The 59,805-nt window shown below is 34.7% G+C and overlaps 1 protein-coding gene and 2 long non-coding RNA genes across 7 annotated transcripts; 1 reads left to right on the top strand and 2 right to left on the bottom strand.

Moving 5' to 3' along the window:
* Positions 1-16,181: 16,181 nt before the first annotated feature.
* Positions 16,182-50,953, top strand: LOC134851457 (procathepsin L-like). Its single transcript, XM_063867560.1, has 3 exons — positions 16,182-16,686; positions 48,587-48,911; positions 50,183-50,953. The coding sequence occupies exons 1-3, from the start codon at positions 16,423-16,425 to the stop codon at positions 50,701-50,703; spliced, it is 1,110 nt and encodes a 369-aa protein (XP_063723630.1). The 5' UTR covers positions 16,182-16,422; the 3' UTR covers positions 50,704-50,953.
* LOC134851459 (uncharacterized) lies at positions 19,548-21,961 on the bottom strand. Its single transcript, XR_010164234.1, has 2 exons — positions 21,850-21,961; positions 19,548-19,675 (listed from the first exon to the last, which is right to left on the bottom strand). It is a non-coding gene; the product is annotated as an uncharacterized LOC134851459 (long non-coding RNA).
* Positions 27,694-40,848, bottom strand: LOC134851458 (uncharacterized). 5 transcript variants are annotated; one of them, XR_010164230.1, is made up of 3 exons: positions 40,052-40,848; positions 38,692-38,937; positions 27,694-27,801 (listed from the first exon to the last, which is right to left on the bottom strand). It is a non-coding gene; the product is annotated as an uncharacterized LOC134851458 (long non-coding RNA). The 5 variants fall into 5 exon arrangements; XR_010164231.1 differs by having other exon boundaries at positions 38,692-38,903; positions 40,052-40,847; XR_010164229.1 differs by having other exon boundaries at positions 38,692-38,903; positions 40,020-40,847.
* Positions 50,954-59,805: the final 8,852 nt, after the last annotated feature.

A 59,805-nucleotide genomic window follows, 5' to 3' on the forward strand; every position in this document is an offset into this window, starting at 1 on the left:
TTTTCAGTGTTTACTCCCTGCTCCTAAACTCATCGCGTGCATTCAAGCCCGGTTTCTCTTTCGTGATATGTATTTCTTCTAGTGTTAACAAATTTGTTTGGTTGTTTGACGTATCGATAATTTCCCGACTTAGAGCTGCGCTATTTCCCTCAAGTTGGCATTGCTGAAGGTGGAGGCGTAACGGTGAGTCTGCTTTATTATGTTCCTCAATTCTAGAGGTCAAATGTTGAACAGTTTGTCTAAACATATCTGGAACTGCATCCACTACAGGACAGTTTATAAACCTATCTTGACTCGAGTTCATTAGAAAATAATGACTTAAGTGACGGTAAACATGATTCTAGTTTTCTTGTGGTGAAAACCACTTGAACGTTAGTTAAGTTTTGTAACCTGTTACCAAATTATTGGCTTCGGTTACCTCTATATTGCACCATCAGCATTGTGGGCTTCATATTTTTTGGTGATTGAATTGACAAACACTTCTCACTATCCAGGGACTTGCACTTACCCTCAATGATTTTGCACAGGGCGTCAACCGCCACCTTTGCGGACCAATTTTCAGTGTACTGATTTGTCAGCCATTGCGCCCTATTGGTTTCCATAGCCTTATTAAATTGCTCCTAGCTAGATGTACTCCTAAAAACCCTGTGTACAGTGCCTTAGAAAACACTACGTTTATACTTCTATTGTTCAGTATAGTCCCAATATTGGTTTTTGATACCAATTGCAAAAAACACCCCTATCCTGCGAAACATTTATGTTCAAATCCAGGAACGGGAGAATCCCCTCCGAATTAGTTTCCTCCAGAGTGAACTGCAGATTTAAACGAAGAGAATTGGCGGCACCGAGAAGACAATTCGGCTCCCCTCTGACTGTTATAACAAGGTCATTCACATGCCCGAGGAACAATTTCACCTGAGGAGTATCCTTCTCCTTGTTCTTAGTGCGGCAGCAGCTTTCACAGTCTCGGTTATTGATGCGTATTTGTCATCGGATCATTTTCCGCATTTTAGATCATACCGTTTTCGGGAACTCTTTTATTCAACCCTCTTTGATCTATATGTGAATTTCCTGCTGCAAAATGGAAACCGTTTTTGTCATTAATTTACTGTATCTCCGTTCCCATCGGTATTTCTTGTCTTAGCTTGGTCCAAAAAATCACGTCCAAAAAATCATAAGCTTCAAAAAGTCCGGTAGCAGATCGCTTTTCAGACATTTTCAGAGAAACTTTAGTCGATGTACATATACTTGAACTTTTTTATGGTCTCTGTCTTTTTCCTCTTATAATGCCAATCCGCTCTGACAGTCTTTGTTTGTGTGCCACAACCAAATGCAGAGATTTCAGCTCCAATTCAGCACTCTGGTGCAGCTTCAAAACTTTTTTCAGCTGCTCCGGGTCGTTTTGCTTGCTCTTGAAGAGTAGGCGTTTTGTTGCTGGAATAATGAGCACTCCTGTGCCGAGAAGCTGATTAAACAAGCCGGGCGTTCCTTCCCTTCTGCACAAGAGGATCGTCAAATTCTGCTGCTTCTTCGACTTCAAATAGTTTGTCAGCTCCTGGACACCGGCTGGGCGGTAGTTGTTTGTTCTGTGGCTGTGAATGGTGTTCATCACCACATCGTGCCACACAAGCACTTTTTCCTCCTTGAATGGACTGTCTTCCAGTAATCGTCGGAGGTTCTTTCTTTGGTTCAGCAAGTTGTTATTGAGGGATAGGCCAGGAATTGCTGTGACAAGGCTCTCGTAACTCTTTTTCTCACATCTGTTGAGGGTGTTGAAGCATCTATGTTTTTCATAAACCTTTGTCAGGTTTTCGATCCTCCGCCTCGTCGGCGGCCGTTCCGCGCTTACAAAACGAGCGTGCGCTGATTCTACTAGAGTATAGAGTCAACTACCGTTACATCCTACAGGAGCTGCCCATTGGACGAGCGTCAAACCCTTTGGTCGCTACTGATCTGTTTTGTGGAGGTGTCATGGCTCTAAAACAGAATGAATGTGAGTCGAGGCCAGACTTTTTTTTGAAAACATTCAAATTTGAATGTCTAGAGAAACTCTGCACTTTTGAGACAAGATAGGCCAAGTTATCCATCTTGGTTACATCTTTTCCGCAATTGCATCCATGTTTTTCACAAACTTTTGAACCTAGGCGGAGTCGAATTGCAACTGCAAGCTGCAGATTCGAGAATTTGATTTTTAGATTTTTACAGGGAATTACACTCAACCATTGCGATTCGAACTTATCCTGGTAAGCGTTGAACTTTTGTACATCAAAAGGTTCTAATTTCATAATCATTTGAGAATTTTTTAAATCAGAAGTGGGCTCTGTCCAATTGTTTTGGATTTCGTTTTTCTGGGTTAGTTCACATTATGCTAATTCAAACCAAAATTCTAATGCCTCACTATCTGTTCCATTTTTGTGCTCCAAACCAAAAAAATTCATTTGAGGTAGCTTTCGCTCCTACTGCTGAGGCTAAAAAGGTGGGTAGAGCTATTAGGCGAGCGGAAGATACACTCAAGCCACCTTTGACTGCCAGGAGAATGGCTTGCAAAAATTGATTATCATTCAGTTTTCAACTTGTTACCATATGTAAAAATTTTCGTATTTTTTTTCAAATTATCACCTCGCAAAAAACAAGGACTTGTACGCAAAAGTATAGGAGTTTCGCCATACTGAAGCTTTTTTTAAGAGGTAAGAACATCCAGCTTATCAAATGCCTCCGAAATTTTTTTTCAGCTGAGCTTTTTTTCCATTTCGCAGATCTTCTCGATAAGATTCGCCTATAGGGGTCCAAGATTACAAGTTCATTCTTGGATTTAACTTTTTTGGACATAGTTTTTAAGATTGACTTAAAATTGTTTTGCAAGGCGTACTTGTGGTCTCTCCTGGAAAACATAGCTCACATTTTTCTGTGTTTAGGTTTAAGCCATTATCAATTTGATTTTCTCTAGTTCTCGGAGCACTATCTTGTAGTCGGCAAGGTTTCGGTCATCTAAAAACCAAAAGTTTAATTTCGAGTCAAGCTTTTTCTTACAAGCGTCTTATTTGTTTCAGCAAAAAGCGTTGAAGTCTCGGGATCACCTTGTTGTGTCCATCCTCCAGCATAATGATAGAGTTTCCGTAAAAAAGATAACTCGGTTCTCTGTAGGCGCAATGAGTACATTTGCACAACTACGGGTGGTTCAAAAAAACTTGATTCAGCATAATTTCTCTATTAAGCGAATGAAATGCATTACTAAAATCTAATTTAAGTGAAACGGAATATTTCGGGGTTGTCATTGCACTCTATCAAAATTACAAACAAGTTTGCAGCAATTTCTGCTCCTCGTTTAGTACCACATCCTACTTGAAAACTCCCAAACAATTTTTGTAGCTCTGAGAGAGCCTTGCTTCCCGCGCATTTAGACACAAAGCGTCTGAGCGTGTAGCCGATGGCAATCGGTCGCAAGGCTCCGTCTATTTTTACGATGGCGATAAGTTTTGCTCTAAAAAGCAAATGTCTTAGCTGTTCGGGTACTTTACCTTCACCCATAATGTTTAGAAGCTTAGTAAGCGATTTCAATAAATTGAGCCCCGCATTGCCCTTTGATTTACTAATAAGGTCATTAGAAGTTTTGCAAACAATCTTGTACGGACGGGCCCCCGAACCATTCGGAAATTACATAATTGATTTGTACACCTCGATTTCAGTTACGAAAAAATATATCGAAGTTTTCCGGGCTTAGGGTATCTATATTAGCTCTTTTTGGGCGTTTAGATACCAACTGTTCGTACTTAGTAATCAAAAAAGAAGCGATCTTCGAGCGTAATCAAAAAGAACGTAATCAAAAAAGAGCGGTCATCTGAAGCGGCCAGCCTTATTTCTCCCTTTATATATCCCTCATCGAGCTTGCTGCTGATTAGCTTTTTCCTCTGATCGAGACTGGATGATTGAGGAAGGATTTTAGGCAATGAAACAATATTTGCTCTAATTTTTTTTATTGGAGAGCTCATAGCTGTCGTTTTTTTTAAAGACCACTTCTCTTGGGTTATTCAATAAAAAACAAAAGAGACGTCAGAAAAACCACAATAAGTATTTTTTCTACTTTGTATAGAATATCATACAATTTATCCGAAAGACTTTCTGCCAAGGGAACACGCGCGTCCTTAGGTACTCTTCTGAGAACTCGGACAATAGAATTGGCTGTATTTACATGATTGTCTAGCACTAAGTCATCACCAATTGAAGCATTATTGACAAATTTTACATTAACACATTTAGGACATTAAAAACTATTGGATTTCTTTAGAATCGCCAAGAGTTTCATTTACATAACTGATATGACACCAATTAGAACAACAATCGCATCTTATTCATTTTAAAAGTGTTGAAGAGTTTAATCATTCTGTGTATACTCATTGTTTGGATTTGCATGTAACTTGCGACATAAGGCACGCGGAGCATTTTGAGCTAAGGAACATAAAGTGAGAAGGAAACTTTTGAATCCAAAAAAAATTAAGAATAATTTAGAAAAAATAAAATCGGTTTCCAGAATAAACAATATTGAAAAAAATTTTAGAATCCTTTAGAGAGCAGTCATTCTACACAAAAACCTCAGTAGACGCTAAATGAGAAAAAAAATTATTAAACTGTTGTTATGAAAATATTCTGAGCCATTAAAAACTAAAATCTCAAGCTTTCACATCCCATCCCTACGAAATAAAAAAAATGATCATTTTTTGCCACTATGCAAAATCAAACAAAAAAAGCTTGAGGCAAAAAGTAAATCAGACCACAAAATTTTAGACAGAGGTAAAGCTGTGCTTCGCAACCGCTTGCGAGAACACTGCCAAAGAGAAGCTCTATCAGTGAAATAAGAAAAAGCGAAATAATTCTCGAATTAGCAAAAACTCGGCAACCTGTCGGAATCGAATCTGCTTTCTAGCAGATTTGAGTCTCGTGCGATAACTACTCATTCACGAATGCTTAATATCCTGAAAACTAGCCACCAATAACGCAGCTACCTATGCTAAAAAAAACAACAATTCGATCAGTTAAAATAGCACCAAATACAAAAAGAGAGAATTTTGCATGTAACAAAGCATGAAGCTAAACAATGTAAAACTTTGCATTTCACACAAAATGCGAGATACATTGAGTTGCAAATTCTCTGAAATCGATCATGTTATCATTGCACTGCTGTTTGAAACAAAGATTTTTTTTCGGTTCATTCGAGGAATTACAAATGGTCCAGCTGTATAAACTTTTTACTATTCAGATATTAAAGCACATATGATAGTATAATGCTGCCGCAGCCTATCAATTCCAAAGTGCCGCCAAAAGTAGCACTTTGTTTTGCGATTTAGGTTGAAAAAAAAAACGTTGGAAAACTTATACACTATGCTTTGCCAGTGTAAAATTTGTACAATTACACCATCCTTCGCCAGAATAAAAAATCTACAGCAAAAACGGTTTTTTAAGGAACAGGCTTTAGTTGTTTCTGGTGAGATGAAGATAACGGCGCTTTCTCAACTTTATCAGTCGCTATGCATTTGTGGCTAATGCTATGCATTTGTGGGAGCAGCAACACCCTGGAAGAGTTCAAACACGTGCAAAATGAAAACTGTTGGATGAAAACCCTTGGACAATTGTCCCAAAGTTTTTACTACTACTACTAGCGCCGCCAAGTCAAAAAGTTCTAGTTAAATGATGGCAAACTGATTTTGGACCGTATTTGCTTTTAGGTATATGGAAAAACTCAGAAACTGGTTTTTCGAGAATTTTTAAAATTCTGTAAGGAACGAACTAAAATGGCTCAGAAGAAAACAATCAAAAACTTCTTGCCATTTTTTTTCTTAAGAAAATCATCGAACCCTTTTTTCAAAAAGGTTTTCGACCTTTTCTGTACAGCTGGACAATTTCCATATATAGATAAAGCTCCTGTAAATTAACTTTCATGAGTAAAATTGATAATCGGAAGCTTAGAAAATTCTGGAACTAGAACCCCAATTTAATAACAAAGTACCGAATTTTCAATACGCATATCTTTCCAAATTAGGCATATTTTTATCCAAACTCAGTGTAGGCACCCTGTAGGATCATTGAAACATTGTTAATGTCGGACCTCCGAGTTTAAATTTCTTGTAATTTAGAAGGATTTGGTTGTTTATGATTTCGCAAAGTAGTTCGAAATTTTTCAACTAGGTATATTCGTCCAGCAGACAATTCGAGATTGTGAAATATTCTTTTTAACAGACAGAAATTAGCATATGATTTCATCTGAACCCAAAAAAATCTGTGTCACCAAATTCTTGATCAAAGAATAGTTCGAATTTTTGAAGCAAAAAACAACTAGTAGTCTAAATTATGGACCGTGCTTGAACAAAACAAGGTCGATGTAGTGCTATATAAAAACACATAAACTCAAAACCAAGGTCTCAAGGATATAGAAAAAGCTGTTTTAGACAATGATTGGTTTCTTTTTCTAGCACAGTTTTGATTGGCTTCAAATTCATGAAAAAAAATGCTTCAAAATTTCATGTTCATGAACGTTTTTGTCATACACTAAGGACTGAAACCTTTCTGCAGACGATGCTTTACTTACTTTGTAGTTTTTCAAATAATCAGTTTTTCATATCTGAAAAGAAATGTTCAAAGGAACAAAGTTGGCTCTCCCTAAACTTAATGACTGGATTTGAAGGAAAATCAATTTGAACTAAAAAAAACTGAACCGTTTTTCAAACAAAACCAAGCTGCAATGCAACATAACAAAATGTCACTTGTGTTTATTTTAAATTTTTGTTTTTATTAACATCTTAACAAGCTTCTAGCACTAAATTCGGCAAAAAACGAAAATATTGAAGTCTCTGAGCAAGTTTCAGCCAAAAAAGTGCAGTCAAAGTGCAGATGGTTTACTTATTGACTTATTGTATAAATTCACTTGGAAATTAATATTCAAAAAAAAACTAGCACTCTTCAAAATTAATGACTGAATGTAGATGAAATTTACAATAAATCACATTAAAAAGACTGAAACGACTTTCAAGCAACCAAGAAAATTGTCACTTATGCTTGTTTTATTTATAGTTTTTGTTTTTGTATGTTTGATTTTTCGTCAAATTAAGAAGCTTTCAAGGATTTTTGTAGGTTTATTTGAATAATTGGGTCTTCATTGAACTCATGGGAGGATTCAAAATCATTTCGCATTGATATATGGCATCTCACTAAAGTTAAGATATAATAATAAAAAAAGTTATCGCTCGATTTTTTTTCTGCTAATGTGCCAATTAATTATTTCTTAGAAATTTTTTCAAAAAATTTTTTCAACTGAGTTGAATAGTGATTAATTCTAGCAGTCACTTACAAAATACCACTCGATCAACAACATCTCAAATGAAACAAAAGAAGTTTTCTTTTTGCTGTTGTCTCCCATAGTTTTTCACTGTCTCTAAAGAAAGAAGTTCTCTTCTTGAACTTTTTAGGGAGCAAGATAACGGATACAATTACGCTAAAATAAGGGATTAAAACCATTAAAAACTAGTCGTGGCCGGGCAATTCATGTTTGGGATTCTGATAAGAACCTAAGAGTTTACCTGAAAACTAGGAAATTAAAGCTAACAAGAAATTGGCAATCAAGAATTCAGCTTTTTTTTGCAATTTAACTTTCTTTTGCTATTTACCTGTTATTTCATATTAATACTACTTTTATATGTTAAAATGAAGACCTATCGAGTCGATCATCGACATCTCCCGTTAAAGAACAAAAAAATTTTAATTTGGTTATTCTTCCCATTGTTTGTTTCCATTTCTATAGAGAGATACGTTGTCCCTCAATTTTTTTCTTCTTTGTCGTTTCGTCGTTCATTTTGAACGCCTGGTTGTTCAAAAACTCAAAATTTGAGTACTAATATTGAGTTTCCATGATGTAACAAGTAAGCCAACAAAACTTGATAAATCATTATTCACAGAAAAAAAATTCTATCGCATACCTACTGAAAACGAAACAAGGTCCGACAAGGGTTCGGAGCCAGACTTTTTGGTGCAAAAGTATCGAGGTTAGCTTTTTACTAACTGTGAAGAAAACTGAAAGAATTTGTGTTCCGACCTTAAACAAAAATGCGATTTCTTGCTTAGATATGCCGACCTTTACGGAGGAAAGGAAAAAGGGTTCTTTGACTCGTGGGTAATTTTTCTAGAAAATTTCAAACGCTTGAAGTCCGCATTTGTAAAACCATCCAAATCAAACTTGAAAGCAACAAATTGTTATGCCGCAAACAGAAAGATCGCAAATTTTACGAACCATAAGAGAATCATCCATCAAATATTTACGAACCATAATAAAATCGGATGTACCATAATACAATCATCCGAACATGACTGGTTACGCAATTTAATCATTTTTAAAACCTGTGATCATTAACAGACAATTGTATCAGAAAAACCAAAACCGTCTGACGCAATAGGTCAAGCCATAATCGACAAAAATGGATGTTGCAATAAATTTAGATATGGCTTAAGTAAGTACTAATGACAAGTGTATAACAGTTTTAAATATGCAAAAAGAGAATCTAGCCTAAACAATAAAAAGTCAATATCAAGTGATATGAAAGCCTTGCCAAATATCACCTGAAATTAGGTCGGGCAAAAAACTGTATATCACGTGTGAACACATGAAGGATCTGTTGGAACATTAAATAATTCATTATAAAAAACGTACTGTAAATAATCAGTAAAGTTCATATATCCCATCAAAATAATTGAGATCAGGAAAAAAAATTTCCATTTAGAAATTACTCTGTCAGGAGAAGAAATAAGTGCTGATGACGATTATTCATTGTTAAACATCAGATTAAACTACAACAAAAACGGCCTGTAAACGAAAAGTTTTAGAAAAAAAATGCATTGGTAATCAATGCAATTGTAAAAATCATTAATCAAGTGGATACTTCTTGCCCAAATTTTTTTTTGAAAATGCTAGCCTCGAAAAAAACGCAGTAAATTAATAATAAACAAGACTGCTCGTATCAGGGCCCTGAATGTTCCGACTGCTTTTGGAGCAGCAGTAATAACATAAAAACATTATATGAAATAAAATGAAATGAAATTTTTTTTTCTAAAATTTGAAGTTTTTTATGAAAATCATCCCCCCACTCGCCATATGACGTACAAAAAGATAGTTTTCGTTCCTTGTAACGCATCAATTATGGCAAATAAGCTTCGTTCAACCAATTTGGAACGATTTCTAAGACGGATTAAATCTCCGCTTACGCGTTAATAGCGCGAATTATATCGCGCGTTAATTGTCCCAAATTGGTCAAAATGGCAATCTTTAAACCCTCATAACTTTACGAAAAAAGATCACAGGTGAAATATCTTTTCAAATTTAAGCTCAGGAAAACAATACCTTTTGAATGATATAAAAAAAATTCCGTCAAAAATGGCTAGTTAAAAAGTCGAAATTTGTCTGAAGAAAAAAAACCCACCCCGAGCACAAATATTCCGTTACTTTCGTATCAAAAATCGGAACAAAAACAGCCGATAGTTAGGAAGTTCCGTGCTTTTTTCCGTATTCAATTCAATGAATGGACGAGCGAAGACATCCTACTCTTTTTGTGACTCGACGCTAGAACGAAACATGATAATGAATCAAAATTCACCGAAGATGAGGAATGAAACAGCTCAGAAACATTGCATACCCTTCATCAATGACGTGACCTTACTTAAATCCTGTAAGTTAAATGGACAAAATAATTCAAATTTTACACATAAAAAGAATTTTAAAAACCTTTCAGAAATCGGAAAAACCCTATTGGATAGAAGAATAACAAAATTTCACAACCCCATTAAAGCGATTCATTAATTGATTGTTATAACGGGAAAAAACGGATATGTGAAAACAAACAATCAGATATTCAAGAAAAAGTATAAAATTTCGCATAGTCAGATGTTAATTCATATTATCGCCCGCCCACTTTCAAACAAAAAACTGATTGAAAAATGGTTCTTTAGCCTTGATTTGAGAAGTGCGTTCTGACAGCTAAAATTTTGTGATAATACAAGCAAACAAAAGTAGTTTCAGCATAGTGGGAGACAAAGCATTTTAAATTTTCACTTCCCAAGTATGCATTCTTTTTGACAGAGACGAAATTTCACGTTTTCAAACCGATTTTTTGCATAACAGACTAGAGGCCACGCTTGTTAAATGAGAAAAATAAACATCAATCACGTCAGCATTCGACTATAGTTTTTTGAAAACTCATAAAATTAAGTATTCTTCAATCAAACTAGAGTTACTAGTGGTAGATTGGGCAAATAAAAATTTTAAAATTTAATGTTATGCGTGAATATTTGAAATTGTAACAGATCATAAAGCCTTTTTATCCGCGTTAAACACAAATCAACGGAACAAATTTTGCTTTAAATAGTTTGATTCGATGGGCGAATAGACGGTTTTACTTTCAATATCAAAGTATATGACAACCCTCCCAGGAAAAAATAAAGGATTTATCAATCTCCTTTCAAAACCTACATCGGAGAAAAAAATCTTCCCATATAGCAATAAAATAACGAAAGTGTAGTGGCACCAATCAATAATATTCTCGAAACTTGAATCAAAATAACTTTTGAAAAAAAAAGAAAAAAAACATATATAACGCACCAAGAGTATTTAGAAAAAACGTTGGAGGCAAATAGTGTAAACAATGCCACTGTTTTTCACAATAGACAAGTGATAAGTGTAAAAAAGTTTTACAAACCAGTTATTTTCAGTTTTATTAAATTCGTCTCCAGATATGGAACCTTATAAAACTTGCTCTTGAGAAGACAGGAGCAGGCTAACTGGGCGCAAAATGATCAAGTAGAAGACAAATACATCAATGCAATCTCACCAGAGGAAAAATGGTAGTAGAGTGACCCGACGGACAACACGGCGGCTGTCAAACAGAGAGCCCACTGTCAAATCCATTTTCAATATGAGTAATTGATATAGAATACAGTCAATCAGAAAGAATGAAAAACATATTTCACACCAAAAAAAGGGAAAATTTAAACGACGCCGAGCATACAATAACTTTCGATAACAGGCACAGTTTTTGATAGTACACAGGAACCACTGTAAACATGTTTAAATTAAACAGAACCAGGGAGAGAAACTCACCGACGAAGAGATACGACTCTGGACTTGTGGGAACCTCTTTTAGCTGACAGTCTGAAACAATTTCGTTGAAAAAAGCAAGATATCAGCGAAAGATCGTTCATTAAGCAAAGGTTACCTTTGCCTACTTTTAGGTACACCATCGTTTGTAGATTTAGATCATTGAGATAGTGTTTTATATGACTAATTGGTACAGTCTTTAAAATGCAACTCCGATGTCTAAGCTCTCACGTCTGAAGAGTTTTTAGATACCTCCTGACAGTCAACACTGGCGGATACCCAAAAACGCCTCCAGGGGTCACACCGGCAGACCTTATAGTAGTAGAGAGCTTTCCGGAGTTACCGCAGACGATCTTCAGCTCCTCCAACCCATCAGGTAGCTTTTCCAAATCTCGATGACATGTGGACTCTTTAAATTCTCGGAGAAAGGTGTTTTGTAGACATAGTCAGGACAACAGAAGAATGTTTAAACGAGGAACAGAAGGACAATTTCTTGTGCTTGAACTAAAAAAGGGTCCTGAAAAAAATAAACCAAGCCCACATACAATCAACTCTTCCTTAAAACCGTTATAGCAAAAACTACCGAAGTTTTTCTTCTCCAAACTCCTCGTTAGACCCCAAACAGGAGGTCATTGGTTCGTTCTTGGCCGGAGTAGATGATACGATTGAAGAATAACGTAGCGACACATATTCAGTAATCGACAAAAAAACCAGGGCGGATGCAGACTTCTTTAAATATCATTTTAGCAAAGCAAACAGACTGCTATAAAAGTGCTTTGCAACAACTTTTTGATTGTCAAATTTAATTTATTTTGCTTTCATCTATCGTTGAACTAAAAGCACTCAACAAACTCAAAGGTTTGGTTCACTTTCAAATTTTTGGAGTTTTGGAGTTTTTACAAATTTACTTCGAATTAAAACTGAAATTTTTGCTTTTCAAGTGTATCATTCATACATACATTTTACCTGTGTAGTTCTCTGTACAAATGTTTGCAGCAAATAAATTCGTTGTCCATAACCTCACGTCTTAAAACACATTGAACAACATATCTTAAAAAAATTCCGTGGTGTTTCAGTTTAGTTTTGATTGTTTTGTTTCAAATTTCGATTTTGATTGTTTCGTCGCCCATCCTGTGGACGGAGAGGGGAATAAGAATTTCTCATGGCTACCATTCAGTGGTACACAACAAAACTTTTCCTTCATTAAAGAGGGTTGAGTAATGTATTTTAAAAAGCTTAACTTGACACTCAACTCTGCGTGGATCAATTGAGCAATCTCCCCCCCCCCCCCCCGTAATGACCAATTGAGCTATCTCCCCCCCAGCAAAAACAAATAAACTCTTCAAAAAGACGTCAGCAAACGGAAGTAGATGGATGTTTTGTTTATAGCACGCAATCATTTGACCGACTGAAGTTTTTTTATATGAGTATCGAGAAAAATTTTGAAAAAAAAATCGAAATTTATGAAATTTTTTTTTTGCAAAACTTTGTTTAGGCGACCATAGCCTCATCGAAGAAAGCGATTTACCAGGGTTGGTGCTCTAGCCTTGTATCTGAATAGGAAAAACGGTTCTCCGCAGCACCTTAATAGTGTTCGCAAAAACTTTTTGTCATGTTAAGAAAGGAAAAAAGTCGCTTTTTATGCCTGTTTTATTGATTCTTTTTTCAATCTGAATGAAACTTTTGAACTTTGATATTGTAAATTTTGGCTTTCCACAGTCGTTGGAAAATATGTTTTATGATTTCATGTCATTCAAACTATTTTCAAGTGGTTATAAACATGTCTCAAGTACCTATTGAGCTATCTCCCCCCCACGCGAGGATGGGGGGGAGATTGCTCAATTGATCCCTCTGCGTTAGTTACTTGCCTATTGCGCGTCTATTTGAAGTCTATTGGACTTCTATTTAACTGTCTAGTTGAATAGAAAATAAATAGTTTGAACCCAATTGTTTTTTTTGTATTTCATCGTTATAACACCAGATAATCGTATTTAACTAGTAGTAACCACTTAGTTTTTTAGTGTCCAACTTCAAATCAAAATTGCGACTACAATGGTAACAAAGCTTTGATATATTCCCATTCCAGAGATGGTTCAAAGATACCACAATAAAAGCATGAATGATAATTGCAACTACCACCAAACACTGGGTAACAATTTTTTCTGGATGTGCTCAGATATTTTACCAAAAATCGGGAACAGAAACATTATCACAATGGTTGGAGTGAATTTTATTTTAGTTTTGTAAGACTGCTGTTGTCAATTTTGTAGTGTTTCGGCTTAGGTGTTTCGTTTCTAGTTTTTCTCATTACACAACTCGCAAAATCGACACAACAAAAAATCGAAAAACACGCTTTCCCAGTTCTTTTGAATAATGTGGCCAGCTACGCGTAGTCGTTTTAATTTTTGATTAAGCCATCAATAAATCTAATGATTACAAAAATGTACTAGATAATCATAACCAAGGTAGACGTTTGCTGTGAAAGACCCACACATTGTTCTGACAATTTTTTTTAAAAACTAGAAAAATGTTTGCACTTTTTTTCATTCAATTTTTCATTCAATCCTTTTTAGTACATGGTGTGATTAGAAAGCTGGTGAAGAGCGCAGAAAATAATTGAATTCGTCGTAATCAACAATATTTGTCTACAAAATTTGAATGACAAACAAAAAACGAAACACTTATTTGTAGAATAGTTTGAAAATTTTTGTACGGTAATCTTCGTTGCCAAGGAAGCGCTAAAATAAACATCCATTTTTCTTAATAAAATCAACTTTTTTGAGCATAAAGCCTTGTATCAAAAGGTGTGCGAAGCTCAGTTTCGTCGCCTCTGTGTAAAATAAAGGTATGCGAATCTCAGTTTCACCTGTGTGTAAAAGTTTTTTGAATAAAACTTCAGGCTAAAAAACTTGAGTTTAAAAGAAAAGTAGTACTGGAAATTTATTTTAGCGCTTGTTCGGCAACAAAAATTTTTGTACAAAGTCCAAAATTATTCAGCAAAAATTTTTTGTTGTTAATTCAAACTTTGATTTTACTTATTTTTCCGCGCTTTTGAGTTAGCTCTAATTTTCAAAGCGCTCTAATTTTTTTTAATTAAAACAAGTTTTCTCAGCCTGAAAGCTTCACTAAATAAATTTTTTGACACATACGCAAGACTGAGGTTCGCACTATTTGCGATACAAGGCTTTAATCTAAAAAAGAAACTTTTTTCTATTAAGAGAAAGATGCAAATTGAAAAAGGAACAAGAAAAAAAAAGACGTTTTTTCATTTTTTTTAAATTGTCCTAAATTTTTCATGAGGACCTTTTGAGGTTGATATTGACCATTTATAATTCAGAGCCAGAGACTCATCAATCTTTTTAACAAAATCAGAATATTGTGGGAAACATAATAATTGGTAGAAAAGCCGACAAAATTGCAACCGATGGCCAAGAGCTGATAATCAATAGATATATACTGCTTATAAATGCTAGGAGCGCTTTATATAAAATTAATGCAGGACACAAATTAGATACAAACCAACAGAGTTTAACTGGACAACCAGAAATCACAAATGTTGGATTACAACACAAACATAGCTTAACAAACTGGCAGACAGAAATTGAGATGAAAGCTGCTAAGTTACAAAAAAAATAAAAATTGAAGAAATCAAACACAGCTGAGAAACAATAAAAGTCATTTGCTAGATGAAAATCGGCATGTTTGGAAATTGCGTGATTATTAACCGAAAATGCAAATTTTTTTGAAAGTTTGTGATAAGAGTTAGTTTGTAAAATTCAATTTTTTTAATTTCAGAAAATTGCAGCAAGAACTTCGCAAAAAAAAGTTCTAGCTTAACGTGTTCCACTAGTAATCTTCAAAAACACAGAAACAAGTAAAAACAAAAAGTTTTTTTGCAACCCGATTTAAGCCGAGAAGAACGAATGGACGGTCGGTTGCATGAAAAAACCGAAAAAAAATATGGTTGAAAAAAAATTCCACTTGAATCGAACCACAAACCTTTGTCGTCTCAAGGTGTTACCTCTAAGTGAAAAGCATAAGACAATTCATTGAATGTAAGTTTAATAAAATAAACGAACTAAATTTGATTTGATGGAAAATTTATTTAAATTATTTTTCAAAAAAAATTGACAATTTTTTATGTTCAGTTTTTCTAATTTTACGGCAAAAGTCTTGAGAGAGTGATTTAGATTTTTTTTGTTTGAGATCAATTGTCAAAAAACTAACATAACTAATAGGAACAACTAATAAAACATTATGCGGTTACAGCTATCAAAATATTTATCGACCATGCGTATAATTACCCACGCTGATTATTTAACCACGCTGATTCCCATTTTTTACGGTAGAAAACTAGTACCTGATAGCAAAACCCTTTGCTTATCACAAAGGTAATAAAAAGCACATTACTTAACGCTTTTTTCTATCGAAATTAAACTCAAACTGAAAAGTTATAACTAGCTTTTTCTGCCATTCGACGCATTCCGATGATTATTTGTGGTACCTGATTTAGCTTGAAAAACAAAAAAATTCAACGGTCGGAACAACAAACATTTATATTATAGTAATCAAAATTATCATAATAAAAGCATGGTCGCGATATAGTTTCAATGGCGGGAGCAAAGTCACGCAGAAAATTCTTCACTTTTGGTACACGCCATTTCGCAGCATATCTGTTTTGGTCGCGCCGCTTTGTAAACTTCAATTTTGATTCGCAATGGCCTCGACTTAATTCGCATAATTCGGCTACTGAAATAATGCTGCCATTTCTACTTCAATTATTGAAAGCGTTACGATGCACTCATTAACATAGCCAATATATTTTGATCTTCTGTTAATTAAATTTCCATCATCATCTACAATATATCTGTTCATCTGTCATGGAAAGTATGCGCTACATTGACTAACGGAGAGCTTTTTAAAGAGGTTGATACTGCTTATTACAAGCATTTCAGAGCGTTTAAAATCACATAAAAACTATTTTAGCTCACATTCGGAGCGTATCATTGATGTACAGATGTTGCATTTATGAGATTTGTTGCCATCGGAGCCTATGAAACAGTTCACTGGGTCCGGTGATTTTTCCAAAAAAGCACCAACATATTAAATTTTGAAATAAAAAACACTTTGCGGTTAAAACCAGCCAAGCGTTAAATCATCCACTATAGTTTAGAAACTTACATTAAGCCATTAATCGATTTGTTTTAACATTTTTTTAAAAAATCTCATGAATTGTAATGAAAACTGTATAGAATAAATTGCCTTAGAAAAGTTTAAAATCGAGCGTTTTTGTTATGACTAACATCATCATGAACACATTGGTGCAGTCATATCTCATCATCATTTTAGTAATTATTTCTCTGGCCGCTACACCTTTAGCATCAAATGGAACCTCAGGATCTTCTTCTGGATCGGCGGGCTCTTCGGTTCCAGAAGCAATCGAGGGTGAGCCACATGTGGATGAGTGGGTTTCTTGGAAGGAGAAGTACAACAAACAGTATGCCTCAGAGGATGAGGAAGTTGAGAGGTTTTTGATTTGGCAGGAGAATTTGGAAAAGGTCAGATCATTATCAAAGTTATAAATAGAAATGCCAATTATGGCTTTGTTATCAAGAATGACACATTTTGTTATTATTGAAAATCTCATCTTGGAAGAACACTAAAAAGGCCAGTTAGTTGATGCCGATAGATTGCTGCCTATCGATTTATATATAATGTTTGTAAAGTTTATAGATTTTTCCTTTTAAACTTTGTAAGACGTCAGTGTCCTTAAGTACCTCAAATTTCAAATATCAAACAATTTAAACTTTTTGAAGTCAACTTAAGATATATAACAGATGCTACTTATTTCCATTTTGTCTGAACCAAACGACATGCCCCATGAGTAACGGGAAAGAAAATGAATTGCAATATGACGACAATTTACCCTTTTCCAGCATACTCCTAGCTGATTTTCAAGAAAATTTTAGAACACTTTTTTCAAATTGACTGCATTTTTCATGAAAAAAGTTCAAAAATTAACAATTCGGCGATCCAACTCCAATAAGTTATAGTCAAAAACCTCCACTTACCGTTACCTTACATCAACCGAAGAATAGTTCAGTAACATTAAGCGTGAAATTAAAAATGCTAGTTTTTAAGTTTATTGCCACGAGCAAGCCCGTCTCCATTAATCGAATCACAAAAAATTGGTTGTTTTTAGCAAGCAGCAAGCATTTAAAACAAAAAAACTTGAACGGTTTGGGTTATTCCATGTCATAAAATTTTTGCGAACTTTCTTAAGGCAAGCTGTTCGTTCAAGCTATGTTACTATTAAATACTTCAATGTGTTCCAGCTTGAACCAATTCTCATATTTTTTTCCGAGCAAAACGTTCAGGTGATTAAGCGTTTGAATTTTTTATGCCATTACATGCTCCAGGTGGATTCGCATCGATTCGCAATTGTTGATTTGTCTGAGCAAACCATTCAAGCGCTGAAACTCTTGAAGTAATAAAAGTTATTTCATAGTGAATCGTTAAGCATATAATTAATGTTTTTCTTCGCGAGCCCCGAAGTTTAAACATATCTTCGAGCAATGAATCTGGGATATTTAAAGGCTATATTGTGAATTGACTCGCAATTATTGACATTTTTAGCGAGCAATTGATGCGAAGATCAACCAAATTTTCAAAGTCAACTCATTGCGTGAATCGGTTCGCAAAAAATTCAAATAATCAATTTTGAATTATGACATATTTTTCAATTTGCGAAACTTCAAATTTTTCTCAGCAAGCTATTCAAACTATGAAACCCTATAAAATTCAAATTAACTCACTAAGCAACTCGGATAGCAAAAAACATGAGTTTTTTTGAGGCAATGAGCAAGATATTGGGGCAAAAAAACTTCGACAATTATCGAGTTCTCCATAGAGCAAATCGGTTTGCTCAAAACGTAAGTTTTGTAGGCAAACCAATCGTGCAATTTTGATGAATTAATTGGTTCGACAAAATTTGATGTATTCCAAAGCAAACTAATCAAGTCATGAAATGTTTCTTGTAACTTTACACAACGAATCAGTTAAGGAAAGCTTAAGTTGTTTGAAGCCAGCTGTTCAAGCGATGAAACTTGGAAAAAATTCAGGGCATTTTATGAAGCGAATCATTTTGCGATAAATTTGAAATTGCATCGAAACGTTCAAGTTTGGAAAAAAAACAAGTTATTTCTAAAAACGAATCGTTTTGAGATTAAAACTTTTATTGGTTTTAAAAAATTGGTTCGGTAAAGTTTGAAAGTTTTCCAACAGAAACAATTGAAGCAACAAAATTTTTCATTTAATCAAAAAGCAAGTCTATTTGAGAAAAAAGTTTATAAGCAAGCTCTTTAAGTAACAAAATTTTAAAAATATCAAACTACTTCATTCATCAGATTGGTTTTTTCTAAGTAAACATGCTATTCAAGGGATAAAGTTTGAAATATTTACTCTTTTTGCATTGAATGAATAGGTTCGCAAAAAGTATAGTTTTCTCAAATCAAGCTAATAAACCAATGAAAACGCTAAAATTTTGAATTATTTTATTAACTTGGATTGCTTAGCAAAAACATAAAAACGGATATCAAAACTATCAAACTTTGAACATGTTTCGAATTTTTTCTCATAATTCCGATTGCTTTGCAAAAAGATAAAACTAATCACAAAAAAATCTCATAGACCGATTCAGCTTACAAAAATAGGAAATTTTCCAGCAAGTTTTTAAAGCAAGGAAAATTTTAAATAAATTGAAGTTGTTTTTGTAGTTTGGGTTGCTTTGCAAAAAGTTAATTTTACTCAAGCGAGCTATTGAAGCAATCAACCTTTTTAAAATTCCGGGGTTGTTTTCATAGCTTGGATTTCATCGCAAGAAAGCTGAAATTCTCAAGTTATTTCATAAAAGGAATCGGTTTACAAAATTTTTTTGTACTGAGCATTTTATCAAAGCAAAGAAGCTTCAAAATATTTCATATTTCTGAATAGAGAGAATCAGTTCGCGAAAAGTTCAAGTTATTCTAAACTAGCCGTATTGGCTCGGGCAAACTGGTAAATTTTCTAGGCAAATTAAAAGGAAAATTATAACTACTTTGAAGTTGTTTTCATAGCTTGGGTTACTTTGCGCAAAGTTAAATTTAGCCAAGAGAGCTATTGAGGTCATCAATTTTTTCTTCAGCATTGCGCTCGACAAATTTAAAACGTTGCGTTTTGATAACCAATGTGTCCATAACGCATTCCGATTTTCATTTAAACAAACGTGAACAAAAAACGGGTGCGACAAGTTTTTTGGGGCGGTGAGGAGATGCGACAGTTTTACCTGATAGCAGCTTTTTTTTTACAAAAATGTTCACAACCAATAAACCAACTTCCAATAAAAAGAGGTTCCTTCCATTAATAAATGTTGATGAATGAGTTTAAAAAGGAGTGAATAATTTTTATTGGACTAGTAGTAGTATAAATGACAGTGAACTTTGTTCACACGATGGAGCCACAGCAGTCATGTAAAGCCAGTTTGTTCAACTCCGCCACCTCGTGTTGAACCTAAGGGAAACAAAAAACGCTGAATACAATCTAGGTAAAAACGAGGCGGGATTTCGGGGAAGTTTAATGGGGGTTCGACTATTTTTCTGAACCCCGATTTCAGCTTCCGCTCTTAAGTATCCACGGGTGATTTGGAAATAGCTGGAAAACAGCTCGTAAAAACCCGAATTCATTTTGACTCAAAATGGATAATACAGAAATTTTCATCTTTTTTGATTTAGTCAAATTATTTCACCGATAAACTAAGTTTGATCAAAATCACCCTCTAAGTCTTTCAAAGATTGAAATTGAGCGGAATCTTTTTGTTCCGACTTTCGATACGAAAGTAACGGAACATTTGTGCTCGGGGTGGGTTTTTTTTTCATCAGACAAATTTCGACTTTTTAACTAGCCATTTTTGACGAATTTTTTTTACATCATTTGAAAGGTATTGTTGTCTTGAGCTCAAATTTGAAAAGATATTTCACCTGTGATCATTTTTCGTAAAGTTACGGGGGCTTTAAGATTGCCATTTTGGCCAATTTGGGACAATTAACGCGCGATATATTTCGCGCTATTAACGCGTAAGCGGAGAGTTAATTCGTCTTAGAAATCGTTCCAAATTGGTTAAAAGAAGCTTATTTGCCATAATTGGTTTGTTGCAAGAAGCGAAATCTATCTTTTTGTACTTTGTATGGCGTGTGGGGGGATGATTTTCTTTAAAAATTTCAAAGTTTAGAACTTTTTTTTTGATTTTGTTTTTTTCATTGAATTTTTTAATGTTATTACTGCTCCATAAACCTTAAAAAGCAGTCGGAACATTCAGGGCTTCGCCCTGATACGAGGAGTCTTGTTTGTTATTAATTTAGGCTTTCCTTCCTTTCATGCTTGTCTGACTTTCCAGAATAGCTCAATTTTTTAGTATAACTTATGTTAATTGTTCCGACTTTCGATACGAAAGTAACGGAATATTTGTGCTCGGGGTGGGTTTTTTTTCTTCAGACAAATTTCGACTTTTTAACTAGCCATTTTTGACGGAATTTCTTTATATCATTTAAAAGGTATTGTTGTCTTGAGCTTAAAACTGAAAAGAGATTTCACCTGTGATCTTTTTTCGTAAGTTATGAGGGTTGAAAGATTGCCATTTTGGCCAATTTGGGACAATTAACGCGCGATATATTTCACGCTATTAACGAGTAAGCGGCGATTTAATCCGTCTTAAAAATTGTTTCAAATTGGTTCAAGGAAGCTTTTATGCCGTAATTGATTTGTTACGAGGAGTAAAATTTATCACTTTTTTATGGCGTGTGGGTTAGATTTTTTTAAATAGCGTGTGGTTAAATGTTAGATTTTTGAAGATTTTTAATTTTTTTTTACATTTAATTTTGTTATGTTGTTTTTGCTCCATAGACCTTAAAAGGCAGTCGGAGCATTCAGGGCTTCGCCCTGAGACGAGCAGTCGGCTCTTTCCCCCCCCCCCCCAGCTCACACGAGATTCAATTTATTAGTGTAACGAGTGGTTTTACGAGGTTGATTATGAAGACCAAATATGTTTGTCGTGGCCTTATCAATCTGTATGTAAATTTTCATAACAATTGGACAAAGTGGTCAACAAACTTACATGTAAAAATTTGCAGGTGGGGGGAAAGGAAAAAGAGCCGAGCAGTCTTGTTAAAATTTGGAGTGAAACGAAAGTAGGCTCAGCATTTTTTTTATGCAAGATATTCTTTTAGCAGTCTTTCCATATTTTTTTTTAGAATTATTGTTCATGCTTATTACATGCTGGTTTTAATTTGTCCATGAAAACTATTGTATGAAAACTCCGTAAAAAACTTTCCTTGATGTTACGTTGTTACAAAATTATGGGGGGGGGGGTGGAGAGGAGGGGTAGGGAGTGAAAAAGAGCCATCTTTTCTCAAAAAAGAACACAAAACACCACACTGTCTTAAATCAGTAAGCAAATACTTCCCTTATTAGCATCTAAACGATGTCGAAATTCGCATGTTTAATTAATGAAGACCGGGCAAAAAAATTGAGCACAGAAAAAAATCCGTTTGTTTTTTGATGTCACACCGTGAAAAATTAAGTTTGAGCGTATAAAATTTAAGTTTTTTTTCCTGAAAAAAAACCATCGCGATTTTTTAAGTGTCTTCATAACATTCAGTGACACTAAATAATGAGAGTAATAATAGTACCTGGTGTGCGAATCCGTTCATCTCAGCCGTGAGACATTCTATTCTCTCCCGGTGAAACTCCATTTCGGCGGCGTGCTGCTTCCACGCACAACAGTGCTTCTCCATCTCTATCCTGTGCCACAGAAACTGCTCCCTTCCGAAAAAGGAGTCCTCGTCACTTGGTAAAAACTTCACCGAGAAACCAATACGAGAGATAAATGAGAATAGCGGCACATACATTTTTGCTGAAATTTGAAGAAAAAAAAACACGGAAAAAAATTTCTCCCAGAGTTTTTTTTCATCTTTTTATTTTTGGCTGTTTTTGTAAAAAGAAAAGGCACTAAAATAAGTTTCAAGAACTACTGTCCCGTGAAATCGGAGAAAATTTAAAGTTTCAGCCGTTGAAATGAACGAAAGTTTTTAATCACCTTTTTGTCGTTTTTTTCTTTAGTAATTATTAGAAATTTGTAGCTGAAAATTTGCCATATGATGAATTAAACTGATTGTCAAAATATAATCAAATAAAAAAACCATCATTTGTAATTTTTAAGGAGTTATGTGGCCATTTTATCAGAAGGTGTCAGAGAAATACTCCGGACGTCAAAAAACTATCGTGAAAAAAAAACAAAAAACTATCGGGAAAAAAAAACAAAAAAAAAGTTTCAGCTTTTGGTTGAAATTGTTCGTTTACCTAAGAAAGTATTGAAAAAATTATCCGCTAATAAAAACACTAAATTCAACTTATAGTTAGTTTTTTATTAGATTTATGAATTGTCACAATTGTATTAGCATTTTAACTAATTCCTCTGTTATTTCCTATTTTGAGTATTACTTTCCTATATTGAGTACATATTGAGTACTCCGTGTACTTTTATGATAAGTTTTGGCACCTCTAAAACATCTTTGACGCCCATCGATTGAATGACCAAACAAAGCCCTTGAAAACATTCAGATAAAGTGTTTCATCCAAGAATAATCAAATTTTCAGTCATAAATCTCACATGGTTAAAGAGATAATGACAAAAACGGAAGAACACTAAACGTTACAACTTCTTAACTGAACATTAGAACTTTTCTGGGCTCTTTTTGCTTCCCTTCACTCTCCCCTCACCTCGCATGAGCGTCAGCCTTACGGTTTAACGAGTGGTTTTACATAATTAATCATGAAAAAAAAACCAAATATGCTTGTATTGGCTCAGTAAATTTGCATGTCAACTTTCACAACAATCCGACAAGGCGAACAATGCTTTTATAAGCAAAAATTTGCTTTTTTATGTTTCAATTGTCGTGATCGAAACCACAGTGATCGCGTTATCAATTTGCTTTTATTAAGAAATCAAATTAGGACATTTTATCTCTCCATTAGCAAAATTGTTAAAGTCTTTAATAAATTTCATGGCTTTCTCCTACCCCCTCCCCATCTCACAAGAACATCAATTATATGCTTTAACTAGAGATGTTACAAAGTTAAGTATGAGAAACAAATATTTATTTTATGGCTTAAATATTCGGCATGGTAATTTTCAAGCAATCCCAAAAAAAAACAAGTATAGCCGGTTACTGTGCAAGAATTTTTTTTTTCAAATTCGTTTAGTTTTTTCGACTTGGTGTGATAAAAGGATCTGACTTCAAAACATACTTAAGCAAATTGGACAAAAACTTTTGAAGAAAAATGACTAGAATGAGGTAAATTTTTGAATTTTTTTGAAATTTTTGGTTCCCAAAATGAGGCTAAAAAACTTCAAATATATTTTACTTGCCTAAAAATAAGTTTTAAGGTCTTAAATTAGGCCTAATTTAATTTGTTGGCCTGCTCGCGTGCTTTATTTGCTCGAATTAAAAAAAATCGAATCCCTTTTTCTCAAAACTGACGAAAAAAAACGTTTCGAAAATTTTTCAGTGTGGTTCGAATCATGACTGAAAGGGCTTCAATAAACAAAAAACTATCGGGAAAAAAAACAAAAAAAAGTTTCAGCTTTTGGTTGAAACTGTTCGTTTACTTAAGAAAGTATTGAAAAAATTATCCGCTAATAAAAACACTAAATTCAACTTATAGTTAGTTTTTTATTAGATTTATGAATTGTCACAATTGTATTAGCATTTTAACTAATTCCTCTGTTATTTCCTATTTTGAGTATTACTTTCCTATATTGAGTACATATTGAGTACTCCGTGTACTTTTATGATAATTTTTGGCACCTCTAAAACATCTTTGACGCCCATCGATTGAATGACCAAACAAAGCCCTTGAAAACATTCAGATAAAGTGTTTCATCCAAGAATAATCAAATTTTCAGTCATAAATCTCACATGGTTAAAGAGATAATGACAAAAACGGAAGAACACTAAACGTTACAACTTCTTAATTGAACATTAGAACTTTTCTGGGCTCTTTTTGCTTCCCTTCACTCTCCCCTCACCTCGCATGAGCGTCAGCCTTACGGTTTAACGAGTGGTTTTACATGCAAGATATTCTTTTAGCAGTCTTTCCATATTTTTTTTTAGAATTATTGTTCATGCTTATTACATGCTGGTTTTAATTTGTCCATGAAAACTATTGTATGAAAACTCCGTAAAAAACTTTCCTTGATGTTACGTTGTTACAAAATTATGGGGGGGGTGGAGAGGAGGGGTAGGGAGTGAAAAAGAGCCATCTTTTCTCAAAAAAGAACACAAAACACCACACTGTCTTAAATCAGTAAGCAAATACTTCCCTTATTAGCATCTAAACGATGTCGAAATTCGCATGTTTAATTAATGAAGACCGGGCAAAAAAATTGAGCACAGAAAAAAATCCGTTTGTTTTTTGATGTCACACCGTGAAAAATTAAGTTTGAGCGTATAAAATTTAAGTTTTTTTTCCTGAAAAAAAACCATCGCGATTTTTTAAGTGTCTTCATAACATTCAGTGACACTAAATAATGAGAGTAATAATAGTACCTGGTGTGCGAATCCGTTCATCTCAGCCGTGAGACATTCTATTCTCTCCCGGTGAAACTCCATTTCGGCGGCGTGCTGCTTCCACGCACAACAGTGCTTCTCCATCTCTATCCTGTGCCACAGAAACTGCTCCCTTCCGAAAAAGGAGTCCTCGTCACTTGGTAAAAACTTCACCGAGAAACCAATACGAGAGATAAATGAGAATAGCGGCACATACATTTTTGCTGAAATTTGAAGAAAAAAAAACACGGAAAAAAATTTCTCCCAGAGTTTTTTTTCATCTTTTTATTTTTGGCTGTTTTTGTAAAAAGAAAAGGCACTAAAATAAGTTTCAAGAACTACTGTCCCGTGAAATCGGAGAAAATTTAAAGTTTCAGCCGTTGAAATGAACGAAAGTTTTTAATCACCTTTTTGTCGTTTTTTTCTTTAGTAATTATTAGAAATTTGTAGCTGAAAATTTGCCATATGATGAATTAAACTGATTGTCAAAATATAATCAAATAAAAAAACCATCATTTGTAATTTTTAAGGAGTTATGTGGCCATTTTATCAGAAGGTGTCAGAGAAATACTCCGGACGTCAAAAAACTATCGTGAAAAAAAAACAAAAAACTATCGGGAAAAAAAAACAAAAAAAAAGTTTCAGCTTTTGGTTGAAATTGTTCGTTTACCTAAGAAAGTATTGAAAAAATTATCCGCTAATAAAAACACTAAATTCAACTTATAGTTAGTTTTTTATTAGATTTATGAATTGTCACAATTGTATTAGCATTTTAACTAATTCCTCTGTTATTTCCTATTTTGAGTATTACTTTCCTATATTGAGTACATATTGAGTACTCCGTGTACTTTTATGATAAGTTTTGGCACCTCTAAAACATCTTTGACGCCCATCGATTGAATGACCAAACAAAGCCCTTGAAAACATTCAGATAAAGTGTTTCATCCAAGAATAATCAAATTTTCAGTCATAAATCTCACATGGTTAAAGAGATAATGACAAAAACGGAAGAACACTAAACGTTACAACTTCTTAACTGAACATTAGAACTTTTCTGGGCTCTTTTTGCTTCCCTTCACTCTCCCCTCACCTCGCATGAGCGTCAGCCTTACGGTTTAACGAGTGGTTTTACATAATTAATCATGAAAAAAAAACCAAATATGCTTGTATTGGCTCAGTAAATTTGCATGTCAACTTTCACAACAATCCGACAAGGCGAACAATGCTTTTATAAGCAAAAATTTGCTTTTTTATGTTTCAATTGTCGTGATCGAAACCACAGTGATCGCGTTATCAATTTGCTTTTATTAAGAAATCAAATTAGGACATTTTATCTCTCCATTAGCAAAATTGTTAAAGTCTTTAATAAATTTCATGGCTTTCTCCTACCCCCTCCCCATCTCACAAGAACATCAATTATATGCTTTAACTAGAGATGTTACAAAGTTAAGTATGAGAAACAAATATTTATTTTATGGCTTAAATATTCGGCATGGTAATTTTCAAGCAATCCCAAAAAAAAACAAGTATAGCCGGTTACTGTGCAAGAATTTTTTTTTTCAAATTCGTTTAGTTTTTTCGACTTGGTGTGATAAAAGGATCTGACTTCAAAACATACTTAAGCAAATTGGACAAAAACTTTTGAAGAAAAATGACTAGAATGAGGTAAATTTTTGAATTTTTTTGAAATTTTTGGTTCCCAAAATGAGGCTAAAAAACTTCAAATATATTTTACTTGCCTAAAAATAAGTTTTAAGGTTTAAATTAGGCCTAATTTAATTTGTTGGCCTGCTCGCGTGCTTTATTTGCTCGAATTAAAAAAAATCGAATCCCTTTTTCTCAAAACTGACGAAAAAAAACGTTTCGAAAATTTTTCAGTGTGGTTCGAATCATGACTGAAAGGGCTTCAATAAACAAAAAACTATCGGGAAAAAAAACAAAAAAAAGTTTCAGCTTTTGGTTGAAACTGTTCGTTTACTTAAGAAAGTATTGAAAAAATTATCCGCTAATAAAAACACTAAATTCAACTTATAGTTAGTTTTTTATTAGATTTATGAATTGTCACAATTGTATTAGCATTTTAACTAATTCCTCTGTTATTTCCTATTTTGAGTATTACTTTCCTATATTGAGTACATATTGAGTACTCCGTGTACTTTTATGATAATTTTTGGCACCTCTAAAACATCTTTGACGCCCATCGATTGAATGACCAAACAAAGCCCTTGAAAACATTCAGATAAAGTGTTTCATCCAAGAATAATCAAATTTTCAGTCATAAATCTCACATGGTTAAAGAGATAATGACAAAAACGGAAGAACACTAAACGTTACAACTTCTTAATTGAACATTAGAACTTTTCTGGGCTCTTTTTGCTTCCCTTCACTCTCCCCTCACCTCGCATGAGCGTCAGCCTTACGGTTTAACGAGTGGTTTTACATGCAAGATATTCTTTTAGCAGTCTTTCCATATTTTTTTTTAGAATTATTGTTCATGCTTATTACATGCTGGTTTTAATTTGTCCATGAAAACTATTGTATGAAAACTCCGTAAAAAACTTTCCTTGATGTTACGTTGTTACAAAATTATGGGGGGGGGGGTGGAGAGGAGGGGTAGGGAGTGAAAAAGAGCCATCTTTTCTCAAAAAAGAACACAAAACACCACACTGTCTTAAATCAGTAAGCAAATACTTCCCTTATTAGCATCTAAACGATGTCGAAATTCGCATGTTTAATTAATGAAGACCGGGCAAAAAAATTGAGCACAGAAAAAAATCCGTTTGTTTTTTGATGTCACACCGTGAAAAATTAAGTTTGAGCGTATAAAATTTAAGTTTTTTTTCCTGAAAAAAAACCATCGCGATTTTTTAAGTGTCTTCATAACATTCAGTGACACTAAATAATGAGAGTAATAATAGTACCTGGTGTGCGAATCCGTTCATCTCAGCCGTGAGACATTCTATTCTCTCCCGGTGAAACTCCATTTCGGCGGCGTGCTGCTTCCACGCACAACAGTGCTTCTCCATCTCTATCCTGTGCCACAGAAACTGCTCCCTTCCGAAAAAGGAGTCCTCGTCACTTGGTAAAAACTTCACCGAGAAACCAATACGAGAGATAAATGAGAATAGCGGCACATACATTTTTGCTGAAATTTGAAGAAAAAAAAACACGGAAAAAAATTTCTCCCAGAGTTTTTTTTCATCTTTTTATTTTTGGCTGTTTTTGTAAAAAGAAAAGGCACTAAAATAAGTTTCAAGAACTACTGTCCCGTGAAATCGGAGAAAATTTAAAGTTTCAGCCGTTGAAATGAACGAAAGTTTTTAATCACCTTTTTGTCGTTTTTTTCTTTAGTAATTATTAGAAATTTGTAGCTGAAAATTTGCCATATGATGAATTAAACTGATTGTCAAAATATAATCAAATAAAAAAACCATCAATTGTAATTTTTAAGGAGTTATGTGGCCATTTTATCAGAAGGTGTCAGAGAAATACTCCGGACGTCAAAAAACTATCGTGAAAAAAAAACAAAAAACTATCGGGAAAAAAAAACAAAAAAAAAGTTTCAGCTTTTGGTTGAAATTGTTCGTTTACCTAAGAAAGTATTGAAAAAATTATCCGCTAATAAAAACACTAAATTCAACTTATAGTTAGTTTTTTATTAGATTTATGAATTGTCACAATTGTATTAGCATTTTAACTAATTCCTCTGTTATTTCCTATTTTGAGTATTACTTTCCTATATTGAGTACATATTGAGTACTCCGTGTACTTTTATGATAAGTTTTGGCACCTCTAAAACATCTTTGACGCCCATCGATTGAATGACCAAACAAAGCCCTTGAAAACATTCAGATAAAGTGTTTCATCCAAGAATAATCAAATTTTCAGTCATAAATCTCACATGGTTAAAGAGATAATGACAAAAACGGAAGAACACTAAACGTTACAACTTCTTAACTGAACATTAGAACTTTTCTGGGCTCTTTTTGCTTCCCTTCACTCTCCCCTCACCTCGCATGAGCGTCAGCCTTACGGTTTAACGAGTGGTTTTACATAATTAATCATGAAAAAAAAACCAAATATGCTTGTATTGGCTCAGTAAATTTGCATGTCAACTTTCACAACAATCCGACAAGGCGAACAATGCTTTTATAAGCAAAAATTTGCTTTTTTATGTTTCAATTGTCGTGATCGAAACCACAGTGATCGCGTTATCAATTTGCTTTTATTAAGAAATCAAATTAGGACATTTTATCTCTCCATTAGCAAAATTGTTAAAGTCTTTAATAAATTTCATGGCTTTCTCCTACCCCCTCCCCATCTCACAAGAACATCAATTATATGCTTTAACTAGAGATGTTACAAAGTTAAGTATGAGAAACAAATATTTATTTTATGGCTTAAATATTCGGCATGGTAATTTTCAAGCAATCCCAAAAAAAAACAAGTATAGCCGGTTACTGTGCAAGAATTTTTTTTTTCAAATTCGTTTAGTTTTTTCGACTTGGTGTGATAAAAGGATCTGACTTCAAAACATACTTAAGCAAATTGGACAAAAACTTTTGAAGAAAAATGACTAGAATGAGGTAAATTTTTGAATTTTTTTGAAATTTTTGGTTCCCAAAATGAGGCTAAAAAACTTCAAATATATTTTACTTGCCTAAAAATAAGTTTTAAGGTCTTAAATTAGGCCTAATTTAATTTGTTGGCCTGCTCGCGTGCTTTATTTGCTCGAATTAAAAAAAATCGAATCCCTTTTTCTCAAAACTGACGAAAAAAAACGTTTCGAAAATTTTTCAGTGTGGTTCGAATCATGACTGAAAGGGCTTCAATAAACAAAAAACTATCGGGAAAAAAAACAAAAAAAAGTTTCAGCTTTTGGTTGAAACTGTTCGTTTACTTAAGAAAGTATTGAAAAAATTATCCGCTAATAAAAACACTAAATTCAACTTATAGTTAGTTTTTTATTAGATTTATGAATTGTCACAATTGTATTAGCATTTTAACTAATTCCTCTGTTATTTCCTATTTTGAGTATTACTTTCCTATATTGAGTACATATTGAGTACTCCGTGTACTTTTATGATAATTTTTGGCACCTCTAAAACATCTTTGACGCCCATCGATTGAATGACCAAACAAAGCCCTTGAAAACATTCAGATAAAGTGTTTCATCCAAGAATAATCAAATTTTCAGTCATAAATCTCACATGGTTAAAGAGATAATGACAAAAACGGAAGAACACTAAACGTTACAACTTCTTAATTGAACATTAGAACTTTTCTGGGCTCTTTTTGCTTCCCTTCACTCTCCCCTCACCTCGCATGAGCGTCAGCCTTACGGTTTAACGAGTGGTTTTACATAATTAATCATGAAAAAAAAACCAAATATGCTTGTATTGGCTCAGTAAATTTGCATGTCAACTTTCACAACAATCCGACAAGGCGAACAATGCTTTTATAAGCAAAAATTTTTAGGTTTCAATTGTCGTGATTGAAACCACAGTGATCGCGTTATCAATTTGCTTTTATTAGGAAATCAAATTAGGACATTTTATCTCTCCATTAGGAAAATTGTTAAAGTCTTCAATAAATTTCATGGCTTTCTCCTACCCCCTCCCCATCTCACAAGAACATCAATTATATGCTTTAACCAGAGATGTTACAAAGTTAAGTATGAGAAACAAATATGTATTTTATGGCTTAAATATTCGGCATGGTAATTTTCAAGCAATCCCAAAAAAAAACAAGTATAGCCGGTTACTGTGCAAGAAATTTTTTTTTTCAAATTCGTTTAGTTTTTTCGACTTGGTATGATAAAAGGATCTGACTTCAAAACATACTTAAGCAAATTGGACAAAAAATTTTGAAGAAAAATGACTAGAATGAGGTAAACTTTTGAATTTTTTTGAAACTTTTGGTTCCCAAAATGAGGCTAAAAAACTTCAAAAAATATTTTACTTGCCTAAAAATAAGTTTTCAGGTCTTAAATTAGGCCTAATTTATTTTGTTAGCCTGCTCGCGTGCTTTATTTGCTCGAATTAAAAAAAATCGAATCCCTTTTTCTCAAAACTGACGAAAAAAAAACGTTTCGAAACTTTTTCAGTGTGGTTCGAATCATGACTGAAAGGGCTTCAATAAACAAAAAACTATCGGGAAAAAAAACAAAAAAAAAGTTTCAGCTTTTGGATGAAATTGTTCGTTTACCTAAGAAAGTATTGAAAAAATTATCCGCTAATAAAAACACTAAATTCAACTTATAGTTAGTTTTTTATTAGATTTATGAATTGTCACAATTGTATTAGCATTTTAACTAATTCCTCTGTTATTTCCTATTTTGAGTATTACTTTCCTATATTGAGTACATATTGAGTACTCCGTGTACTTTTATGATAAGTTTTGGCACCTCTAAAACATCTTTGACGCCCATCGATTGAATGACCAAACAAAGCCCTTGAAAACATTCAGATAAAGTGTTTCATCCAAGAATAATCAAATTTTCAGTCATAAATCTCACATGGTTAAAGAGATAATGACAAAAACGGAAGAACACTAAACGTTACAACTTCTTAATTGAACATTAGAACTTTTCTGGGCTCTTTTTGCTTCCCTTCACTCTCCCCTCACCTCGCATGAGCGTCAGCCTTACGGTTTAACGAGTGGTTTTACATAATTAATCATGAAAAAAAAACCAAATATGCTTCTATTGGCTCAGTAAATTTGCATGTCAACTTTCACAACAACCCGACAAGGCGAACAATGCTTTTATAAGCAAAAATTTGCTTTTTTAGGTTTCAATTGTCGTGATTGAAACCACAGTGATCGCGTTATCAATTTGCTTTTATTAGGAAATCAAATTAGGACATTTTATCTCTCCATTAGGAAAATTGTTAAAGTCTTTAATAAATTTCATGGCTTTCTCCTACCCCCTCCCCATCTCACAAGAACATCAATTATATGCTTTAACTAGAGATGTTACAAAGTTAAGTATGAGAAACAAATATGTATTTTATGGCTTAAATATTCGGCATGGTAATTTTCAAGCAATCCCAAAAAAAAACAAGTATAGCCGGTTACTGTGCAAGAAATTTTTTTTTTCAAATTCGTTTAGTTTTTTCGACTTGGTGTGATAAAAGGATCTGACTTCAAAACATACTTAAGCAAATTGGACAAAAAATTTTGAAGAAAAATGACTAGAATGAGGTAAACTTTTGAATTTTTTTGAAATTTTTGGTTCCCAAAATGAGGCTAAAAAACTTCAAAAAATATTTTACTTGCCTAAAAATAAGTTTTCAGGTCTTAAATTAGGCCTAATTTATTTTGTTAGCCTGCTCGCGTGCTTTATTTGCTCGAATTAAAAAAAAATCGAATCCCTTTTTCTCAAAACTGACGAAAAAAAAAACGTTTCGAAACTTTTTCAGTGTGGTTCGAATCATGACTGAAAGGGCTTCAATAAACAAAAAACTATCGGGAAAAAAAACAAAAAAAAAATTTCAGCTTTTGGTTGAAATTGTTCGTTTACCTAAGAAAGTATTGAAAAAATTATCCGCTAATAAAAACACTAAATTCAACTTATAGTTAGTTTTTTATTAGATTTATGAATTGTCACAATTGTATTAGCATTTTAACTAATTCCTCTGTTATTTCCTATTTTGAGTATTACTTTCCTATATTGAGTACATATTGAGTACTCCGTGTACTTTTATGATAAGTTTTGGCACCTCTAAAACATCTTTGACGCCCATCGATTGAATGACCAAACAAAGCCCTTGAAAACATTCAGATAAAGTGTTTCATCCAAGAATAATCAAATTTTCAGTCATAAATCTCACATGGTTAAAGAGATAATGACAAAAACGGAAGAACACTAAACGTTACAACTTCTTAACTGAACATTAGAACTTTTCTGGGCTCTTTTTGCTTCCCTTCACTCTCCCCTCACCTCGCATGAGCGTCAGCCTTACGGTTTAACGAGTAGTTTTACAGAATTAATCATGAAAAAAAAACCAAATATGCTTGTATTGGCTCAGTAAATTTGCATGTCAACTTTCACAACAATCCGACAAGGCGAACAATGCTTTTATAAGCAAAAATTTGCTTTTTTAGGTTTCAATTGTCATGATTGAAACCACAGTGATCGCGTTATCAATTTGCTTTTATTAAGAAATCAAATTAGGACATTTTATCTCTCCATTAGAAAATTGTTAAAGTCTTTAATAAATTTCATGACTTTCTCCTACCCCCTCCCCATCTCACAAGAACATCAATTAAATGCTTTAAATAGAGATGTTACAAAGTTAAGTATGAGAAACAAATATGTATTTTATGGCTTAAATATTCGGCATGGTAATTTTAAAGCAATCCCAAAAAAAAACAAGTATAGCCGGTTACTGTGCAAGAATTTTTTTTTTCAAATTCGTTTAGTTTTTTCGACTTGGTGTGATAAAAGGATCTGACTTCAAAACATACTTAAGCAAATTGGACAAAAAATTTTGAAGAAAAATGACTAGAATGGGGTAAATTTTTGAGTTTTTTTGAAATTTTTGGTTCCCAAAATGAGGCTAAAAAACTTCAAAAAATATTTTACTTGCCTAAAAATAAGTTTTAAGGTCTTAAATTAGGCCTAATTTGTTTTGTTAGCCTGCTCTCGTGCTTTATTTGCTCGAATTAAAAAAAATCGAATCCCTTTTTCTCAAAACTGACGAAAAAAAACGTTTCGAAAATTTTTCAATGTGGTTCGAATCATGACTGAAAGGGCTTCAATATGATATATCACTCAATCCAATCCGATAATTAATTGTGGCGTCTGATTTTGCGAGGAAAACAAAAAGAAAAAACTACAACACACCCGAATACAAAGTTCCTCCCCACTTTCAAGGGCCGGAACAAAAAAACAAACAGTTTACTGTAACAATTAGCAGAAAAAAAACGTTTTATTAACCACTGAAAATGTTTCAATATGATAAATTTGTTTATACTCAATTAAAATTTTTTTAATTTTACCAATTTCTATCAAATAGCTTGGTGGGTAAAATACCAACAAACTTCAGCGTTTGTGGGCGTTTAAGTGTTTAACAAAATTCTATGGTCAAAAACTCAATCAAACAAGGAAAACCGCTTCCTGTGCAAGTATCGCAAAATTTTCCAGCTACATATGTAAAAAACTAAAACTTTATGGTCAAAAACTCAATCAAACAAGGAAAACCGCTTGCTTTGCAAGTATCACAAAATGTTCCAGCTACATTTGTAAAAAACTACAAAAAATTAGCTTCAATTAGCGTCGTTTCTTCTGCTTGGGTGATTACAGAACTATTCAAACGATTAGAAACTTAATTAAATAGGCATAAGACACTAAACTATCTTCACAAAATAAATAAAAGAAAAATGTTCAAAAATAAATAAAGAAACCTATAATTGTTCCTAGTTTTTTGCACAACAATACTTAAACTTGTATAAAAAGTAGTATGACCGAGAAAAGACTGAATGAAGTTTCTAAAACTGGATTATTTTTACTTGTTTTTACGTTACAATTTTTAATACATTTCATGGCTCTCTCCTACCCCTTCCCTCATCTCACAAGAACATCAATTATATTCTTTATCGAGTATTTTACAGGTTTAGCCTGTAGATCAAATATGTATTTCATGGCTTAAGCAATCCGCAGGGTATTTTTTGAGCAATCACAAAAAGAGAACGAACAGTTTAATGAAAAATTAGCAGAAACAAAGTTACGTTTTAAAAATCTCTAAAAAATTTTCATCAAGATGTATTTGTTTGACATCACATAATTTTCTCGATTCTTATTAAAATCTATCAAATATCTAGGTGGTTCAATTCAAATAACAAGTAAGTACAGCGTATGTAAAATTGTTAAATAAACTTTATGGTTGAAGACTCAATCAAACAAGGAAAGCCGGTTGCTGTGCAAGTAACTTCGTAAAAAAACTACAAAAAAAAATTATCTTCAAATTAGCGTCGTTTCTTCTGCTGGGGCGATTACAGAGCTTTACAAACGCATCAAAAATTCGTGATTTAGGCATAAAACACTGCCTGTGTCTTCAAAAAAAAAATATAAAAAAAATTAAAGAACGTAAAAAAGAAATATAAATCTTTTCCTAGTTGTTGGCATAAAAATATTTAATTTTGTATGAAAATTAAATTTACCGAGAAAGTGTTTAGTGATATTTCCAAAATTGGTTTTATTTTTATTTAAAAAATTGTTTTAGTCAAATAAGTCATCATTTTTATATAAAAAACGTTACTCGATCGCTTTCCTTGCTCGAATTACGACAAAAACTCAAACATTTTAAGCTGATTCTTCTCGACTCCAGTTTTTTTTTCTCGAATCATGACTGAGAGACGGCGATATATTATATGATATATCACTCGAACCATTCCAGTGATTTTTGTGGTACCTGATTTTGCGTTTAAAAAATGGAAAAACACTAAAACACACCCGAATACAAAGTCCCTCCGCATTTTTTATATGATGGGAACAAGGAGATGAAGCCTGGTGGTTGTTCGACACACAGTAAATCACGACTGAAAGAGTTTCGAAAAGATATTTTTTTGACCCTTTCCGATGATTATTTGTGGCAGCTGATTTTGCGTGGAAAACAAAAAAAAACTAAAACATCCGATAACAAAATTGCTTCCCGTTTTCAATCGAGATCTTCATAGCTTCAAAAAATTTCATAACTTGTTATCACATTTCATTACAACTTCATAACTTCTTATCACAGTACTTCATAAATCACAGTTCATTATGACTTATGATTATATAATGCGCAAACTCAGAAAGAGCAGCCGATTGTTTAGAAAAATGAAACAAGACTGCTCGTATCAGGGCAAGGCCCTGAATGTTCCGACTGCCTCCTAAGGTCTATGGCGCAGTAATTCCATGAAAAATTAAATAAAATTAAAACTTTTTATTTTTTATTAATTTGACATTTTTTTTGTGAAATTCATCGCCCCACACGCCATATAAAGTACAAACTGATGAACCTCGCTCCTATTAACAAATCAATTCTGGCAAATAAGAGTCCTTCAACCAATTTGGAATGATTTCTAAGACGGATTAAATCTTTGCTTGCGCGTTACTTGCGCGAATTATATCCCGCGTTAATTGGCCCAAATTAGCCCGAAGATATTTTTTGTAAAGTTATTCAAACCCCCATAATTTTACAAAAAATGATCAAAGTTAAGCTCAGGACAACATTACCTCTCGAATGATTTTTAAAAAATTTCGTCAAAATTATTACGAGGCTAAACATTGCACTGGATAGGAGCACCATTTTGTGTCTGTATGTTCCTGAATTCCAGAGACAAGTCTTAAAATATGTTCCAAAATGTAAAAGGATTCAACAAACAAAACTTCAGTGGATTCCGCAACGATAGCTGTAACGTAAATTTTGTCGGCACATTTGTTTTGTTGCCGATTCCGCAACAAGCAAATATAGCTGGTTGTTCTGGATTCCGCACCTGTAAGTGGACTCCGCAAAATTTAAGCGAAATCCGCAAATGTAAGTGGATTCCGCAAACTGTAAGTGGATTCCGAATTTTGTTCAATACTGAATTTGCATATGCACAATTAAAAGCTGAGCTGGAATTCTTATCTCTAGCAATGCATTAGGTTGAGAAGGATTTGAAACCCAACGCAAAACAAATCGTCAAATTAGTTCAGTTTTTGGCATTCAATCAATCCCAAATACTGACCAGTATTTGGGATTGATTAAATGCCAAAAACTGGAATAATGTAGAATAAATATGGAATACATCCAATATTTGAAGTCATTAAATTGAGAGTGTTTAGAAACCCAACGCATAGCAAATCGTCAAATTAGTTCAGTATTTGGATTTCATCGATCCCAAATACTGGTCAGTAATTGGGATTCAATTAATTCCAAACACTGATCTATTCTAGTAAATTTCTTTTTTTAGTGAAATCAAATCATGTATTTAAAAGGTATAATTTTAAAGGCTACTACACATATAAATATATGTGAGTTGAATCCGCAAACAAAATGCGGATTCCACTTACAATTTGCGGATTCCACTTACAATTTGCGGATTCCACTTACAGTTGCGGATTCCGCAACAGCTCAATTGAACGCTACAAATGTTTTATCATTTGTTTGTGGATTCCACAAACTATTCTGGATTCCGCAATTACAGTTGCGGATTCTACAATTTCACCTTTTTTCGAGCGATTTTGAGCGGTACAATGATTTAGGTATTTGTTTGTGGAATCCAAAACAGCATAGAAGATCAAAAAAAGTAGCAATGTTGCGGATTCCGCGACAAATCTGATTTTGGTCTGTTGCGGTTTCCGCTAACAAGGCAGAGAATGCACAATTTGGCCTCGTAATGATTGGCTAGTTAAAAAGTCAAAATTTGTCTGAAGAAAAAAAACCCACACCGTGCACAAATATTCCGTTACTTGGCTCTTTTCCAGTTTCCCCCCTTTCAAATTCGGTTTTAAAAAGTCTATTAACGTTGTCATAATGTAATGAAATTTTGCGTGTTGAACAAATCGACAACTATGAACAGATTGGTTCTTCATACTTTACAGCGTAACATCATGCATTTAGCCGTAATAACACGTAAGACAAACAAAAAACTCGGTGTTTTGAAAAAGGGGGAAATGGAAAAGAGCCCGCTACTTTCATTACGAAAGTTGGAACAAAAAATTGTAATAAGCCATTTTTAACAAATGTGATTTTCTTATATAACCTTGTAAAAGTAATGGGTCACACGCAAAATTGATTTTTATCGATAGTGAGTTGACTGTAAAAAAACAGCGTTCTTTTTTTTCTCAATTTTATCTTACCTGCAATTTTTTAACTTGTAAATTATTGCTCAATTTGTGCATTTGGGCTTTTTTTCTAGACCCCCTTCTACAAGTTTGAAAGTCAAATTTGAAAAACTATTTTAGGATTGTCACAAAGCATTGAATATTTTCCACACTCCCTCAAACTTCAAAATATCGGCTCTTTTCCAGTTCCCCCCCCCCCCCCCCCTTCAAATTAATTTTTGAAAACCTTATTTAACGTTGTCATAATGCAATGAAAATTGGCATGGTGAACAAATTGACAATTATGAACAGATTTGTTCTTCATACATTACAGCGTAACGTCACGCATTTAGCCGTAATAACACGTAAAACAAACATAAAACTCGGTATTTTGAAAGGTGGGGGGAAAGTGGAAAAGAGCCAAAATATCTTTTCGAACGTTAACTCTTCAAAATAACTCTTCAAACGTTACAGCGTAAAAAAAAACGAATTTAGCCATGATAACACGTATAACAAATATGAAAATATAATGTTGAAATGCGGGGAGTAGAATAGAGCCTCCAATTCTTAAAAAAATGGGATTGTGGACTAATTAGGCCATTACAGGTCTATTTGGTCAGCATATTCGGCTCTTTTCCAGTCCCCCCCCCTTTGAATTGCAATTTTGAAAAGCCTATTTAATATAGTCATAAAACAATGAAATTTTGTGTGGTGAACAAATCGACAATTCTGAACACATTTGTTCTTCATATTTTAAAGCGTAACATCATGCATTTAGCCGTAATAACACGTAAAACAAACATATTACTCGGTATTTTGAAAGGGGGGGGGGTAACTGGAAAAGAGCCGCATATTCAACCTGGTAAGACCACTCGTTTGTTTCACTGTAAAAATGATTTTCCCTCCCACCCCCTCAATTTGATTTCCCCTTGATTTTTCCTTCAAAAACCGAATTAGAACACTAAAAGTGAGTTTAGAACACCAACACCATAGGTTTTAATCAGGCTTTCCAAAAACAAATTTTGAAGAAAAAAAAGGATTGAAAAAGAGCCGAGAAAACATAGAGCGAAACAAGCAACCATTGTTTGGTCCTGAAGATGGTTGGTTTGGAAGGGAGCAGTGATTTGTGCCTGTGGGCTTCCATCTGAGCGGCATGTTGTTGCATGAGACACTTGTTCTGTTCTGCCTCTGTCTGGTGGTACTCCATCTGACACTTGTGCTGCTCCAGCTGGGCCCGCAATTTGTCAAAGCACACCAGCGCCATAGTCATGTATATAGATAGACTAATCTGTGGATCTATATGAGTCACTGTTATTGATGACGTCAGTACTAAGCTTATATACTTATATGGACAACGGGATGGCTCTTTGACAGATCTTAAAAAAAACACTAAATTTGTCAGTTGAAAGTATCTTTAAAAGTTCAAGGGTAATCATCTTATTATGATTATTATTATTATTGTCAAATCAGAGGCGGATCTAGGATTTTCTCGAAGGGGGGCGGATTTTCAAAAAAAAATTTAGATATCGACCATTTTTTTAGGTCTAGACCAAATTGAATTTCCTGAGCTCTGCCAAAGCAGTACAAAGACCCTCCCTGTTTGTGCCAAAAATTTCTGCGCCGCAGGTAAAATTTTGAAAAAACAGGCTAAAAAGGGCGTTTTTACACTTTTTGGAAAATTTTGACCAAAAAATCGCGTTTTTTGGCGCGCGCTCCTCTCTGAAATATAATATATTGGCGCCAGAGGCGCTTTTAGAAAACTTTTAGGGTCAGTCAGCCAAAAATGGATATCTCAAAATAGTACAGAGGGGGAAAAAGAACCCTTTGGGTCGGCATGGGGTCAAATCCCTGATAAGCGTCCGAACCCCCCCTCCTAAATCCGCCCCTGTGTCAAATACAGCAAAAATGTAGAATATAAATCTATAGCATTTAATTGATAGTATCACAAACTTACGGAACATTCACTATAAAAATTTGAAATCTTTCCATGAAATTTTACCTTAAAAATTATCATGAAACCAAAAAGATGAACAAACCAGAGTGATGAAACCAAAAACTTTTAATCTTTTCGTGCACCTCCCCATCATCCCCCCTCCCCTCCCCCCCCAAAAAAATTTTTTTGGAACATTTCCTACTACATGCAAAATGTCGTGTGAACAATCGGCTCTTTTTCCTTTTCCCCCCCACCTCACACGACCTTCAATATATTATTGTACGAGAGAACGAGAGGTTTTACGAGGTTGAGTATGAAGACCAAATACGTTTGTCGTGCCCTTATTAGTCTGTGTGTAAATTTTCATAATAATCTGACAATGTGGTCAACAAATTTACATGTAAAAATTTGCAGGTGGGGGGAAAAGGAAAAAGAGCCGGGGTGGGAAACTGGAAAAGAGCTGATTTCGAGATATCTAAACCTACCAGTAATGAACCTGGAAATGAGCCATACCGAAGCTATTACAATAATTGAGTTTTCCCGGGAAGTCAAATTACCTGAGATATCCTCGAAAAGCAAATCAGGAAACAGAAAACTAATTCACGACCTTATATAAAGCTGCTGCAGAATAATGATTGGGCAATATTTGTCAGTTTTTGTCTTCGTCGCCTTAGTGGGTAATCTCTTGGTAAAGCGAAAAGCATAGGTGGTCAAAATGGTTTGAAATCATGAGAAATATAGCACGTGGTTGCAAAGAGGCCAACGCATGTCCTTAATTTTCAGTTTCTGACAGCCAAAGACAACAAGTTAAAGTTGTAAAAGTATTATGGTTTGTTTATTTAACCTCTGATCTTAACTTACCATCGACCTTTAAGTTGTTAATTTATATACCTGCCAAAAGCGCAACGGCTTTTGGTAGACTCTGAATTGGACACTATCTTTTATGATACGTAACAAATCAATCGCAACCAATTCAATCTTTTAAACCTCTCTTAACTTAGATAGAATCCCCGTCTTTTATTTAGTCTTAAATAAAAGCCTACAATTTTAGTAGGAATCTTAATCATCCACAGTCTTAATCTATTCTTAGTTTAAGTCACTCTTTTACAACACGAGTGGTATCCTAATTTTTTAACATGGCGCAGTCGAATGAATCAAACCTACGCGGACTAGAGTTTTTTTGGAACAACTCATCATACGAAAATCAACATGACTGGGAAAGGTGGGCGGAAAAATTCCAACTGACAATTATTGCGAAAGACTCCGTAGACATCGAAGATGTAATTAACCCACCGATAAGAGATGAACTAATCTACCCTATGGCAGAACCACTGGACCCATCCGAGGATCAGACCCGTCGGGCCGAAAAAGAGGAACGTCATAGAGTAGCAGTACAAAATTACAACGAAGAATTAAAAAGGAGAAGGGCGGAAGATAACGCAAAATTCAACGGACTTCAAATAGGAGATATTGACAAGAAGCTCAAATCACAGCTATACCTAGCACTCGGGAAAGAAGGACAGAAATGCTTTTCTCATAAAAATCCTGGAAAAAAAATTCTGGATGTTAATTTCGCAGAATTTTGGGAACTATTAAAAACGACTTTCACGATCACTACAAACCTAACATACGAAAGATTTAAATTTTTTGGCCGAAGACAGAAAGAACATGAGTCCTTAGAAAAATTCCATGAAATTCTTTCAGAACTAGCAAAAAATTGTAAACTGGGGGAACTCGAGTCAGAACTAGTAAGAGACATTTTCATAACCAACATGAGAAATGTCGAGATCCAAAAGAAACTATGCATTGAATACTTGACCCCAGAAAACGTACTATCTTACGTATTAGTTCACGAAAAAGGTACTAAAATTCATCAACAGTATCTAAAATTCCCAACTTACAACCCAGGACCAAGATCACAATACGTGAAGAACGAACCAACATTAAACATAGTCGAAAATAACAAGTGCCGTAATTGCGGTCAGCAATTCAAAAAAGGACACCTATCCACATGCCCGGCTAGAGATAGAAACTGCAATACGTGCGGACGGAAAGGACATTTTGCTAAACACTGTAGGAGTTCAGCAAAAACTCAAACTAACATCGTCGATCAGAATCGGGTACCCCAAGAAAACGAAAATATCCGGGCCAACCCGCAGGAAAATCCCGAATTTGAGGTTAACCTAGACGACTTCTTAGTTCTATCCATCGACACAGATAACCAAATAAATGCCGTAGAAGACAAAATAGAGCGCGGAGTGAGAACAGTATTCAATCACGAAGGATTAGAATTGAAAAAGACACTAAAAGTAGCTCTGGGAAAATTCAACCCCTACTATACCGAGATTCAAATTGACTCTGCAAGTCCAGTTTCCTTCATGAAAAAAGACCTACTACACGAACTGAAGATACGAGACAGATTTGTAAAGCTAGAACCTGTGGACGAGATAACAAAGAAAGCATACCAGGGTTTCGGGAGTACGATCAATATTATTGGAAAAGTTCGAGTGAAAATCCAATCGAAAGGATGGGAGGCTAATGATCAAAAACTTTTTATCACAGAAGGGGCTGAAAGAAATCTACTAGGAAATGACATCCTACCAAATTTGGGTATTATAGTATTTCAAAAACAACCTCCACCCAACGGGTCAAATTCACGGGAAAACAAGAAAGTACCACCCATCGGGACAAATGTCAATCAAGTTAAATTCGCATCCGACATCCAACAGGATCAAAACCAAGAGACATCATCCCAACGTGAGTTTAAATTATACATATCAAAGCACTTTCCAGACCTTATAAAAAGAACTGGTAGATCAAAAAACTACGTAGTTAATACTTATTTTAACGAGCCGATAAAACCGATACAGGTGAAAGGGAAACGTATCCCAATCCATCTTCTCCCCAAAGTCAAACTATGCATCGACCAATTATTAAGTGACGGACACATTGAAAAACTATCTAGATGCTCTGAAGATTGTTTTATTTCCCCTATCGTGATTACAGCAAAAAGGGATGGATCAATAAAACTAGCGTTGAACTCAAAACTACTAAACAAACAAATATTTCGCAATAGATATCAAATGCCGAATCTATTCGAACTAATTGACAACGTTGCAGTCACTATTAGCGGCCACGATCAAAGAAACATCTGGTTTTCGTCGATAGACCTAAAATACGCCTACAGCCAAATTCCGCTTTCGAAAAAGGCAAGTAATCAGTGTAATTTTAACATTGTGGGGGGAGAAGTAACGGGTTCATACCGTTTTAAAACCGGATTCTATGGACTAGGCGATATGCCAAATGAATTTCAACGTATAATGGACCGTTTGACGGAAAAACTACCAAATACTCATTGTTATCTTGACGACATCCTAATCGCCACCGTAGGTAGCGAGGAAGAACATAAAAAGCTAGTCATTAATGTGTTAAAAACGCTAGATGACGAGGGACTAGCCATAAAATGGGAAAAATGCACGTTTTTAACTCATAACATAGAATGGTTGGGATTTAGAATCGACGCAAAAGGGACGACACCATTAATACATAAATCTGACGCAATCAGAAACCTAAAAGAACCAAACTGTATTAAAGACATCAGATCCTTAATGGGATCGATTAACCAATTTAATAAGTTCATACCAAACCTAGCGTCCCTATCAACACCCTTCAGAGAACTTATGCAAAAGAATAAACCATTTAAGTGGTCCACAGTACATACGGAAGCGTTTGAAAAAATCAAGAACGAAATTTGTAATACGGTGACGAACCACCATTTCGATGTAAAACTGAACACTCGGGTGAAATGCGACGCCTCACATTTAGGATTGAGCGCGTCAATCGAACAAGACCATTGGGGAAATTGGAAGACCGTAGCGTTCGCTAGCAGATTTTTGAATATCGCCGAATTAAAATACAGCACTAACGAACTCGAATTACTGGGATTAGTCTGGGCACTAGATCATTTCAAAAATTATCTACTGGGTAAACAATTCTCAATTTTAACAGATCACAAAGCCTTAATAGGAGCACTGAAAGACGATAAATACACTAAAACGGCCCAATCACGCCTCACCCGTTGGGCGGATAAACTATTACCGTTCGACTTTACCGTAGAACACTTACCCGGTAAAGATATGGGATTTGTCGATTATATATCCCGACACCCATCGGGTGAACCCGTACCAGTTTCTCTGGATGACGAGAAGTTTGTTATCGCTTCAGTAAACCAGATTAGTACACTCCTAGGCTTTGATCACCTTATGCCAAAAAATTCGTGGGCGCAAATAAGAAATAAATTTTCTCAACATTTCTTAGCACATGACGTCACTTCTTGCAATGCGATTAGCCAGTCAACAGATCATATGACCAGTCAAGAAATAGAACGTGAGAAACGAATTGCTAATGCCGCTGAAACTTTCCAAGCGATATCTAACCATTCCAACATTTCAGTGTGTCAAAATTCTCACTCGCGTACAGAACTGTGTGACTCATCTTGCAAAACTAACGACTTTTTTACGAATTTTAAAATCCTGAAAGAAATGGCAGAACAAATTGAATTTAACCAACAAAAAGAACTTACTACTAAAGAAAACACGGACGTTTTAACACCAAATACTAGTAACCCGTCGGACAAACCCGAGAATAGATCACCTAGCAAAAAGAAAACAGTTAACTTATTCCCTTTCTCTTGGCCGGAAATATTTGACTCTAAATTTATGTCCCTCTTATCGAAACAAGATCTAATTCTGAAAAAGATAATCAAGGCAATCGAGGAAGACCGAAAACAGGATATCCTACAACTGGGAAACTATTATAAGTCATATTTGAATAACTTACATGTCAGTGGAGGATGCCTCTATTTGGACAACCGTTTAGTAATCCCAGCATGCCTAAGATCGACTATGCTGAACAGACTACACGAAGCCCACCCCGGCCAGTTCGCAATGAAAAGCCTGGCAACGCAATACATCTGGTGGCCGAAAATTTACCGTGAAATCCAAGTCCACGGCGAAAATTGTATAGAGTGCGTGAAAGCAGGTAAAAATTTGAAACCTCTTATAAAACACAATACCCTAGGGGAACTCCCAATGGTCGAAGAACCAAACCAAGAAATGGAATTAGATTTCGCTGGTCCGTTACCTTTAGTATGGGGAACAAAAAAATACATATTGGTGTGTGTAGACAGATTTTCAAAATTCCCATCAGCTCAAATAACATCCAGTACATCGGCAAAATCTATTATAAACTTCCTTAGTAAATACATTGCTTTACACGGGATACCTAGAACAATTAGAACAGATCAAGGATCTGGTTTCATCTCCAAGGAAGTTAGAGAATTCTGCCACGATCACAACATAAAGGTGATATTTAGCCCAGTGGGTGATCATAGAGCTACGGGATTAGTGGAACGCCTAATCAGGATCATTAAGGAACGACTCCTGGTTATGGCACAAGAACGTCCAAAACCTTCACTAGAATCTGCACTCCTGAAAATTATAAAATGCTTAAGAACAGTAACTCAACAGTCGCTTAACTGCTCTCCTTTCGAAGCACATTTCGGTAGATCCCCAAACACTATCTGGCATAATTTGGTCAAATCACCCTCTTCGAATAACCTTGATTGGAACAAAACTTTGTTATGTATAGATAAAGGCAAAAAACTAATGAGCCGAGAGCGAAGACATGACTGGGATGCCCCTGACGACATAGAAGATGGAGATGTCGATGAAAATTCATCATCCTCGGAGGATATCTCAAATGCCGTGAGATATGTACCAACAAGTGCTGGATCCCCAGTAAAAGTCCTCTCCCGGTCAGAAAAAAGAGATGCCTTGGGCATAAAGGACTCAATTCTGAACAACCCGTCGGGTAAGACCATTGTTTATCAAAAAATCCAAGATAGAATGAAAAATGAACCATACTATAGAGTACTTAAGGACGAAATCGTAAGGGAATCACATCACACTGTGACTCTAAAAAATGGTAAAATAATACGTAAATCTGATTTAGCCATTAAAAGACAGTGCACCCAGAAGAAACCAAGTCCGAGAAAACGAGACCAATTAGTTAGATTTTATGCGACTAAAGGATTGAGGAAAACTGCAAAACCTCCAAGAAATATCGGATTTAAAAGCTCAAAAACTACCCAAAAGAAACGAAATCTTCAGTGGAAATTTGAAGAGCTTGACATTGCGAGGCGAAACGCGGCCATGAACAGTTCTAGGGAAACTCTTCTTAGAGAAGAAGAAGAACAGAGAAAGAGACTGAGAACACCGATTGGCCTCGAGAGCGACCAAGAACCAAGCCCGTCGGGCAAACCCGAACTTCTTAAAAGTTACCTAAATGAACCCGGAGTGACGATCGAACCACATGATGAGATGTCAGACGATAATGCTAGTGACTTAATGACACTAAGAGACCTCAAGGAGAAAACACTACTCGAAACTACGAAACGAGACGAACACCTAATGTCCGACCGAACAGATCCTAAGCTAGAATCATCAGACCACGCCGACCAGAAGGTCGAGTTAGATGAGATTCCTTTGATCGACTTGGATTCCGGTGACAATGAAAGAGACTTTCAAGCGACCCCACAGTTGATTCTCTTGGACACTAGGGAGGAGGGCGATGAAGCGATCCAAGAAATGCCGGTACTTCCAGAGAATCCCGGAGGAGAGTTCCCTAAACCTACTGGAGAACAAACCACCATGGCGGAGACGGGACCCAAACAAACACATTCTGACCGTTCTACGAAGACACAGAAATTGTCCGGTACTGCTAAAAGGAAAGCGTCATCTCCAATGAAATCACCACCCTCGAAAAAACTGTCAGAAATTTTTACACGTCAGAACACCAGACCTATGCGAACTAGGCAGCCTCCCAAGATGCTAGGCGAGAGAGTATTTACCAATATAGTCGATCTAACTGAGGAAGATCGTGATGCCCTAGAATTCGGTTCACCTAGTTTAGTCTCAGTATGTTCAACGTTGGAAGCAACTACGGTAGAAATGGAAAGCCACCATGTCGACCTAGTAGACCTGACAACATTAACACCACCTTCATCTTCACGGCCTACTATAGTTCACTTGCGAGAAGAAAACGATGCGTACCCAAGTGACCCAAAGCCCTTAAAAACAGACGATCAAAAGAGTCCTGACAAGAAGGTCAAATTTAGCCCTGATGTCTGCTCCACGCGATTTAACCCATCGGGCCTATCTTACGAAATTTCAACTTCCACATTTGTCCCCATCGTACCTGACCCAGACTGGCTGAACACCTCTTCTATCATTTCGGCGATAGAACTCCTTGGACGGCCAATGACACTGGAGGAGTTAAGGAGATGGACAATAAATAAAGCAGCAAATCGGGAATCTAATTAGATGTAGAAACTCCAAAACAGATGTTATCAAAAACATTCTTGATCTACCAAAACTCCATTGTAAAACTTTTAGTACCTGTACGTCCTGTTTATTGTTGAATGCTACTAACATTCCATGACCCTAGAGTCATACAAACCTCTAGTGCTGTTATTTTAAGCCATAGTTATGATTGGTAACACTTATACCCTTGCTTTTGCCATAGAATTCAGCCCGAATCTCGTTATAGTTCTGTTAACCCATGGGGCGCTACCACCGGATAACCATTAGATTTATCCATTTTTGGTTCTACCCAGTTATTTCGCTTATTATAAGGATAACTCCCTGCATACCTTATGACTCTATTCACCCTGGTGCTATTTCAGTTTCTTGCTTGCCTATAGTCACCAGTCTACAGTTATTTCTTCCGACGAATACATATTATTCGATCTAAGGTGCTTTGTTTTGGAATTTTGTTTTTGTTTGTTGAACTTGCCGTCCGGCCCGTCGGGTCCGATCACCGGCCTTCCCCGTACTGTACACCCACCCTTTCGACCTGATAACCGTGTAATTGTACTTAGTTTATGATACGCCTCTTGGGCCCTTGATCAAATCTGTGTTCTTACGAATCTAGATCCACTCTCGGGGGTCCTAGACAATGCGCCTACTGATTCATTCATCTTAGTGCTTAATCATTTTTGTTTTGTTCCCTTCTGGTGAGGCGAAAGGGATAAATTATAGATAAAATTTCGCGGGGAATGTAAAAGTATTATGGTTTGTTTATTTAACCTCTGATCTTAACTTACCATCGACCTTTAAGTTGTTAATTTATATACCTGCCAAAAGCGCAACGGCTTTTGGTAGACTCTGAATTGGACACTATCTTTTATGATACGTAACAAATCAATCGCAACCAATTCAATCTTTTAAACCTCTCTTAACTTAGATAGAATCCCCGTCTTTTATTTAGTCTTAAATAAAAGCCTACAATTTTAGTAGGAATCTTAATCATCCACAGTCTTAATCTATTCTTAGTTTAAGTCACTCTTTTACAACACGAGTGGTATCCTAATTTTTTAACAAAAGTACAATAGCTCTTTTTCACTCTCCCCTCCCATTTGGATTCCAGTTTTTAAAAACTATTGTAAAGTTGTGATAACTAAATTAAAACTTCCATGGTGAACAAAATAACTAGTGTTAACAATTTTTTTGATCTTCATACTTTACATTGTAACATCACGCGTTTAGCCATAATTACTCGTAAAACAACTATGAAAAAATGAAATGTGTGCGTGTGTGTGTGGGGGGGGGGGAGGATTGCAGTGCATAAGATCTGATGTTCTATATTTTTTGGCAGGCTCTAGTCAATAAACAAAGGTTTTAAAACCATTTATGCTTCTAGAAGTCATATCAAATAAACATCAGCTTGCAACAAATGATTGAACAGCTTTTATAACATACAAATGCAATTATCCGAATAACCAGGTTTGGCTCTTTTTCCTTTTCACCCCACCTGCTAATTTTTATATTTGAAATTACTAATCACTTTGTCCGATTGTCATAAAAATTGACATGCTGACTAATTAGGCCATGACAAACATATTTGGTCTTCATAATTAACCTCGTAAAACTACTCGTTAGACCATAAAATTCATGTTTGAGTGAGGTGGGGGGGGGGTAGGAAAACGAGCCCCAGGTTTTTAACCATCCTCAGTTAGAGTCTGAATGTTGCAGGTCCAAATGCACAACTCCCAGTCAGGTGACCAACCGGAACAATCTTTCAGCGGAGTGCGACTGGGCATGAACGAATACGCCGACTTCACTCAACAGGAGTTCCTCGACACCCTACTAGGACACCGCATCTTGCCCATGATGATCCCAGATGATTCTGGATCGGGGGAGGGGCAGGCTATGATGGTTGGGGAGGGGGAGGTGCCTGAGGAGCAAGATTGGAGGGAGAAGGGGTACGTTACTTCCGTGAAATATCAGGATCACTGTGGAAGCTGTTGGGCGTTTTCGGCCGCGGGCGCTTTAGAGGGCCAGTATTTCAATAAAACAGGCAAGTAGTTATTTATTATTTGCTTGAAACTATTTAGAAACCATGATCTTTTTTGTTTTTACTTTTATTAGCTAACAAAATTTGAAGAAAAACATTGTTTGGAAACAATTTTAAATTGTAAAACTTCAAGTTACCAAGTTGAGATTTTTCAGCAAACTCTATTTTCTCTAGATTATGAAATAAATGATTGTTCTGATTCACTCAAGCAAGATCTTAAGCCACAGTAGCGTGACAACCCCGTCCCCGTCCTTTAATCCGGTTGCAAAACTTTTCGAAAGGTATCATTTTGACCTACTTTATTACACTCATTATCAGCCGACCAACCTTTTCTTTGTTTATTATGCTCCTTTAACGCCAATATACACAAAATTCGAGGGGAAGCGCGGGCCCATAAGTCTTTTTTATGTAAAACCAGGGGTCGATCTACGATTTTCTGGAGGGGGCGGACTTTCAAACATTTTTCAAACATTTTGTCGATCCTTTTTTGCAGTTCGACCACATTGACTTTCCAAGCTCTCCCAAAGCACTAAAAAGACCCTGTATTGGCCAAATTTGTGCTCCGCAGACAAAAAAGGGCCAAAAAATTGTTTTTAGGCATTTTTTGGAAATTTTTGACGAAAAAATCGCCTTTTTTCAGCGCACCCTCCTCCCTTAAAATTAGTATATATTGGCGCCACAAATACTTTTGAAAAATTTAAAAGTAAGCCAGCCAAAAATTCAGGAAAAAGCACTAAAAAAGGAACTAAAGGGGGCGGATTTTCAAAAAATTTCGAAAAAAGTCTTTTTTTTAGGTCGACCAAAATGTTTCGGGGATTCGTCCACCTCATGGATTCTTCCCCCTGCCAACCCAATGGGTCCCCTCTTTGTACTTTTTTAAGAAATCCATTTTTGATTGACTGACCTTAAAATTCTTCTTAGACGCCAATCTATAATAATTTTGAGGGGGGAGCACACGCCGAAAAAACGCGATTTTTTGGTCGAACTTTTCCAAAAAGCGCCTAAAAACGCCTTTTTTGGACTTTTTTCAAAAAATAGCCTGCGACGCAGACAAAATGGTCATTATAGGGGTTTGGGAGAGCTCAGAAAATCCATCCCCCTGCTCGAGAAATTCCTAGATCCGCGCCTGCATTTAACACTGAAATCTCTAGTGCACGCCAGTGCAACTAGATTTACGTTTGTAAGCATTGCATGAAATTTCAATTAGAACACTGCTAACTACTGGGAGACTAGTTGGAAATTTGAAACTATTACTTTTGATTTTTTTTATTTAGGGCAACTAGTAGATCTCAGTGCGCAACAGATGTTAGACTGCACCGATAACTCCGACTGTTCTGGGGGAAACGTAGAATTTGCGCTCAAATATCTCATCGAGAGAGGGTCCATAAGTGACCACGACTATCCATACACCGCTGATGACACACAACCTTGCATGGACCAAAACATGGACATAGTTACAACGATGTCCAGTTATGACAAAATTCCGAAGGGCGACGAGGAGAAATTACGAGAAGCTGTCGGTTTGATAGGGCCAGTTTCGGCTGCTATTGATTCGGCGCATTTCGCTTTTCAATTTTATGAGAGCGGTGTGTTTTACGAACCGAATTGCGACCCAGACGCTCTGAATCACTCGGTGCTGATTGTGGGTTATGGGACTAGTGAAACAGGGGAGGAGTATTGGATTGTGAAAAACACTTGGGGAGCAGATTGGGGCATGGATGGTTACTTCAGACTGGCTAGAAATCGAGAAAACAATTGTGGGATTGCCAGTTATAGCATGTATCCTGTTATATAAATTAAATTATATTTTATAAAAATGTATATGGATAAAGTTATTAAAATGTATATGGATAAATTATTGGCCAGGGATGATAAATATCAAGAGTCACAGCCATAAGACTTATAGCAATTTAAAAAATCCAAAAAATTGCGTCAGCTCCATATTTACGATGTTATTTGTTATTTTTGAGAGATATATGGCTCAGCTCTCGCAAGTTGCAATAATACCATTATTGAACATTTTAATAAAATTTTTATGGGTGATGATGGAGACATTATAAAAGTTTTAAATAAAGTTTGGTTACACCACTTCTAAGAATGCGGATCAAAAAGAACAAGTTAATCGTCAGTATTTGGTATGAGAAAGGGTTAATCAATGTTAAGAACGAAAGAACACAAAAATACAATGATGATGAAGAAAAACAAAATCATATTTTGATGCAGACGTTTGCGGTAAGATAACTCATTAGAAGAAATCAGGGGGGGGGGGCAGTATGGAAAAAATATTTCTTAGTCGAGAATACCATTTTAGAGCCCAGCGAAGAGAAGATTCCGTATATTTCTTGATTCCAACTGGTTGTTCGAAACAGGTCAAAGCCCTGTATGTTTCGACTGCCCGTGAAACCCAAGAAAATGGTCATCTTTTTTGAAATTTTGAAAATACATAGAATTTCAGTAGAAAACAAAAAAGCATTTGATCAATTTTTGATTTTTTTTCTTACACACTAGATAAAAACAAAGCGTCTGGAAACGTATTAATAAATCAAAATAGCTTGCCTCAAATCATCTCGGAACGATTTTTCAGCTGGATCAAATTGGCGCTCAGGCGTTAAAAGGTTTAAATATATCGTGCGTTAATTGTCCCAAATTAGTCAAACTAGTGGATTGCAAACCGCCATAATATTCTACAAAAAATTTATCACACGTGAAGTATCTAGTTAGTTTACGCTCAAAGCTTCAAATTTTTCTCTAAGTCTTAACTACTAGTGAAAATGTTTACTAGGCGATCAACGTGCAACAAACAGTATGCTCAACAAAAAATGCAATTAAGGAACGCAAATCATTTTTAAAGGTCTGTTTTTGGTCGACAGTAAGTAAAATTAGAAGAATATTACAAAGACCGAAACAATTTACCATAAAAACTTTACAATTTTGGCTAAGCGTACAAAACTTTACAAACTTGTCAATTTTGGCTAAGCGTAAGGGATTAAACTTTACTTGATTGTAACGTTACAAGGTGACGTTTTTTAGAATCAGTGGGCGCAGAAGCAAATTTTTGTTGGTTTTTTTGATTTCAACGCCCCATTCCTCCGTTTAGTAGTTTTTTATTGTATTGCTTATAAAGAGTTTTGATGACCGAATCATAAGTAACGTAAATTTTAGGCAACAATTCATCTTCTCTAAAATTCCTGATGATTTTATCAAATCTTCGATGAATAGTTTACGCTAAGAAATTCTACAGTTGTTTGAAAACTTTAAGTGAAATATTCAATCATCACAAGTATATTTATTGCACCTAACATGTCTTCGAAAGTTTTAATTGTGATAAATTTTACATTTTCTATGAAGCTTAAAATTTTTTTTAATGCTTAAATAGTCCAAGGAAAGCATGTTAATTTTTTAAAAGTCTTGATTTAGCAGTGTTTCAGATGTCTTTATTTTGTTTTCTTTGAAATTAAAATATATTTATATGTAAAACATTGTCGAGTTGAAGTTCTGAAGAGTCAAATAACGGCTTCATCAGCCATATAGCTACAAATATTTTTATTCTTCACTTTTTTCAGTATAAATGTTACTTAGATTAAACAATCAGGTCCATATAAGACAGTACTTAATAGAAAATTCTCAGCGGCGCTTCAACAGATTGAATTACATTCTGCGCTTGCTCAAGTTGGTGCTCTATCAATGATAAGTTCTTTATATTATTGGATTATTGCACTACTCTAAACAAATTTATTATGATTAATAATAGTATCACCACTACTAAGAATGCAGATCAAAAATTAACTTCATTGTCAGAATTTAGTATGACAAGAATTGGTATGAGAAAAGTGGTCGATATTTTTTAGTTTTCGTCGACATTAAAAGGTATTTTTATACAAAAACTTTGTCGCACCAAAGAGCTTAAGGTACAAATACTGGCTTCATCGACCAGATACAGCTGAGTTTCACAAAATAGAGACATTCAACGTGATAGGTAGATAGATAGCTATGGGTAGATTTATCAAGTTTTTAATTCTGAGCGAGGGGATTAGTAATTCAACTCTTTCAGCTACAATTTATATGGTAGAAAAATTCAACAATTTTAAATGGTGAGAAAAACTATGCGATGTTTATCATAGACTGCAAAAAAGTGTGATTTTTACTGCAGAGCTCATTTGCTGCCTGTATTACACAAGGTTTGACCAGCTTCTGCAATCTAAAACGAGATCAGGGGCCGGTTTACGGGGAAGTGGGAGGGCAGACGTTCCCCTTCGCCCTCAGGGATTCCAATCCCTGCCAACCCAAACGGCCCCCTTTGAACTATTTTGAGATATCAATTTTTGGCTGATGGACCGTAAAACTTTTCTAAAGGCGGGGGGGGGGGGCGATTTACAGGGGGGAGAGCGACGAAAAAAATGGGAAATTTTTGGTAACAATTTTCCAAAAAGTGCTTAGAAACGTGCCACTGGGTGTGTGTTTTTTTTTAATTTTACCTGCGGCGCAGACAATTTGGTCAAAACAGGGACTTTTGAGCGCTTTGGGAGGGCTCGGAAGATCAGATGGTCGACCTAAAAAAATTGTCGAAAAAATTGTCGAAAAAATCCGACCCCCCTCGAAAAAATCTTAGATCGTCCTATGAGGGAGATCACTTTTAGGAACCACTTGAAAAATTGATGATGATTCTTCATTATGTTTGGCAGAAAACAAATAAATGATTAAATTGAATTTGATAGATCAAATCTTTTTTCTGCGGTCTGAATGATCACTTTCCTTTGCTTTGTTTTTCAGTTTTAGTTGTTTTTTGTTTTATTTTCTATGAAAGCACCAAGTATATCAATTCGTTATCTTTTTTTACTACCAGTAGAAAGGGTGTACAATTCAGCTGAAAAAAAACTTGAACAGAAGTAGCTATCTCTTTTCGGAAAACCTGAGTCAAATTTTAGCTGAGATATTGCAGCTGAACTTTCATTAAAAAAATTTGATCAAATTTATTGATCCAGGATTTACAAATGTTTAAACACATTGGAATTAAAATGCTACTATTAGGTAGTAAAACAAGCTTAACCCCGGGGGATGAGCAGGGTGCGGAAAAGAGCAGAAGCAAAATGTTCTAGGTTGTTCAAGAACGTTCCAAATGGTTGTTAATTGTTGTAGATTGTTTGAAATGTTCAATAATTTTTCAAGTTTAGTCCAGATTTTTCATGCAAGTTGCCCTTTACAAATAACACCAAAAGTTTAGTGTAATTAAAAGTACATGCCATCTCTGAACTATCAGGTTCTTTGTAGCGTTTAAACTTCAATATCTTAACTGTGGTTGTTTGATTGTTTTAACGAGGTAAATTGAAATGCAAAAATTCTTTTGAGCTAAGTTACATAATTACACACTGGTTGGCTTAATAATCTGAGAGTTTCTCGCCATTCACACCAGAATCACTCGATCTGGACTGTTTCCAACAAATTTTTAAACTTTAATATCTTCTTGAATTTGTTTTTGGGCCAAACTAATTTCTCGAAAAAAATCTTTATTAAATTAAGTTTTTACCTTATTGAAATCCATTTATATTCATTAAAAAAAATTGATTAAAGTGGAGTGTATGGAGAAAATACAGACAATGAAAAGTGGTGACAATAATCTCACGCTCAAAAAAGCTAAGTTGTTGAATTTATTGACTGTTAATTATTTTGATCAGAACATCAAATCAACACGATCGGAAAAAAGGGTTAAACTACCTTCAGATATTACGTACTCACTCACAAAACGAGTGTTTTTTTCTTGAATATTTTCTTCTTATAAAATTGCTTAACGTATGTTTAAATAAGATAACACACGAAGAAATTTTGAAATGTTTTTTCTTCTATTTTTCTAAGGAGCTTGCTAAACGAAAAGTAACGTTAGTTTCATAAAACTTTTAGTGAGAGTTAGTTCAAAAACCAAAGATATTTTAAAAAAACTTAAAAAAATTGAAAAACATCGAAAAAAAATTTTATCTCAATTTTTTTACGAAATGTTGCCAAATTACAATTATTTTTTTTAATTTAAATTTTTGATGAAAATAATTCAAGAAACTGAAAATTTTTTCAAAAGAAGTAGAAACAAATTTTAAAAATTTTTTACAAATTTATTCCGGAAAGTTACTAAACCAAAGTTAACGTTAATGTGTCAACGATATTTTATCCTTTTTTTGATGAAAAAATGCAAACAAACTGACAAAATTGGACTTGATGAAATTTTTTTTTGAAAATTCCATAATGTTTTCAATATAAAAAAAATCATTTTTCTGAATAACTTACACTTAATCAGGTGTTCTGACTACGTTTTTTTTGAGCGGCAACAGATAAGTACCGCTAACGAAAATCACCAGCCCTATTAAATTTAAAGTCGTCTTAAATGAATTATTTGTGTTCGGTATACATGAATCAAAACAAAACAAGGATACGAAAGTTAAATATCAGTTAACTCGGTTATTTTAAAACAGATTTTGTTTTGACCAAATTTATATCCTAGTGTTGAATGTTTTGTTGTCGCAATAAACAAGTCTATAGAAGAAAAAAATTTTCCAACGAGCAAACTCTTACAGCAAAAAATTAACAAGACCTCAGGGAAATCAGAAGCAAATTTTAACGAAAAACAAAGTAGAGAACATGGACGGATAGTTTTGACTGTGCAGACAGTTTTCTCAACAGAATCGCCAGAATGCCAGGTCTAGAATCTGGAGCGCGGCATGTTTCCTGGGACAATTTTGAACCATCTTATCCCTCAGATATTGGTAAAATCATACTTTTTTAGTGTATTCAATTATTGTGGAGTATGGTTTGTTGGTGATACAAAATCACAATTTGTACAATCTTTCAATAATATGCATTGTATCAAAAACAATGCTTTGAGCTCCATACTTACTTTTGAGTCGAAACTTTTCACGATTACCCAGTACAGAAAAAACATTAGGAAAAATTTTCACAGTATTCCGATCGAAGTTCGTGATATGCAAGGGGCACTCATACAGTTTTTAAGTGCTGGAAGCGTTAAACTAACTCTACAGAATTGCAGTCTCAGACTTACTTTGGGGAAAACTTTTTTTGTAGAAATATAACTTATTTAAAAATAAAACGGTTTTTTGTTTACAAAACTGAGTTCATCACACGTATTAGCTTTAACTCACTTTAAACATTTGAACTGTTAGTTTTACCCAGAAGCTTTCAAAGAAAATAACAAAAGTCTTTAGGGGTTTGAATTTTGCTGAGCCGCATGGTTATGTATAGGTTCCAAATGAGCAGCGTCAGACATGATTGAGCATTTGGGTGCATCCACATTTGGTTTTGATGAAAGTAACCACTTAAAACTTGTTCTTTTTTTCGTGTAACCAATACCCAATGTCCTCCTGGTGCATGTATGGATGTGTGTTGACTCTTTGGAATGTGTTGTCTTTAGCACTGGGAAATGGATCTCATTTGTAGAAACAAATCATTGTAATTGAATTTAGTTGAGGAATACTGTCTATAAACTTTTTCAGAGAATAATTACCCTGTTTGAAAATTTTGCCTATTTGATCAATTAATCGTTCTTGACAGTCGCTCTTCTTTAAAAATAGTTCGATAGGATCTGCTGTCTCTCGGGAAAACTCAAGTTCCAGTCTTAAAGAAGCCTTCACAGTTTCAAGAAAGAACAATTCTTGATTACAGTGTTGAGATGGCGTGAGATAAAATACCAAATTAAAATGGTTAATTTAATTTTCAAAAGTTGGAGAAATGCCGTCTCTTTAAAAGTGGAGAATTTGAATTGTTTTAAAGTAGGCTTGCTGGTTATGAGTTGTGTCATAGTCTACACAGTCAGTACTCTTATGAACTATGCGTTTTGATGTGAAATTTTGTTTCAAAGGATGAATTGTGTTCTGTTTGCATTGACCACTGAAGATAGCATTAGGGCACGTGGCAACTACTCACTGTCCAACCGTCGTATAGGTTCCCAAATAAAAACATCTTCACGGACAAACTCATTCTGATCCCCAGGTGTTACAAACTTATTGGTTTTATCTCGTTATAGTTGTATCTAGCAGGCCACTTCAATATTCCTTCTTGAGTTGAAGTATGAACAGATTCAGACGCCGTATAAATTCTGGCAAAAATTGACGCGAGTTATATTTGAACCAACAAATTTGGATTAGCATCTTGAGTTTCTATAAAAAATTTTGGTTTCAAATGAGTGAGTCGTATTCTTAGGTTGCCATTAGTGATCAATAACTGATCCGCAGCAAAAAATTTAGAAGCTGGTTTTCAGTAAAAACAAAACACGGCTTTGAGATTTTTTCGTCCATTCTAGACGTCTACCATGGTTATTTATGTCATTATCAAACAACAAAGGATATATTTCATTGAAATAATTTTGTGTAGTATGTTAAGTTTTCACACAGCACTTGATGTCAGACAGCTTCTTTTCCAGAAAAATCTTTTAAGCGTATAAATTACTGAAAGTTTGGTTAAATTTATTGTTCGATATTTAATCGCAATTGAAAAACATGAGTGTAGAAAAGTATTACGGAATGCAACTTTTGAAAGATCTGTAATTGTTCCTGTAGTCACATCAGCTGCTAAATAATTACAATGTTGCTCCAATTTTTAATGTTGCTCCAATCGCATAATGTTGCGATGGGTGTTCAACAAAAATTAAATATTTCACGATTAATCATTTCAAGGATCTGATGGCTCTTTCTGCCAAAAGTGCTTTTGTATCCCCGCTGATAGTGTGACAGTTTTAGATTTTTAGTGCTGTGAAAAAGGTTTTGAATGATCCCTCAAAGTAATTCCTTTTTCTAAATAGCTAAATTTGTGAATTCATTCGATTTCAAAACTTCCTTTAAGAAATTGTCAAAAATCAAGTTAACTTGCTCATATTTGGAGTGTTTTCTTATAATGTAAACTCAAAGGTGGAAATATTTTTAGATTTTTTTATCCAATGATTGATACTGCTTGTAAAAATAAAATGTATCGTTCATTGGTTCAAATGATTTTGTAAGCATGTAATACAAATTGGCTTTTACCGGAACCAATTGATCGCACAAAACATATGAACAGTCTATCATTTGATAAAATTCTTGGTTAATTTTGTGAGAATTGGCAGTATGTAACCCGTTAAACATGTCAAAAAGCTACCCATAGTGTTTTGTCCTGCTCAAAATCAATCACATAGAGCTTGGAATTTCAAAACCCAAAAAACTACAAGAAAACTATTTGTCAAAAAAAAACAATTTCTGATCTAGGATTTTTGTCACCACAAAGAGTCCAAGGTTTCATTTCCTGGTTTTGGTTGCCAAAATGATCAAAACTTAGTGTGAATTTTCATCACAAAACCACTCAATAAATATGCCACGCTTTATAAGAGCACATATAGTTTTTTTCAGTTGTTTTTCACTTATCATGTCTCCAACGTTGGACAACCAAGTTGAGTCAAATCTTGCACCACAGATATACTGGGTAATTGCTGTAAAATATTACCTTTTGTCGTCCTTTTGCATAAAAAATAAGCATAGCGTGTTTCAGGTTGAATGAGTGCGAAATTGTATTAGCATGGTTTAGGAAATATCAGATTCAATTCGCCTCATTTTGTCCCAATTGTTAGTTAACCACATGTAGTTATATTAGAAAAAATTTCTTGTTTTGTCAAAAGCATTGCTCCCATGTTCACTTGCAAAAAATGTGGAAAGTCATTTGAGAAGAAGTTCAGCCTCAAGTTCAACCATATTGGAACGCACAGAAGTTTTTTCGGGTGTGCACAGTGTTTTAAAAAATATTCCAGCAAAAAAAATTAGACTAAAATGAAAGAACGCATGGAAAAAAGTTTGTGAGGTTTGTTGTAAACTGTTTCCAACCAATTAGAAACTGAACGGTCATGTAAAAACACATAAAAAACATCAAAATGTCGCATTTGATTCATAGAAGTTGAAATAAAGTTCAATTTACGTCACCAAGAGAAGTCCCATGACAACGACCATTTTAAATACGATTTGTTTGTATTTTCCAACAATGTCAAATAAAATTGAAATTCACGAACTGCGATCTTATAAAGTCATGAAATTCAAACTATCCCGCGCGGTGTGCGACAGAAAATTTGCACGCGTACAAAAACTACCACAACCCATTCGGTTCAATTACAAAACTAAGCGTGTAAAAGACAAATAGCCAATTATTGGAGACTCTTTTTGTAGAATAAGAGACAATAGTGAAATCATTAATTATTCAGCAGCCCCACCAAACTATCTTTAGTTTCGATTTGAAACAAAATTGGTGTGACAAAATAGAGAAATCCATGGATACAGCTTTTCAAAAATTGACTCAATTGTCAACAATTCTAGTTTGGTTTGGAAAATTGCTACCAAAAAAGGCAAATAATGATTACCGGTGCTACTTTTCCAGTGAAAAAACGGCAATTCTACTCAAACCCAAAAATTAATGAGAATGAAAGCAAACTTACTTCTTTTCAATGCATAATATTGTATACAGAAACTATAGAAAACACAGCAAACTGGAGAGATGTATCAAGTAAATTTTTTAATTCTCAACAAATGTAATGTCCTGGCGACTCATATTCTCGGCATACCAATTCAAGAAGATACTGAGCCGTTCTTTATTAAACACAGCTCAGCAGTGTGGACACTCAAAAATCATGATGGAAGTTTCTTATAATGACAACCTTAGCGTTTTTAGAGCATTGGATGCTTTTCGGTTGCGTCAAAATGAACATCTGATTGAACGAATAGACAAAATTTTTGATTTTTACTGATCGAGGAACGTAGCAAATATGGAAGATTTCGGAGGCAGAAATTATGAAAATTTTGAGGAAGTAGAGAGATTTTTTGAAATTTAAATTTTTCTCTATGCCCTTGAAGATGACAGCAATGTCGATTCTTCATTTAGAAACTTG

This window comes from Symsagittifera roscoffensis, chromosome 7, assembly GCF_963678635.1.
Source record: "Symsagittifera roscoffensis chromosome 7, txSymRosc1.1, whole genome shotgun sequence".
NCBI lineage: Eukaryota > Metazoa > Xenacoelomorpha > Acoela > Convolutidae > Symsagittifera > Symsagittifera roscoffensis.

Excerpts from the sequence above, each read along its gene's own strand:
- LOC134851457 (XM_063867560.1), top strand. The coding sequence starts at position 16,423 with ATGACTAACATCATCATGAACACATTGGTGCAGTCATATCTCATCATC. Across the intron at positions 16,687-48,586 it reads GGCAGGAGAATTTGGAAAAG|GTCCAAATGCACAACTCCCA; the intron begins GTCAGATCATTA and ends TGAATGTTGCAG. Across the intron at positions 48,912-50,182 it reads CCAGTATTTCAATAAAACAG|GGCAACTAGTAGATCTCAGT; the intron begins GCAAGTAGTTAT and ends TTTTTTATTTAG.